Source organism: Ambystoma mexicanum, chromosome 7q (assembly GCF_040938575.1).
Source record: "Ambystoma mexicanum isolate Mex_15411 chromosome 7q, UKY_AmexF1_1, whole genome shotgun sequence".
NCBI classification, from domain to species: Eukaryota; Metazoa; Chordata; class Amphibia; order Caudata; family Ambystomatidae; genus Ambystoma; species Ambystoma mexicanum.
In genome coordinates this window covers 429886381-429958469 of record NC_090941.1, presented here as the reverse complement: position 1 = coordinate 429958469, position 72089 = coordinate 429886381, and positions in this window count along the sequence as shown.

The window sequence follows — 72089 nt, the reverse complement described above, 5'->3', positions numbered from 1 at the left end:
AAGTTGGACCTTGGAGGGACAGTCCAAGAGGAAGGAGGTCAGCCACTCCAGGCCTGATCCATGATGCCCACGTTCTCACTGAGTCGATTGATCAGGATTGTGTGGTTGACAATGTCGAAAGCAGAGGAAAGATCAAAGAGGATGAGGACAGAAGGAATGCTGGAATTAAGGTTAGAGAGCAGATCTTCACAGGTGTTCAGGAGAGCAGTTTCTGTGCCTCTGGCAGCTCTGAATCCAGACTGATGGTCATGGAGACAACCAAAAGATTCAGTGTGGAGAGTAAGCTGGGAGATGGCCAGCATTTCCAAGTGTTTGCCCAGTAAAGGGGTGCTGGAGATTGGGTAATAGTTTGCCAGGTGGATAGGATCAGCAGATGTCTTCTTTTTGAGGGGGTGTTTGAAAATGTACTTTCTATAATACCGCCTGATAGTAAATATTGGCCTAAGCACATTCGCTTCGCTCTGTAATATCGCATTGAATGAACCTGAAACAGGTTGACTACGCCGCCATTTTGAGTTGTCCACCATTTTCATCGCCTCCTGCTTTCTGTTCCACATTCAGAACATGTGTTTTCGGCTTCAACAAAGCAAGATGTACTTTGTGCTGCTTTATGATGTTAACTTAGATAAGAATGTTGAACCTGCTAAGGTGAATTGTTTATCCTGCACTGAAGAACCTTGAAGCTAAACAAAAGCTCTACTAATCAGTAAATTAGATGACATCTGTCCCACTAGTGCCTTCTCTGTTCAAACAGTAAAGTAGAATAATGAATAGCTGAATGTGCTCTACTGCAGAAATCCTTGTTTTCTCTCCTTAGAACTAACTGACTTTAAGCTCAAGAACAAATGGTAGACAAATATAAGCAAGTAAAATGAGGAATGTTACCTTGTGTCTTGTATTTGGAAAACATGTGAATTGTTTGATGGAAAACAGCAAAACTATGAAATGATGTTTAAATATGAATTAGTTATATAGTTAGTTCACGTACCCTAGGTTATGTATTATATGAAGAGGGGCTGGACGATGTGTCCAAAGCTGTGAAAAATTTGTATAAATATGTGTACTTGTGGAATGTTCAGTAGTCTCTCATCTCACGGTGTCTGCTTGCACACATTGTGGCGTGTTGAGGACCAAGTAGCCACTTGCTAATAAATACAATTCTAACTCTGACCTTGTGACTGGCATATTTCTATAATGTGGTAGTAAGCCTTAATATTTTTAATCTTTCAGGTGCACAACTTTCCAGAATTATTGCCTGAAATTAACCCAGGCCAATCCCAGTTTTCCCATTGAAGACCTGGCAGGCTGAGGCATTTGTACCTACCACATCTGTATGTGAATGGGCTCAAAATCCTGAAAAATTGAAAAATGACCAAACCCCTAAAAGACTAGCAACGTGTGTCCCTTGTGTGGGAGCACATATTTATAGGGGAAGGGTATGTGAGATACCTGAGGGTATTTTCACTTCCTTCTCCGCAACATACTTTGTACAGGTGGCCAGGGAAGGGCCATCACTCTTGGATCCTGACCCTGAGGGTGAAGATGGAAGGGAGGATCACCTGGGTAGGGGAGACTTGGGTAATGATTGGGGGGTGTCCTTGGGTAAGATACAGTAGACCACTTTCCATTCCATGATGAACCCTCACTCCAAGCTGCATTTATGAGAAATTGTTGCCATTTATCCTTTATCTAGGATAACACCAGAAGAAACTATTGATCTAGGAACATTAGGAAGAGGGGGTGATGAAGAAGAGGATGTCCACAGGTGAGACATGGTACCACACTTTTCCTTGAAATAATCAACCTTTCCCTCCCCCTGCCTTTATAGGCTGTTGTCAATCACATCCCCTCATTTCCCCTCCTTCATACCACTATATTACTGGTATGAGGAATAGGTGACTAAAAGTGGTACTCAGTAACATGTCATTTCACCACTCTAGTATTGAGATGAGGAAGAAGTATGCAATCTGTTGTGAGGGTTGGGCATGTTCAGAGAACTCTACTAACTATGGTCACGCAATTGGGCTTGAGGACTTACACCTGCAATCTGTTAAATGGTTGCAGGTGTATAACAGGGAGAGAGACCTGCACGGGAGAGAGCAGCAGGAGAGAAGCTGACCGAGCCTTGTAGGCCTGATGGGAGAGAAATCATGTGGGGAAGGAGGCTGCAGAGGAGGGTCCTGTCAGGAAAAACCAGAATGCAGGCAAATTTCCATGAGAGACAGTGGTGCCAAGGCCCAGGCAGACCATGAGAGGGTCACAGTGGTGGATGCCCCCCTGGTATGGATACCGCTGCAGGAGCTGCAGGTTACAAAAGGAATCCAATTGTTGCAAGCTACTGTCAGCATCTGTGGGAACCGAGCAGAGTTGCCAGCAACCCACAGAAAGAAGATCGGAGTGAGAGCGGTGCTCGCAACAAAGCGGAAACATGTATGTAGAGCTTAAGAATAGGATAGCAGCCGCCTGAAGGAACTGCCCAGGTACCGGTGAGTGAATACAAGGGAACACTCAAACCAGGACGCTTCTGGGGAATGTTAAAGGGCAAAAGTAATTGTTGAATGAACAAATGGAGATGCAGAAGATGCTGTGTACCCAAAGTGAAGGGTTGTGATGAACAATATGAATAAGATGAACTACGAACAAAAGAATATGAGTTAAGCATTATCGAATACCAAACTAAAACAAAAACACTTGACAAGCCCATGAACGCTTTTTTGTTAGCCATTGAAGATACTATAATTTTGTGTGAAGTACATGTACAATATATTGAACACAAATAACTAATCTTATGAAATGCAATGATAATTAAGTATTATTACTGAAGAGTGTGAAAGTAATGAGGTGAAGGAAAAGAGAACCACAGAGTGAACTATATGTAAAAACACATTGTGGCAAAGTCAAGAAACTGGCCAAGGGTAAAACACATTGTGGCAAAGTCATATGGCTTGCAAGGAGAAAGCCACATGAATGTTAACCAGACCATAAGGGTAGTTACAAGAGAACATGTGTGGGCAAAAAAGCCTGGGGTTACCGGTTGTGTGACCTGTAATGGGTGGACCGTGTGCTCTACGAACTGCTCCTAGACGGGGGATACCCTATCTGTACAAGCCAAGGAAACATACAGAAAGCCAATACAAATTTATGTAAGATATTGCTGAAGTGAAGCCGAAGAAAGCAATCTGTGTTTACTGTCAAGAAACCAGAAGGAGTGTAAAGTTGACCTGGAATTGATGTTGAATAATGATATACTGAAACTAAGCATTGGTTGGCAAACTGGAAAAGCTGACATCTTGGCAAAAGGAACACTAAGATCTTATATATGTTGTTGTTGCCTTGAGGAAGGGAACCTCAAAACCTTCTTTTGAAATAAATAAAAATAAAAAAAATAAATTGGCATTTATATAGCGCTACGAACCCTCAGGTATCTGAGCGCTGCTTATTATTACCCACGGTGTGTGGTGCTCATTTATTGACCTCGGAAGGATGAAAGGCTGAGTTTGGCCCTGCCGGGATTCGAACCTGCGTCAGCAGGCTCTGCACGGATGTCAAAGCGGGCGTTCTACTCGCTGTGCTATCAGACCAGTGTTATCTTCTTGGGGTAAGGGATGTCATTTGGTCTCCCTTGCAACCTCTGGGGTCTCCCTTGACCTCTAAAAAGAAATATATAATATATATATTTTTTTTTGTAATGCAAGCTGCTGGGCTTTGGCCAGAACCATGTGGCTCTTTACTTCTGGAGTGGCTAGCTTTCTTGTTCAGGCCCCTTAAAGAAAAGATGAAAAATAAGAACAGGAGTGCCACAAGTCTAACACTTTCAACACTGACCCTAAATAAGAAAGAATAGGAATACCAAATAACGTGTCTTTCTGGAATTCTATACAATAATTGGTAGACTCATTAAAGGTTTATTTTATTTCAGGCACACTTCAGGGGGTGAGTCACTGATTTAGTCTGTTCTTAAACACCTCAACTCAGCCTTTCATCCTTCTGAGGTTGATAAATGAGTACCAATACAGGTTGGGTGATATTGGGTGTATATTTTTCCTATCTAAAGCACTTACGCACAAGTGCTTTATAATAACACATCATTATCATTTGGTCATGGACGTCTTCTTGCATTCACAGTAATTTGGTAATATGGGCCTATACACACTGATCTTAATGATACATATGGCGATCCATTTTTATATGAAATGTACATCGCATTATAGTGATATTGTAACCATATTTTTTGTAGTGTACAATGCTATGTGATGCCACTTCCTGTTTTGTCAATGGTGAAAGGTTGTGTTCCATCGCTTTCTGCGATATCACTTTGGGGTGCGGTCAAATAACATTGCTTCCTGTGATGTCATCAGGGGGTCAAGGGTCGTGTGATGTCACTTCTGCTACCCCTGGCATTTTGGTGAAAAGACGTCCCTGGTAAGGAACCCTGAGATTCCTTTTGAACTGTGTTGTCTTCTTATGGAAGGGAACCCTGAGACTTTGGGGAACTGTCTTGAACTTGCGGAAGCAAGCCCAGAGCTAGAAGAAGCTCTGAACTTTATTTGGAACACTATTTCGTTTGTTGCTGACATCCCTACACATTATTTAACTTTAGCTGTGAGGTCAATTAAATGTTTTGGACACAGACTGACCTTTAAGTTGAATTTACTGACTCGGACTTTCCTTAGTTTCTTTAGGTAGGGAAATCCCACCTAACATTCAATACTACCTGCCTGCAGCTTCACCCTAAGAGCCTTTTTTCAACCAGTGTGGAAGTGGATTCACAATCAGATCTGTTCTCCCTAGTCTTATTTCATCATCATAGTGTTCTCACCAACCTGTGTCTTTAGCCTGATTAAACCTTTGCTCTAAGTTGCAACATGTAATTGTATCATTGTTCCTTGCTCAAAGCCTGAGAATGAGCTGCACCTTCTTTACTTCCTGACCTTTCCTGTGTGGCTTTACACATTGTCTTCCAAGGTTAAAGGCCTTGTTCATGCACCATCTAAGATGGACAAGAATTAAGTGCATTTAACTGTGAGGATAAATCCATGTGCTTATGTGGCCTAGTAATTGTAAATGGCCCAGGGAACTGCTTTCTCTGTGGGACTATCTTATATATGTGCAATATGGATTTTATGCAATTACTACGCAGGAAAGCATATTTATAATGTGTGTTGCAAATGCTACCCGTGGCTTTACTAAAGGACAGCTTTTTCCACCACTTGTGGTGCCTTTGCACCTTTCTCTACTTTGGAGAATCCTGTGGATTCCTGACTAAAACCCTGCCTAAAGTCTCTTCCCAGGTAGCCAGGAGAAGGCAGAGGCTTCCTGATCCCAATTCTGGGGTGTGTACTGTGGGAGAATCACCAGGGTGCCGACAAGGCCCGGGCACGGGGACGTTTTGCAAGGTAAGACACAGTATTTCTCTTTGAAGTGGAATATACTTACCATAGACTTAGAGGAGGAATTGGCTTATTGACATTTTGATATATCTCAGCCTCCTACCAAGGATGGAAGGGTACATTCTAAAGAAGTGATTCAACATAGTGTTGTACACAAAGAACTAGTCGTTTATACCCCTAAAAACCCATATCCTCACAATACCAAAGGTATACCAAAAGGAACAACACACATGTGACTTTACCTGTCCCATCTGTGTCTAAAAAGGTTAAATCCTATAATTTCTCCTCCAATAACATCAAGGAAGCAAAACCATCCTTAAACTTTTTAAAGAAGTAAGAACACTGAATTTTGCTAAGGTAAGGTACATGCTCTAGAATCCATCATGGACTGTGACGAAGAAGAGGGCTGGTGAGGCAAGGACAGGCATGCATGCCTATAGCTTTTGGAAAGGTCAGGAAATTGGTCCTAAGGGCCTGTACCCAAGGCCAATTAACCCGCCTGAGGGGCCTAAAAGGCTGCAGCAGGAAGGAGCAGTAGAATGAAGCTGGAGCAGGATCTGGAAGGTTGGCAGTAGCAGCAGAATAAGAAGCAGAGCGCAAGGCTGGCAGTTTATTAGGAAGTGTGACCACACAAGGGATGCCGAAGCAAAGGAGGACCAGATTTCACCTGCAGGCTCTGAGTTGGTCTTGTGCTCACAAACCCTATTTGGCTGTGGCTGCATTGGAAGAGACTTGGAGGAACTGGCAGTCTTTTTAGGTGTCCCTAATTCCTGTGAATGCAGAGCTGAGGTTGGGCGGTGGGTGGTCATAATTTCGAAAAAAAATGTCGACAGATAAAAATGTCGACAAAAAAATGTCGAAAAAAAAATGCCGACTTTCGTTTTTTTTAATTATATATTTATTTTAGGGGTTCGGGAGTTAAAAAAAGGGAAAAATTTAAAAAAAAATTAAAAAAGGGGGTTGGGAGGGGAACCCCCCCCATTTAAAAAACAAATGCATTGAAAAAAAAAGTCGACATTTTTTTTTCGACATTTTCTTTTCGATATTTCTACTTTCGACATTTTTGTTGTCGAAATTATCACTGTAAACCAGGTTGGGTATCAGCCAGTGGCCCATGTGCAGAAGCAAGCTGATGGAAACTGGATTAAGGAAGACTCTGCATGATTATGGCTGGATCTGAGACACCAATGCTGCAGAGGGGTGTGATTCCCAAGAGTGCCTGTAGTCATAATAGCAGAAGAAATAAAGATGGGAAGCAGAAGCTGCCCACAAATGCTGTGTTTGTGGAGCCGGTGAATGAAGCTCTGTATTCCAAATCATCAGGAATACCTTGATGGTAACTGTAACAAGCTTAATTGATTCTTGCGTGTAAGTAAAAGCAAGTAAAGTTGCTTGCAGCTGTGGGAAGCCAATATAACAAGGGAATTGCATCACACGCTTTTTTCACTGAAGTTAGTGCTTGTGAGAAGAGAAAGACTTTCTTTTTCCCATTGTTGTATTTGAACTGTTGCCGAACAGTTGTTTGTTTGCTATTAAGGAGAACGTTGACGGTAAGCCTTTAATAAGCAGTAGTTGACTTCCCTGTAGTGTTACAATGCTATCTAACATCAAAGAGAGGTTGCACATATGAAACTGTGTTTCCCAATTCCTATTAAAGCATAACGCTGTCAAAAGAAAGGGGAACGCACACCTTTAAGTGGAAGTTTGTCATCAAAATCAAAATTGCTTGTACCTACATTTATTTCTGGTGAGAAACATGTCTTTTGTAACATTCTGAACAAGTAATTTACAAGTCGTAGAAGTTGCTGAAGTCACGAAGAGAACATGAATTGCTCAAGTCATCTGTCAAAGCCTTTCTAAGGTGAAACCAGCCCAATGAAGAACTGAAAAACCATTGTTTTAAGGTTGCTGAATCTGTAGCATTGTTAATCCAGAGTCCTTTGATACAAGGATGACAAGGATATTCAAGGCCGGAAGGGTGGCAATACAGCTTTGGGGTAACTACTGGAAATAAGAAGGTGTACGTCAAGTTGGGGAAGGAAGCTGGGTGCTTGTTAAAAGCCATCATTTTTAAATCTGTAGAGCTGAGACTGTTCATGTCAAGCGAGAGAAGCAGGCTGGGAGCTCAGACAGATTTTGCGGTAGCTACAAGACAGAAAGGGAAGGCAAAGAGGGTGTCCTTTCTTACTATACAAGAGAGAAGAGTGCCTTGCCAACGTGTAGAGGTTGAGCAGAAACAGTGGTACTATGGCTGTCTATACCTTTGTGAGAATGTTATTTGTATGAAGTAGAAGCAGAAGTAGAAGCAAAAGCAGACTGACGTGCAAAGGAGACTGCTCTCACAGTATCATTGGCAGAATTGAGTTGCTAGTGAGAGAGCAAACCCTAAGAAGAAGCATATTGACAAAGTATATTCAAGACGCTGCAACAGTATCATTGGCAGAATTGAGTTGCTAGTGAGAGAGCAAACCCTAAGAAGAAGCATACTGACAAAGTATATTCAAGACGCTGCAGAAGTAACAGAGGAAGAGTTGTTGTTAAGCATAAGTGGTACTTTTGTCCTCAACTTTATCCATTCTTTCCTGGAAAGAGGTGATCCAGGAATATCATTGGTTATGTTGTTTTCTTTGTGGAACTTGGAGAGGGAATCATCTCATCAAGCAAAGAAGAAACTGTGCAGTGGATTTGTGCTAGAGTGAACTTTTGTTTCTTTGGAGCTTTTGAAAGACTGATTTAAGACTTTATTTTACTTAGAAGAAATTGACTTTGGGACATCCTGAGGGAGCAAGATCTGCCCAGGACAAACAGAAGTCATCCACAACACTGGTTATTTGGCAATCTTTTATTTATGTTTTTCATATTTTACGTTGTTTTTTTTTTTTGTTTAGTGTGATGGTTCGTCTTTTAATATGCTTGGAGGTTTTCTCTTCAATCCTAGACTAGGTAGGGTATCCACTCAAAGAGAAGGTTTAGTTAGGGTGTATTCACTGTTTTTCTTCAAAATAAAATGGCAGACCTTGAGAAAACTAAACCCAGTTGTGAGCCTCAAATTACTGACCACTCACTCTACTTATGAAGGTGTGTCAAATCTAATGCACTAGTGCACAATATTTGCCTACTTCGTTATGTCACATGGCAGAGTTCTCAATGTATGTTTCTACTGTATGTATATTGCAAGCCTACGTTTCTTCATGGAATACTCTCAGATACGTATATCTCGCCCTTGCTTCTGACATAGAGTTGGATGGGTGCACCTGTAACTAGTGCTTCTGGCATTTTAGCAGGCCCCCAGTTCACTCTATAGGGATTTCCTTAATGTGTATTTCATCTCACATTTGGGGTGTTGGAGTTGCAACCCAACATAAGTTGATCCAATTTCTAGGTGCAGAATTTTACCTATTAAACTTCTAGTGAATCCTAATGTAAAATACACAACCAGATGCATATACTGTCCCTCTGATGATAGGCCAGAGTTTAAAAACCCATTGATTAAAACAATAGAGTCCGTTTTGACTAATACATAAACTAACATGAAATTGGGAGATATTCATTTAGGACCCTAATGAAAGGGCTGCGTTTTCTGCTTAACTATCCTCGCTGAGCTACACCTTATTCAATTTGTCTGAGGCACTATTAATAAGAAGGGTTGCAATATTGATTGGATATTTGTTAATAAAGATGTCATATAAAAACCACTAACCCCACTATCTGCCCATGGTCAGATCCATGAAAAATAGCTCAGCCTCTGACAGCTCCTCTTTAAGAAACCTTTGCCCGATCAAAAGAAAAGCCAAAAAACATAGCGTGAGTCTGGCCTTGATGAACATAAAATAGAGTGTGCCAATGCCCAGACCCAATATAGGCGAGCCCCCGTTGCATTCAAACAGGAGTTCTATAATAACAAAATATCCAATGTGCAAAATGCTACCAAAGAACATGTCAGTCTCTTGCGCATCATTGAGAAAGTGTATGTTACCTCTACTGGCCTCCCTGCATCTCCTACATGGAACAACAAATGTATGTCATTTTGAAATCAGAAATTAGCCAGGATTAGGGCTAACATCTCTGCCAAATTATCTTCTAAACTGTCATTTGACTATCCTTCTAATTTTCTGGGGCACTTACCAGGGCCCTCGGGAGCCACTGACAACATTATTCATCTGTTTTGTTTTTCTCAGCTATCCATTGAAAAAGTCTCTTAAATTATCCAAGTATATAACGGGGCACCAGGAAAATCCCTGAACTACCCAGGCAATTATATATTGATATGTATGAAAAATGATCAGGGCAATCTCGGATAAAGAGTGACCCACTCAGGTTTATTCCATATACCACATGTATTAAAACAAGTGTACAATCACAAACCAATATGATACATTAATCAGTGTTGCACAGGAAAACAGATATAGTGCATTACATGTACATGGCAATCAAAACGTATTAAAAGCACAAAAAAGTGACTCATATAAAGGTGAAACGACCCCTCGGGCTCTATTGAGGCCATCTAAATATAGCTGCCTCATTAGTGCCCAAGACCAGCCACGGTGAAGTTCATTCTGAACACTGTGCCCTATGCTGTATACTGTAAGCTGTAGGTTCACCCATAGTGCCTGTATTATGGTAGAAAAAGCCTGATCTCCATCCAGTATGGTTTACCGTGGCTAGTTACGCAGTGATGAATGATATTCTGTGGCAAGTGCCAATTCTTGTTTGTTATGGGTTCTTTGGCTCTCAGCATCAGAAAAACCTCTCTGTGATGGAATTCAACTAATTCAATGTACAAACAAGGCTTTACAATAGTGTTGTATTTAGTTAGAAAACCCAACATGCTATGGGACTGGCTCATTATGTGTGCCATGTTGTCAAGGATACGGATGTATACTCACTAGTGCACTCGATTCCTTGTGGATGCAGAGGGTGAACGAAACGGATTATGGAGTCCATAGATCTGTGGCAGATTAGTTGCACCCGGGTGGTGAGACATGATATATCCCCTTCAACCTGTGGATTGCATACCTCCAAACATGATAGTCAGCCTGCAGGGGCCACTTTTTGTGGATTCACTGAGATGCTGCCACGAGGAAGACATTATTTATGTCTGTTATTATGGTAACCATAGGTCGCAAAGAATTGTGTTTCTATGGCAGCCATCTGGTGGTGGACTATAGCAATACATACATATTGACATCAGAGGTGTTCATGAATGTTCCCCTAGTGATGAAGGTGTCCATAGCCTACACAAGTTTTTCCCTTCAACTCTTTAAAGTAATTGACCATACCCAATCAATTTCTGATGAAGTTCCAAAATTAATGGAATTTGAGTAACGTATCTCAAAAAATGCTGTTGACCTATAAGGCCATGAGAGGCTGCCTGGCAGCGATTCAAGTCAAATTCGGGTAGCCTCTGTTATGGTGGTGCAGACCCATAACTTGAACAAATTGAAATGATGCGGAATCATGGCAGCCCTGGGTATATGCTCCCTGTCCATTCCCTTTAGAGCAGACTAACTGTGTGATAATAGATTGGAGCATGTATCCAATATCAACATTAACCCTAGTTTCCACCCCACATACGGGTGATTCATGACCCACCTATGTAGAAGTGTCTATTTATGTTAAATTGGCATAAAGCCAGTTACAACACTATGTAGTTGTATATCAATAGCGGGCTGCCCTCTATACTAGTTTGCAAAGGTATTGGAGTGTTCAGGACTATATTGATTAATTCTCTACTTGTCCAAAGTATATGACACATGTTGTGTCCCTTGTCCAAAGTATATGACACATGTTGTGTCCTTAAGGTCTAGTGTTACAGCAAACACATAGCACTGCATGTGTGGCATTTGCTGATGACATCAATAGTAAATGTGTTATCTTCCAATAAAGACATGTGATAATCCACTGAAGACATGTGATCATAATATCTCACACTTAGAGATAGCGCATCTGTGATGCTGAAGTCTCCCACATGGTAATCATATTACGTAAAATACAGATTTTAGTTCATACAGTTGTACATTCCCTTGCAGACACATGATCATAATGTCAAAAGTATACATGTCACTCATATAAGTGATTCAGTCATCTGATCGACAAATATGTGCTTCATACTGTTCTCAATGTCCTCCTGCTGTTTATTGGTTCAGATACTTTTTATTTTACATCTAGGGGTGTCTCTCAATGTTTGTGTCACCCCGGTTATGTGATCAAATTATTCCACTCCAATGATACATTGAGTCCTACATTTGTGGTATATAGGCGGTATATCCATCTTAGTTCCAGCGTACAAAGTTTTTTGTCAACACCCACCCACCCCCTCTCCTGTTGGGAGTCAGCAATTGTAGGACAAACCAACTAAGGTCTCAATTATAAAAAATGCTCTGCAACGGTCTTATCTAGGACATTTTTCCGTATACATGATCATTGTTCAGAGATGTGCTGTTTTACAGGATGGATCATTTTCCAAGTGTATATTAATTTATAGGGACACTCAACGATGTAAATGACGATCTTGCTGTTACAATTTGTATGTGACTTTAAGTGCCAATGAATAGTTCTATGGTCAAAGGTGTGTCTGGTTTCAGTAAATTGACATTCTACACATAGAATTTTTTCCTGAGGGATTGATGTGTAACTGGTTGTTGGTATGTATGTTTGACAATGTCCCAATATTCTGTGGCAAGTGCCAATTCTTGTTTGTTATATGTTTTACCTCATTATTGATTGGACTGAAAGTAATCACGCAGACCAGTCTGTTGAGCAGTTCTTTGGCTCTCAGCATCAGAAAAACCTCTCTGGGAGTGTTAGTTGCTCTCTTCTTCTTGTGTCTCATGGTTCTTTTTGAATATTCCCTTTGTATCAACTTTTCTTGTAGACAATTGGTGTTTCTCGTGAATTTGTCTTTCTCCGTACAGTTTCTTCAGATTGAATGATTGGCAATTCTCAAGAATTGCCTCTACGGTAGATTATTCTTCAGACCAGCAGGATCGAAACTTGTGAAGTGCAACAGACTATTGCGGTCAGTATTTTTCCATTATAGTTCAGTTCTTAGTTCTTGGCCAAATCTATACATAGGTAGGTCCAACAAATCAATGCAATGGTGGTCCCAGATCATAGTGAATTTAATGTGAACATCACATTTAGTGAGGCAGGTATATAACGACTGGATTCTCTAGCATTACCCGTCCATATCAGTAACACGTTGTCGATATAGCAATGCCAAATGTGTATGTGTTGTTTGAATGGGTTAATATTGGCATTTATATGATCCAACTCTGTTGGCTTGCAGAGTTCTCAAGGCATCCATAGTTTCCTTTACATAAAAGGTAATTTGTGTGACAAAAGGTTTCAGTAAATTGAAGAGAGGGTCCCTGGAATGCCCCTCCGCAACCCCTTGAACATGACGGCCCGGATAGTTAAAAACGCACAAAGCAACTTGCTACTCAGACAGCCCCCAGGAGGGCCAGTGACAGCTACATATGCGGACAGATATTCTCTTAGACAGCCATTCAAACCTTATCCAATCAATATCTTTATGGATACAGGTGCTTCAACAGTGGTGATGGACCCAAACGCCTCAATGGATGACGTTGACTAATGCAGAGAAACCATTGTGCTGATGTCATTAGTGACATCATGACCTAGCCACCTTAGTCACCAAGTACACTCGCAGTCATGCATGAACCTACAGAAACATGCATGTGGGCACACAAAGAACATGTTTACACAGTTCTGTAGATAGAGGACAGATACATATACATACAATCAAACGCTTTTATTATTTTTCTCATTAGCCAAGTGCAGAAACGCTAAATGTAAGGCAACAAAGAGATGAAGAGCAAGCTTGCATGGAACTACAGGATCATGTAAGGAACCTGGATAGACCAAATGCTACTAACCTATAGGCAACATAGCATGGTATAGATATTCTATTGGGGATTAATGAGGCCACACCCACAGGATGAGAGACGAGGGCGAGCCGAATCAGGCTGCTCAGAACAGGGCTTGCAGTCAAGGTTAGAGACAAGCAGTTCATACCAAACCTAAAATGAGAAAGAGCCATCTTTAGAGAAACTGAAACAATTTTCATGAATCGCAGAACTGAGAGCTTGATTTCATGGTCCCCAACCACGTGATGCAGCCGAGCTAGACAATGGTCATTCACCCACAGTGGGAAGATGAACAGTTCTCAGCAACACAGACATGAAGTGAAACATGAACTTGTTAACAATGTTGCAACTCTGAGGGTACTCTCATAGGCAAAAGTGGTAATACTAACAGTTACATTGGTAACAGATAGTCATTCTCATCACCTTGAGAAGGTGTACTCAACGTTGAGAACAAAGCTGGGTCACCGGCCAGTGGAGACAAGTTCAGTCCTATCATGTAACAGAAATCCAGGGGTGGATGGCAGAGGGCAAGGAGCAATGATAATCCTGTGACCCTGCAATGTAATAGATAGTTTCTTGGGGAAGGGGCAGGCCAGCCACCTGACAATTGAGGACTAATAACACCATATGTATAGATGCCATCCATATAGGATACTACTCCAATCAACCAACTAGAAGGACCCATATGTTTTTTAGGGAAGGGCCCATTTTGTGATGCACAGATGCAACAAAATGGCCTGACACAGGCTCAGGAGCTGTGATTCTGGGAATGTCTTTGAATGTCTTGTATGATCCCTGTCCTGTCAGTATATGTAATGAACAACCGTTCTGACTTGCCCTTGGCTGAGTCCACCATTTGCATACTGGGGAGGGTTGTTGGGCCCTGGGAGCTAAAACAGTGAGCTTGTGGTAACCCCTGACCTCTGCCATACCAGAGCCAACAACAGTGACAGTGGCTCTAGTAATGAATCACAGGCCGACACAATAGTTTGTCCAGGTGGGTTCATGGGATTCCTGAGGAACTCAGGAGCTCAAGGCCACTAACTGCTCTAAAGATGTCTGCCATTGCAAACAAATTAAAGACTGTGCCCCTTTCTTAGTGCAAGCCATTACCACAATAGTCAATAAGACCTTCTCCACTGGCCCTATTCCTGACTCTTTGAAGAAGACCTGCAGTGCTCCATTCTAAAAAAGTCTTCCTTGGACCCTTCTGATCTTTAATATTATTGGCATATCACCAATGTCAGTTTCCTTCTTAAATTATTCGATACAATTGGGTATCTTCAGCCACATTGCTTTGTTATTTTTCATAACCTATTACGCAATCACCAGTCACATTTTTGTCCAGCGCATAGTACAGAAATCTCTACGCTGGACATCCAGTCCAGCATATATGAGATCTTGAATGAGGGCAAAGCTGTTGTTTTTGGACCCCTCAGCTGTGTTTGCCATACTTGATCATGACATCCTTCACTCACGCCTCACAGCAAATCTTAACCTTGATCATCTTGTCGCTAGTCGGACCAGCTCCTTTTTTATGAGAGAGGTCTCTGTCGGTGGTGATGGGCCACCATTCACCTCACCCGCAATCGATGGGAGCTCTTCAGATAGCATGCATGTCCCCCCTGCATGTACATACAACCTCTTCATGATCAGTAATGATTCAGTAATGAGGTCCAGTTTCAAAACTACACTGATGATACTCAGCTATTGTTTATACTATCTGGTGATATTGTGAGATGCAGAAATCAATTTAATAACATCTTTGGCATCATCAGTTCATGGATGAGAGATAATTGGCATTGCTTATACGACAAAAATACGCAGCCACAGCAACTATGGAAAAGAGAGCAAAGAACGTTGCCATAAATCTACAGTGCCAATGCATGTGTAGGCTACACAATAGCATGCAGTCAGCATCAGTCAGCCAGCAACTGCCAAACACGCACAGGCCCATGCACTGCAATCAGAATGAATTGTGTCACACAAGTCTAGGAAAAGTGAAAATTCACAATTGTTTTATTTTTTTATTTTAGTTCTTTTTATTGGTTTAAACAAACCTTTAAAGAAAAAATAACATCACATTTAATTATTCATAAAAAAAGAAATCACAATTAACAAATAAAGCAAAGAGAAGCCTAGGATATCACAGAACAAAAATATATAAACACAAAAAAGTGTTTATATATTTTTAAAAGTCACAATGATGAGTCATGTACATGTGAACCCAGCACATTGATGTGTGGCAACATACATACGGCAACACATCATTTCATATCACAATACCAATGCTGCAGTGACCCAAGTGTATCCTGCAGGCAGGGCAATGGGAATGGCACTTGGCCACATGCGTCCATATTACCATAATAACATATCCATCCAACCACATCTAGCTACATGCACCCCTGATAGTCTGACATAAAAGCATGCAACACATAAACGCACCAATTGCAGAGGATCAAGCAACAATGCTGTTGCTCACAACCCCAACCAATGTCATGATGGCATGCCATCTCTGGCCCCTCATTCAGTGGCCTGACAGTATATATTGCTGTCCCAGATAGTCAAATGCACTAAATTGCTATTACCACACATCTCTACACCTGTACACTTCACATATGTGTGCCATCACATACGCCTAGCATTGGCACAAGGCTGCATAACAGTTAAGAATAGTGCAACATACATGCCATGTAAAGAACAGACTTGCTCATATCATGCATACCCATTCAGGGGACACAAACTATGTTGAAAAGTGCACACTGCGGGTACTCACCAGCAGCTTGGATCCCATGCCTGCATGTCAAGGACCTGGGCATGGATATCTGGGTTAACCCTCTCCAGGACATGGAGGTGAAGGGGTAGCACCAGATGGCAGCCTTCATGGTGCACTTCATTGATGGTACCTGAATCGACTGCCACCTTCGCTGGGTCCAGGTCCTGAAACTGTCCAGTGCTTCTCGGCGTGGTACACGATATGGATTGTCACCCCCTCCATGTTGCATCAGCTGCGATGTCTGTCCAGATCTTCAGACAACCACATTTCCCAGGCTGATGCTTTGGGTTGAAGAGGGCATCGTGATGAACCAGGACCAGCTCACCCAGGATGCCAACTTCTGCTGCAGTGAAGTTGACTGCCCTCAGCCTTGCCTTGAGGGTGCTGGTTGATGTTCCTGACATGGCTCTCCCTGAGGCTGGTGTGGTATTGCTGGGCCCTGATGAATCATACTGTGCAGCTGTGGTGGTAGAACAGAGGGGTGGAAGTCCCAAGATGGCAGATGAGGTGGTCACAGAGTCACAATGTATGCAATGTAATTCACAAATATGTGTTCTGTGCCTTGTAATTCACAAATATGTGTTCTGACAGGTGCTCATGTCTCTGTATAGTGTTGTCTGTTTTTGTGCAGGTGATGATGCAGTAGATGAGGGAGGGGAGGAGGAGGAGGAGGAGAAGGATGAGACACAGCCATCCATCAGGGCAGCCCAGGGTGCTATTCCTGGTGAGAATCCCCATGTGCTGCAGAGCATCCTCAGCAGGCCTGCTGACTCTTCCAATGATGCTGCTGAATCTGATGTGGAAGGCATACTGAGGGACATGGTGGAGGGTCCAACAATGAGTAGTCTGGATGCCATGGAGCTCCTTCAATTCTTTGAGGCTGCTGAGTCTGAAGAGGAGAGCCAGGAGACCCGGGCCCAGCAATGGGAATCCCTTAATCAATAGTGGATCCAGTGTGTGCAAGATTGCCTTTACATTTAATTGACCCGGGAGTGGAGGCTGGTGTAAATCAGAGGGTTGCAGATTGCCAGACAATGACAGTGCACTCTCGGCAACAGGCCCAAGCTTCAGTATCACAGCTTGGTAGGCCCCGCACACGTGGTGGACAATTGCTTGCTGGACACTCAGAGTGGGAAGAGGAGTTGCCTCAAGCAAGAGCCCAACGGGGAAAGGTCATGCAGGAGATGGTCAGAGACATCCATCATCTTGCTGAACATGTCATATCATCAACTGCTGCACGCACTACTGAACAGTACAATGCCTATTGTGGCAGGAGGGGAGAGAGGACATGCAACAACTGAGGCAGATCATTAGCTAGGATGGTTCAGCTCTTTGGCAATCCGCGCATGATTGAATGTGCTGCCTCCAAGGACCACCAGTGACAGGTGATGGACACCTTGAGGAAAACACTGCATGTGGCGATGTTGGCCTCAAGGATATCCCAACGTCAAGATGTGGAAGCCTGTATTAAATGTCTGCAGGCAAGATGTTGGCTTTGAGGGACTCTCAATGGCAAGACATAGAAGCCCAGAGCAAATGCCTGCAGGCCGAGATGTTGGCATTAAGACAATCCCACAGTCAAGACACTGATAGCAGGACACAGATCCTCTGCATGATGAAATGATTACCACAAGGAACCTCCACCGCCAAGAGATGCCTTCCTTGAGACAATCTCTCAACATGTAGTTGGAGACAGCAAGAGTGGGCATGCATAATGACTCTGTGGCTACTCGCGACATACATAACCAGGGCCTTGTAGCGGTTTGGACTCTCATGCACGCATCCCTCTCATGGGAGTGCGTAGCAAATGAGGATCAGGCTTTGTCATTGCGTGGTCAGAGTACACCACCGAGGATGCACCAGAGGATTGCGGTCCCAGTTGAACCATGCAGGTGTTTCCATTGCCCATGCATTCACACACCCCTATCCTCTTAACAACACCACCTCTTCTTTATGTACACTGGTGTCCATGAGCATTTGAAGGGGATATGCATTTTAGTATTTTTTTTTTATTTTTACATTTGTGGACACCCCCCAGGGAGGAATATTCGTATTTATGTTTTTTGGTTGTTGCCCTTGTTGAAGGCAGAGTATGTTATTTGTGTACCCCCTCCAAGGTGGACTATTTTATTTTGTGTCATCATCCAGGGTGGACTATGTCATTTTTGTTCCAGCTCATGTCAAGGCCATTGCTCTCTCAAGGGCATTTTGAGTTGGAGGACTCGACATGCGTCCATGCTCAGTGGGTTCAACTGATATGGTGTTGTCGACTGCTACAGCCTCCCACATACAGGTGCACATTCCATTGTACATTGATTTTCATTTGTGCAGTCTATATGACTGACTCCTTTAGCTAGTTCAAACAAATGTACTATGTTGTTACAGGTATCTTGCCTCATCCATTGCCCACACACCCTGAGAGGACCCCCAGCACCCTAATCCCACCCTAGTCCCCAGTTCCGTTATTGGACACTGGCCCTCCTTGCATATGTCGAGGCAAGTGTTAGGTTGAGGTGGTGAGGGGTTCACAACACCACAGCTGTACCAGCAGGTAAGGTTGTGCACTGTCAATCTGGTTCACGGCTGATGACATATGCACCACAATAGTGGCATGCTGTGGGACACATAGGGCCTCATTACATGGACGGCGGTAAGGGTTAACGGTCACCGTTAATGGCAACGGTGACCGTTAACCCTTACCACCGTACTACGAGGTCCCTTTGCGGGTTGGAGCAATTAACGCCTGCTTCTTGCAGGCGTTAAAAACCAACCCGCTAAGGGACCTCGGAGCTAATTACGGCACCGCAAAATTGCGGTGCCGTAATTAGCGCCTTCCCCATTCCCATAGAGCCCTATGGGGCAGAAATGGGAATGGGGAAGGGCAATGGCGGAAGGGGGATTTACCGCCCCTCCAACCTTGGAATGGGGCGGTAAATCCCCTTTCCGCCAAGGCGGTGCCGGTAATTTACCGGCATGGTCCAGGGTGCTAATAGCACCCTGGATTACCGCCTTCCGTGTAATGAGGCCCATAGTGTTTGCATGGATGATTTGATTTGGTGATGTTTGGGTGATGATCACTGTCACTGTACATGTGCATTTGCCTACATATCTGTGTGTGTGTGCATGTCTCCTTGATCAGCTATGCATGCACTTTGGGTTTCTGTTTGCACATTCCACAACTTGCTGCTTAAAGACAGACTCCTTGGTATGTTCCTGTGCAAATGCTTCCGGTGGGAGCTGATGCAGTAAACGTATTATCTGTGTGGCATTCTATTTGCACTCCTGTGATGTCAGCCATGCATGCCGTTTCCTGTCATGTGTCATGTCCAGTGGCCACTCCAGGATCAGGGGTGGATATACCTATTGGGCAATACGCTGAACTCAATAGGCCTTTGCACCCTGGGCCTCATTTTTGTGGTGTTTCCACATCTTCTCATGGGAATCGGGTTGGCCTTATATTCCCGAACAAAATATTTTGATAGAGGGGATGGGAATGCATTTGGCTGAAATGTGGAGTGATTTGACGGACATGGATGTCCCAAAAGGGTTCAGGGATTTGAATGTTTTAGCTTACTCAAGGGACACTGCGGAGAAAGTACATGAGCATGTTGAGAGGGTTTTTCAGTTTAAGAGGGAGTTAGATTGGTTACAGAATGATGATATGGATGGCGATAAATTGGATGCTTTGTATGTGCAGAAACAATTTCTTCCCACTTGTAAACCAATGAGTGAAGAGAGGCGTAATTGCACAAGAGGCGCGCTTAGATGGATTATGGATGTTTCAATTTCTCCTATTGAAGTATATGACACGTTTAGTCTGTATGCCCCGGCTATGCACAGGAAAGTGTTAAAGGTAATGGTAGAGTACGTGCAGGATGAGTGTATGAAGAAAAAAGTTTGTTGTCCCGCAGATTTGATTGTCATTTATAGGAGAGCATTTTTGCCTGATACTGCTTTGGCTACTTTGTCACTTGATTTAGCTTTGTTTGGACATGTACAGGAACACTAAAGAAAGCATTCTTTAGATGCACAACACTAAAATGAGTAGCTGAAGCTGGAATCATAGTTAATATTGTAGTCACATCAGGCACAATTGGAAATTGTGGAGCAACAATCTTATTGATAGCACGTAAATCAGTCATAAAACAGAAAGGAATCGCATTATCCCCTTTATTATACACCGGTAAAATCGGACTATTACACAAACTTCCTGCAATTTCCTCAATCACTCCGCGATGTACAAAATCAGAATCTATACTCTTTAAAGCTTGCTCACCGTCAACTGAAATCTTATATTGTGGAATATGTGGTAGTTTTAACACAGGTTTCAACAAAATTTTGACAGGTTCCATTTTTTAAATACCAACGTCATTATCATCAACCGCCCATAAACATGCCAGAACTTTATCCAATTCAGTCAGTAAAGGCCTAGTCAAGAATTGTGAGATATAAGTTTGTTGAGGTGAAATGATCAAATGCACTCCACCCGGAGAACAATAAATTACTGCATTCAATTCTTTCAACAGATTCAACCCCAACACATTTTCGGGACAATATGATGTCAAAAGAAATGGACATGAATCAGTGAATGGCCCCAATTAAATTGTTACCGGCTGAGAGACTGGACTGACCACTGGCGTGCAAGAGAACCTTACAGAAATGTTATTCTGCCCTGACAGTGGAATATCGTGAACCCACAAATGATCAACGGAAGACTTCTGTGCTCCTGTATCTATCAAAAATAAATGCTTCCTTTTCCCCACCTTCATTTCTACGTAGGGCCATTTCTGATCGATGGGAATAGATACTGGTTCCAGACTCTGCTTTGGGCTTTCCTAACGGAACAGTACATCTAGGTCTTCAGAAAGAAAGACAGCCGAAGGATTATCAAAAATGTTCCTATTATCAACACTATGCTGCTGACTATCTTGTGAAAATGACTGTTGGTTCTGAGTGAACTGACTTCTACCAGTACCCCCTATCCCATGATGGCCTCTAGATCGTCGACCCAGTATTTAAAATTGCATTGTGAAACCTAGGCCTTTCTCCCTCTATTCAGGATTCTCAAATGTAGGTGGTTTTCTCTCCTGTCTTAAAAAGTGCATTCTGTAAGCTCCTGTAATCCTGATTGTCGTCATCTTGTCCTATTGCGCAACTTGCTCGCTGCCCACTCTGTCCTTCTCTAGTACCTCCCCCTCTCCCTTCCACTCTCTCGTCTCCCACCTACTCTATGGGGCTCTCTGTCTCTCCTATCTTCTCTAACTGCTTCTATATTGACTATTGAAGTTTAAAAAGGACAACCTGGTCTCCAACCTAGGCCTCTCTATCGCCGACACCTACACCAGTGCCTCCTCTTTGTCGTTAGATGGTCTCTGTGCTCTCTCCTTTCTCCTCTTCTCCCATTATTGGTGGCACACGTTGGGACGCCCTCCCGTCCTCCTTCCATTCCTCTAAGGTCATCATTAATGTTTAATCGAATGGGACCGTCTTCGTCCAGGGCCCTCAAGCCAACTTTCACCTCTTTGATACAGGTTTCCAGCGCCTCATCAATTTCCTTTCTTCTCCTGCTGTCCCCTCTCTCCTTTCTTCAGTGACCACGCCTCCCCCTTCTGCCTCCTCCGTGACTACCTTGCCTTCTTCTTCCTTCCATGACCCTTCTTGGGCTCCTTCTACACCTCCTAAGGGCATACCTCTGACCTGCACACCCTCGGAAGTCCTTCAAGGATGGCAACCTTCTCCATATTGCCACTCTAACGCTTTTGAAATGAAGGATGTTACTATCCAGGAACTTATGGTGATCAATATTTCTGAAGAATGTGATTCAGGATGTACGGACATTGAGATGTGGGGTTTTGAGTATAATGTTTGAGTAATGCTCTTGGTTTAGGCCAAAAGGAGGGTTTCTTAAACTATATTCATATGATACCTCTTTGTTATGAATATTGGCCTAAGCCCATTCGTGTTACACGGAAAACCACGTCTCAAATGCTTCGATTTTCAATCATCTTCACCGCCATTTTAAGAAGCATTTGCCATTTTGATTTCGACTCCTGCTTTGTGTTCTAAAATGGTGGACTGTGTTTTCAGCTTGCAGCCGAGCCGAACCACCTTTGAGTTTTGTTAATGTTTAGGCTGACCGAGAGCAGACTGTATGTTCAATGCAAAGAACCTTGTGACTCGTATGAACTGCAATCCAAGTGTTGTCTGCGCTCACAAGCCTCATCCTCATATAAACAATGAAACAATGTAGAACAAACTCAGATTGTGTGCTTTTGCTAAACTGCATTGTAGCGATTCTTGAAACAAGGCTTACTATGGATCAGAGAACAAACGGCATCATTCTAACTTCATGGACATGCAAACTTGTTAAATCCATTGTACAATATTGTAATATCTGCTATGTGAACTGGTAATAAACCCCAGCAGTTAGTTCAGAGAGGGGCTGGACAATGTTTGAAAAACTGTATAAATGTGTCCGTGTTAAGATGTCCAGCACTCTCACCCCTCACTGTGTCTGCTGCTACACACTGCGATGTGTTGGAGGCCAGATAGCTATCTGTTTGCTTTGAATCTGCACAGAATAAAAGATACTTGTTGTTTTGATATGTGATTGGCATATTTCATTTTGTGATACTAAGCCTCGATATTTCTTTGGTCTTTCAACTTGAGTAGAATCTATTAGCTCTGAATTATACATTTATATGGGAATATTAGAACCTGGTTCCACATTTTTTGTCAATAGCATCATGGTTACCAGCTCAACGTTTGATGGCATCCCATCTGTGGTCTTGGATGCAAGGGGTTCCATCTCAGCCCATTAAGGGATCCTTCAGCAATCTGGTTGCTTGTTGAGGCCAGGCTCAAATCAGGTTGAGTCCTTAGAACATCATTGAGTACCTGCTGGCATCGAGGACTGCTCAATCCCTCTTGTCTACTGGGTCAAAACATGTTTAGGCTCTCTCAGCCTCCTACGTCTTATGCTTTTTCCCCATAGAGTAGATGTAAAACCCATCTCTTCATGGTGTCAAGGGGTCGCACATGCAATGCACTTCAGTTAGGTGGAAATAATGAAATATGGGTGGAATCACATCCCTCAGGCTCCACTGAGCATATGCTCATATATTTGTATACTCATAAAGTACCCAGTTCAGGCCCTAATGAGCTCAGGTGGCCGAGAACAGTGTCAACAGTGAGCCGGGCAGCAACTTCTGCAGAGGGGCTTTACCACAAAACACATCAGCCGCCACATCAAACTGTGTTTGGCTTTATTGACACAACAGCACACGCTATTGGGGTACAACTTGAGGAGGTTGCATTTTAGTGAAAACAAAGTGTACACCGGTGAGGGGAGATAGGTGACGGGCTGTAGTCACTGCCTCAGCTGTGTAACCTGTGCCAGCTCTGCAATAACAGCAAATATGAGAACTTTGATGTTCTATCACATGGAGTGTTGCAGCTCAAGACAGTGCAGCACAGCCCCTCCCGAGCTCTGTCATGGACGAACAGTGACAGGGCTTTTTGCAGCCTTTTCCCTCTTCCCTGTTGAACTGCCCACCTTATTTGCCTGGAATGCTTTGTTTGCCTCTGCTCAAAACGGAACAACCTCCTCCTCACAGCTGGCCCAGATAAGAGGAGAGAACCTAATGGCATTGCACACGTCAAGCCGCACTGCTTAGAGACAATCTCGACAGCCACTTCTGACATCTAGGTCCCGCTAGAATTGTCTCAGTGTCTGCCCTACCAATTATTTTGCCATCTGATTTAATCTTCAATTAAACATCCTACTAAGATTTGCAAACCAGGTCATTTGACCAGCTTTCAAACTTTTCAATAAATTATGCCAGGAGCACTCTCTCAAGCTTCTGAATCCTTCACCCTTATAATGGGGCGACCAACTCTTGTAGGACCACATCATAATTTTCCAAGCCTCTATTTTGTACTTTCAACCTATGCTTTACCAATGACCCGGTCTGCATGCGTGCAGATGGTTAAGGCTAAAACAGAGAATAACAGGGTCCCAATCTTATGAACTTGCTTGCTACATCCAGCACAAAGTTCTTCATCAAGCTAATGAAACATTCTAAAAAACCTACTTCTCGCAAGCCATTGATAATACTGACAACAACATGTTTGCCAAACTCGGACATCAGTTACAAAACCTAACATGTCAACACTTCCAAATTCCTAACTCCCAGGACCAGTGTAACAATATTTTTTTTATTTCCAAAAACGTGTACCTCAAATCATAGATTGCTTTCACACTATTTATTGATTTCATGCATATTTCTTTTCATCCCCACACACCTTAGGATTCTCTGACTTTGGGCCCTGCATGGCACACTGAGTCATGCAAACATGACATAGCTTCTACTTTCCTGCTTATGATCAAACCTCTGACACATTACCTATAAATCATCGACAACAAAGTGTTTGCAGAAGGGGGTTTTCACAAAGAGCTAAAACATAGAATTGTTCTACTATAACTGAGAAAGTCATATTTAGACTGAAAGGTATCTGCCAACCATGAGCCTGTCTTGAACCTCCTTCTTATTTGTACGTTTATGGAAATATTCTGTTTATGCAACTGCACAACACTTCGAATTTGAAGATGCCCTTTCAGCTTCCAGTCCAGTTTAAGACCAGTGCAAGGAAAAAGTCTGCCTTGTTGCCAGGCAGCATTCCCTGGCCGATGTCAATTTTGTCAACCAGACTTGCTTTCTCCACATGATCTGCCAGCACTCTTTCAATGAGGGAACTCTATGATGCTACTCTAAAGTCTTCACGTTTGCACTCCCTAATACTGCTCTTATGTGGCCAAGAGTGTTCCTCTCGAACAAGCCACACTATTTGACACTCTGCCCATTCTGTCCTTCTGGCCAAACTCTTGTCTGCAATGTACTGATAGGATCTTCACTACACCCGCCATTTTAAAAATACGTTTTGCCGGTTTATCAAGATCATCAATAGCATCAGTGTGGAACTCAAAATGTACACACATTATATTTACTCGTGGTGACCTTTGTGATTACAACACTACTTTGCAGCCTTCAAGTCTCTCCCCTGTTGCTGTGTACAGATTTCCTCTGGAATGCACCTACTTGAGTCAGTTGCCGACATACTACTGTGATACGGGCAGAGGAAGACATCACACTGTGCCGCAGAGAGCAGATGGCTGCGCCGTGCATCTCAAAAGCACTAAAAATAGAAAACGTGTTCACTGTCCAACTCAAGCTGCAATGTCTTTCTCTGAAGCAATAGTCTTGGCTCCTACCAAAATGTCATCTCTTAGTCAAAATAAACATTACCGGTGGATACTCAAAGAAGTCTATTGAACCATGTTATACAGTTTTTTCTGAATACCAAGCATTGTGTTCAGGGCAATCTGTGTGCATATAAGTCTAATTTAGTACCATAAAGCAAGTTCTATATGCACACTTACAATTGACTCTGGAAAGAATTCATAAAGATATCAATTGCTCCTTGACTTCTTTGCGTTCTCACATATTAGTAAAACACGTGCTTTAAACATGCACTCTGTACGTTTCATCAGTGACATATGTTGACAGCGCATACATTTTGCAGCGATATGTCCACCGAGGGTATTTATGAGAAGTCTGAATCTTGCCAGCAAAGGACTTTCAAAAGTATCTGGTATTTGTTTCGGCCTCTTTTCATTGAGGTCAAGGACTTGGCACATTTGCATCATGCGAATGATAAAAAACAACGTGTTGGACAATCGTGCAATGCATTTCTTCTGGTGTAAAACCTTAATCCTGGATTTTGACTGCTAGATGACATTAAGAGCATTAGCACGGATTTATGGAACATGGCTTGCTATTGTATGCAGGCATTCTACATTGGCATCACAAAGGGAAATGCAAGCTCAGGGTCAAAAGGGCCGAACATCGAGAACGTTGTGTCTTGAGAGATTAATATTAAAGCATGCCCTCATTACGTAAAGAAATATGGACACTGTCTCGCGATAAAAAGTCTGCAGCATTTAGTGGCAGGAACGCAATGCGAGTGCTTTGGCAACATAGAATTATGTCTCTTTTCACGGCAGTTTTAAATATTGCATTCAGTGTTTAGTCATGCATTAGGATGTGAACTCATATATTTCTTATTTCCCCGATAAATCATATATTGAATTCTACTATTATACTTGCTGATGACAAATATTACAAGTTCTACTTGGAGACAACTGGAAAAGTATAAACAACGTTTCATCTTTAAAATTAAAATGTATGCTGAAAGGATGATACAACTACAGGGCACAGAGCATGTATATACATTAGTATGCATCACGTTGTAATTATAGGAAACGTGCTTATAAAAACAGGGTTTTCCGATACACTCAATCCTCCCTCATCTGGGCGTTAATCGACAAACGATGGTAATGTGCAAGTGTGCAACTGCAACTCAACAGAACAAATGCAGGCTATAGGTACCACTCGCCTGGAACATATTACCAGCTATTGTTTTTAAAAAAATCAGAAGGACTGTCCCATCTTGATCTTTTGGTCAGTAAGCAACTTTCCACAGTCAGACAGCCCGGTTGAGCATACGTATACAAATGTCTACCATACATTACATACTATACACATATTACACAGCCTGCGGAAGCAGCCCTGTAGTTATGGTTAAGTTGCTCAACCTATAGGAAGAGCAATTTTTGGGTGGCGGATAACTTTGGTGCCGTTTGACGAATTTTCACGAAACTTTGCACACAAAAAATGAACTGCCCACCTCTGAATTGTTTTGCAGTTTGATTTTGTTTTGTTATGGGGGGGAAAAGTTATAGCGGGGTGTCAACACTTTTGAAATCCGGATAGAGATGGGGCTTCATTATGAGGTTGGAGGTAGCCTTGCAGAGCTTGCAAAGCTTGCCGACACTTGTACAGTTATCGACAAGATAGGCTGGGGGGAATATTGTTAAAATTAGCAGAATTCACTGCTGAACTATATGGGTAAATAGCCTGTCTTTACTCTTGTCCTCTGACCTATCTTGCCCTACACAGGACAGGAAAATCTGCCTCCTATTCCTTTTCATCATCGTTTTTCCTCTTCCCCCCTTCGTAAATCTTTCTCTCCTTGCTCTCCTTGCTTACTTTCCACCTCCTGCCCTGCATCTTCCTTGTGTACAACTCCATGCTGCCCCTCGCCCTGTCTCTCCTCCAGCCCCTGATGTTTCACCTTCTCCGCATGTTCCACATGCTGCCTCCCAAATGTATACACTTAAACAAACTCTAGCTTATGTCTCACCATCAGCTCCCCATCTGCCTCCATGTATTTATCTCTTACTATGCACCCGCCTTTTCATTTTGCCTCTCTTGCTGTCCTTCCATCTGTATGGTTCTGTCTCACGCTGTTCCTCTGTCTCTGCATGCTCATGTTCCTCCTCCTGTTGTACCTTCTTCTCTGCCTCCTTATGTTCCATTTCCTGCTGCCTCACCAACCATGCCTCCTTGTGTTCCACACACAGTGCCTCTATATTCCCCTTTTCATGTCCCGTATCCTCATCATTATCTTTCTTCAACTATGATATGATATGTCATTTATGGCGCACCTGTACACAAGTCGCTGACACACTCACTCTCTCCTCCATTAGAAACTCAAATTCCTTTGCCACATCTTCTGTGACTCTTTGCTGTTCTATGGCTGCACCATTTGCAGCTACTCCCTGCACTGCTCCTAGCCATCACTGTACAGCTCTTCTCCTTTATCACAGCTCAAGGCAACACTTCTCAGCCTCAATCCCAAGAGTCTGTGCTTCTTAAAGGACATCTACCTCGACGTCCACCACCTCCCCTCATCCAAAGGAGCCATGCTCTGATATCGATCCAGTAGTCAATTTTCTTAATTCACAGTAACTCCTAGAGACACTCTGGGGAACGCTGCCCAACAAGGTTTTCTTTCTTTAACTTTTCAGTGCAATGAGATATGTTAAATTGATAGTTTAAAAACCACAACGAGGGCATCAGAAAATGCTTCATTCAAGAAGATTAAGGGGAGTAGTTGAAAACAAAATGTCTAGTGGGGATGTCACAGAAGCTTTTAACATGGGTTTTTTAAAAGAAAAGATGTTTTAGTTTTCCTTATTCTTAGGTGGAAGGAGAACGAGTATAGAAAACGATTTTTTAAACAAAATGCAAAGATGTTACACAGGTTTTCGCAAAGGGTTTCAAAGAAGGATTTCACATCAGGTTTATTTTTTTTGTAATTTTTGGGTATAAGGAGGAACGATAAGGAGAAGGTTTTCAACGAAACAAGCTATCAGAAAGGGATTTTGAATTGGAGAGCAAGTATTTAAGGAACTGAAATGTGACAAAAGCAAACAAATACTCTCGATGACTAAAGTCCCTCTTGCTCTCTCTAGTAACCAAGCATAAACCACAGGGTACTCGCAAGTGATCTGGCCCCTTTCTGATTGGCCCACCGGGCTCGTGTCTGACCTGTCTCACATGTGATTTCAAACAAGATTGATACTTGGCAGCAAATCTGAATTGCGGGATTGTATGCGTCTCAGAACCTCAGAGTCACTCAGGTCAAAAATAGTTTTTCTGCTGACAAAGATAAGGAAGGCAGTTCCTCCAGGCACTCATGTCATGGAGTTCAAAAGCTTGGTTCAGTATCACCATTTCGTGATGGAAAAGTCTCTCAGTTTGTGTGTTCTGCTCTAATAGCAGGTGATTGTTTGGAACATTTGGATGCCAAGGAATGTTTTTCTTATTTTATCTTACCTTTCCATATTTATTGTTCGTTGCAGGCGGTTTCTGAAATTTGGGTGATTAAGTTTGCAGAGGGATCCCACGAGAATGTTAAACTGTTGTAAATATGAGGTTTCACTAGTCTCTATATAGTTTTGATAATCGGGACACTATTGTTTTCATGTCCTAAATCCAGCTGGTGTTGTCTCCAGCTGTTGTTTCCTTACTGTACAGCTCTCTATCACTGACTGGAACACCCAACCCATTGACATAAAGGCGTTTCTGACAAATCTCTTTAAGATAAAATGAGCTTCTTTTTCAGGAAAATGCCCAAAGGAGATAACGCTTCATTGCAAGTTAGACAATTGAGGCATAAGAGGTGTTATTTTAAAAAACAACCTTTGTCTGCCCTCCCTAATTATTGGTTTTGGAACCAAAACCAAAATATATACCTACCAAAAGTGGCTGATCAGGGTGTGCTGAATTATTGTATGTAATTCTATCGTTACTCCCCTTAGGAGACTTCAGAAAGGGGAGTAATGATACTCCTATAGTGACTACAAATCACCAGGTAAACTACTGCTATCTGATGTGGTGATCTCAGATTCTGTAGGTTTATCACTCACACTTTCCTTACCACTAGCCCACTCCTCACCTGATGATTCTGTGTGGGTCTTTATGGATTAGTCGGATGAGCTTTCCGGCTTTTCCCTCCAGGCTGTATTTGTCTTTGTCCTGACGGTCGTATTCTTCTGTTTGACCAAATAGGAGCGAGCTCCCCCGGAGGCCACTTTTCCTATAAGCAATTAGCCCGCCAGCGGGGACTCCAGGGAGCCCACCCCAAACCAGGGAAAAGCCCTGCCAAAAAACCCTGGAAGATTGTGTAGCTGTAGTTGGCAGGGGTAAGTTGTAGTCATCCGGAGAGGAAGTTGTCGGCATGCATCCGCACTTCAATAACCAGCATGCACTGGTAAGTGTTCGTAGTAGATAAAGAAATAACGATCCAGTGCGGAACAGCACAAACAGTATAGTACTCCAAAGAACTAGGACAACAAAGTGTTCCCAGCAAAGAGCGTCTGAAGGCAGGTGAGATGCTGAAGCAGGAGTGAGTACTAGAAGGCAGCGCAGAGCGCGGCACAACTGCGGAAGCAGAAACAAACAAGTAAGCGGAATAAACGGGAGGAGGAAACCGCGAACAGCGGTAACGGAAAGAAACGGGCAGACGAACAGGGAAGGAAGGCAAGGGAAACACAGAGAAACAACTGGAGGCAGAGCACAAGCGAAGTGAACTCACGTAGGCAGCAAGAAAGTTGCAACGCACAGGTGTTCTCCATTCTCAGGTACTTGTAGGTAGTACAACAGAAAGACTAGACCGCACCTTTGCAGTGACTCTGAGTCTAGTCCTTCTTCCATATCGCCCATCTGCTTCATACTTTCCAAGGGCGATATATGACAGGTGATGATAACTCTGGTGGAAGTTTCACCAGAGGCAATGCTCCCAAACTCACGTTGATTCCCTTATAAAAAGTTCAGATCACCCCAAAAATCCATAACCTTCATCACCACTGAAATACACATCGATACATATCACTAAATGTGACAATTAAATAAGATCAGTTCGAAATCTATCTTGTGCTGTCACAATTCCATGTTTCTAACTTCGTCCTGGACAACAATCAGTGAGTTGTGAGGAAAAAAGTGGCAGTAATTACATCACTGCCACTTTTTCTGCATCACCAATCTACAATTTTGCCAGTGGGGTGGCCTGATTTATCTCCATTCAAGAGTTCGAAGTAAATCAGGCAAACCACGGGCAAAAAGCAGCCAGTGTGCCAGTAATGCGGGCAATGACCCCTGGAGTACAATGGAAATCCATGGAATGGGATTTACATATATTCCAGCCACTTGTAATCTGCCAGTAATTCTGCAGATCAAGTGGCGGGAACAGTAAATACATTTGGTTGTACACCGCTGGATTTACTGTTGAGATACCACCAAACTTAAAATGAGGCCATGTATCCTTTGCAAAGGTGTGCAAAGCACCCAATAAAGCAATCAACAATGAGACTGCTCAAGCTAAACATTTTCCATTTACAATAAATAAATACAAAACATGTCGTTTCTTTAGGGTTATCAATATGGTAGCAGATAAGTGTTTTCAACATCTGGACAAAGCCATTGATTGGCACATATACATTACCAAATTCTACATCTACTTGTTCTTTGAGATCTGATCAATGTACATCTTTTCACATTCTGTCTGCACACCCAAGTGATACAATATCTACCTTAGCAGTTACACACTGATCAGGGGGTCACAGGCATCTTCTATCATTCATGGAAATCTATTATGCAGTTCCACCATTTTCTCTCATTCTAAGGGCTCTTGGGCCTGAACAATCCTGAACACACCCATTCGTCATTCTCAAGCGTGGTATCTCCGAACAATGGAAATGGAAATAGAATCAGCCTGTTAAGGGAATGCACCACCATTTGGCATTGGCGGTCTCAATTCAGCACCTTAAAACCTAATGACGTATAGGTTCTTAAATGCATTGGCTCATGCATTGTTCTGTCCCTGGTAACTTTGGGATTCATTTTATATTGCTGGCCTTCAGGAACCCTTTGGACAATATACCTAGAATTCCTAGGTTTGCAGGTGCATGCCACAGGACGTTCATCCAATAAGTGCAGAAGTAGTGACTATTTTCACATGTTTGGCAGGACTGGCTGCAAGGTATCCATACTGTACAGTGAATAATTGTTGTTCTATGGGGGTTTTTCCCTACACTTTAGTAGCTGGCATACTGGTGAGGGAAAGCCCACCGGCATGTTGTCTCACTTAAAGGTGTGTAGAGAAGGCACATTTAAGGCATTATGGCATTTTAGTGTACTTTTGATTGTCTCTGTTCCAGTATCACTCAGAAATACAAAGCAGCCTTTACAAGGTCTATCTCCCAACCAGTAATGCTCTAATCACTCATGTGTTAATGGTCAGACATATTGGCTCACTAGACCTGGTGTGAAGGACCTATATATCTTTAGGAATTTTTTCTCATATTATGTCAGAGAGGAATTGAATATCTGGATTCTGAGTTTGCAAACTTGTGTGAGGAATGCTGTGCACAACAGTAAGGGTTATTTACTATCGACCTTCTCTTGGATTATTTCTCCATTCTCCACTACTACTTTGGCCAGATGTGTTAAGTGAGTTTTGCCCCAATTTCGGGAGGTTGTTCAGGGAAGGGAGTGTTCATTCCTCCACGTGAAACAATGGTTTCTAAATCTGTCTTGGTGTGGATTTGCCGTGATGACATCTTCAGGTTTAAACATTATATCTGTAATTCTGTGTCAAACTTTCTAATTGAAGCCTAATAGTTTGTATGGCACAACAGTGATGTTGGACCAGCTTTGAGACTTCATAAAAGGAAGGCTCTCTGTCATAAAAAAAGTAACACCAATTTATCCTAGTCGTTATGGGGAAAAGTCAATGCCTAGGATGTGTGTGGTCATGCTTGCTGTTTCTGACGTGGACCTTCATGCAGAATTGATAAGGATACTTGGTGGAAGAAAGGGAATTCATTTGGTGTTCATGCCATCCCAGGCATCCTTGCAAACAGTAAGGTCTTCTTTGTCTTGCTGCTTCGTCAAATACATTAAATATATAAAAAAAAATGCGTGCAATACTTAATATTAACGTGTGCACCATTCATAAAATCTTTTCATTATATACCAAGAACAATCATTATGTGTGGCAGAACGCATGCCCCCTCTTTCTAATGTCTAGAAATCTAAGAAGCCTTGTTTCAGCATTTGCTGCTGAAAGCCAGTTAAGGACCTCAGAGTATTCTCATGCCCAGAATTATGAAGGCATGTGAACCATTCTTCTTCCCTCCCTAATGCTCTCAAGAGACTGGTGTTTCCAGTGTCGCCTCAATGCTTCCTCACTGCTACTGTGGTGGTTGTTCCTGCAGATGGATAAACACTATCCACACAAACACTGTCCCATCACTATCTCTAGCAGCTCACTTAGGTCAACCAGCTCCATCGGCCCTAGATACACCAGCAGTCTCCTTCTGAAAATTATCAACACATTCTCTCATCTTGGGCAGGCTCCTTAATTATCCTGCTCTTCAGATACAATGAACGCATAGATCAGCTTGACTTCACCCACATCCAATTTCCCTTCATCCAGATTGCTGTATTTTCCTGGAGTATATGTTAAATCATTAGCAGAAGCCACCCCTCCGCCCTCTAATAAAAGAAAAGGTAACAAAAAAAACAAATGAAAAAGCAAACATAGAAAATAAAATTAGACAAAACAAGAGTCAATAAAAAAAGTGAACATTTAAATTAAGCCTTAAATATACATCAAACAGCGAAAATTCAACCTGAAGTAAACAACAAAAAATCAAGAAAGAAAATGAGCATACCATCAAACTCACCTGAATCTAATATAACTGCATTAACATTCCCGCCTGGCCATCTGTGCAAAAAATTATAGGGGTTTATAGGGGTTTAGGCTACCGATGCGTGAGCTAGTTCGTGATTAACTGGAACCACACGAATTTCAGTTGATTTGAAGTCCTGCAAAATGTGAAACATTTTTCAAAGGTTCAAGGGGTCATGTCTGAGGTTCAGCCAGTAGTACTATAAGTGGGAGAGTGCACACTGCGACTGCCCGCTGTTGCCACAGGAATTTATAAGGTGTGTTACTCCCTTAATGCAGCCTGATATGCCCCAACAAGGCAGTATGTCATGTTTACTGCACTTTTCACTGGCAATAGAAGAACATGTTTTTCTCTGATTGCATTGCGGGTTGGATAACGGAGTGGCAAAGGCATTGGGACAGGTGTGGTAGACGTTAATGCAATGGAGGTGTTTTGAAGGGTTGGTTTAACACCTCAAAAGTGCATGTCTCTATTTTGGAGTGTTTTGTAAGTCCGTCTTTTTTGTTTGATGGAAACTACAGTGCCCCAGAATAGAGGTGTACTGCATAAGAGTATGGAGGATCTGCAATCTTAATGAAGCATAGAGCTATACTGGTTTGAGCACGGAAAGAAGCATTACCTGCCATTTGCACTTTTTTAGGCACAATGGTGTTCTGCTAAAATTGCGTGCATGCATTTTATGTATAAAAATACACATAGTTGTGTAATATGTTTCCAGAATTAAATGTCATTGAATGTTCATCGAATGTTTTTATTCATGTTCACAATTGGCATCTTGGTGTAGGACTGTTTTACATGTTCTCAAAGTGGCTGTTTTGCACGTGGGTAATTTCACCATGGAGTTTTCGCCACTGCGGCCGCCGAACTCCCCTTTTAGCCCATCCCTGCTATCTCACCCTGTCACCCACCACGCCCAATCCGCTACCCCAAACAACCAACACATATATTCATTTAAAAAAAACGGCGTAATGGCCATGTTTCAAACACCATCGGCAACATGCCCACGTGTAAACTAGATACGGTGAAAACACGGTAAGCGTGTAGGAAATGTCACATTGGTTGTCAAGCGCATTTTCAGTTGTCATTCATTTTGAAAACAGCTGACCTAACTAAGAATACAAGTGGCAAGCTTTAAATGAAGGGTGTTATGGACCTGTGTTAAATTGTTTCTCGAGCTGCTCCCTCTAATGAGCATAACTCCCACAGAATTGCCGTGTTAGGTCCCCTTTGTCTTATTGTCAATGCTCATCAAGCCTAATAATAATGGGATGTTCTGTTACAGTGAAGCATAAAATGTGAGACAGGTGTCTTTACAATTCTTGAAGGAAGGGCGGGATCTTCGATAACTGCGCATCTCCAAAACGTCATGTATTTTATTTTGATATGTGACTGAAGGGAAAGTGCTTCTATGTATTACAACGATACCATTCAAAGAGACCTACATTGCAAATGTAGTGTCAAAGGCAACCGTTTGGGTTTTTTCTGGATGCAGACATGCTCACCAGATGCATACCTTTTTAAAATGACAACTTGTATATGTTAGGATTTTCTACAAATCATTTCAAAATATTTGGTAACTTATTCCTACTAATCTTTACCATAGAAATGACCCAACAAAATACAACCGCCCTCTCTTACAGAAGCGGCACTTATTTGCGTTTCATATTTAAATGGCAGTAAATGCGAGTCAGCAGCATAATGCAGTGAAGTGTGTTAAAGGCTATTCTGTAAAAAAAGAGAGACATTACAGTACCTTTTCTTGACAGTTGTAGTATCAGCCAACACACAAAGCACCCTTTTTCCTGATGAGAGACCACTTGTTTCCTTGAGTGACCCATGCTTGATGTATTTATTGTTTCCCATTGTCGGTACCCCTAACGCAAAAGTAACTGCTCCTCGCCACTCTCTCCACGTTTTGGTGGTAAACAGAAACCCGCGTACCGATGCACAAGGTTTTCCCAGAGCCAAGCAAAGTGTGATGTATGAGGCTGTATTTAAACTCATATGTATTCCATTCCAACAGCCTTCACTTACCTGGCCTTGGATTGGCGAGTGGATACACATGGCTCTTGAATGAGAAACCGCTGTGAGCGTTAGGTATGAATACAACCTGCACCGACACTTTCTAGAATTGGCCTTGCATTCATTTGTATTATAGAGAATGTTACATTGTTTAGCTGCAACTCATCTTGGGGCTGGGGTGGCTGAGCGGCAAGGTCGAGCAAGGGACAAAAGTTCCCGCTTCAGGTTAATCACAGCACTTGTTTAATCCTCTTGCCATTGAGCAGTGCTGTATTGTTTCCTTCTTTGACTGCTTCGTTCATGGGCTTTTTATTTTATCCAACATGTTTTATTTTGTCTCTCTTGGAACGGAAAAGTCTAATATAGAAATAGTAGACCAGGGAACAGACATGTTCTTAATATTAAAAGTGTGGCATAGGCAATATAATACACTGCTGATACATGTAAACGGTGCATCGTTCAGTGTTTTTTTGTTCCTTCTTGCTACTGAATCCAACACGTTACTTTAAAAGACCTAATAATTTGAGGGCTGCCCCTTTAAATGTCATTCATGCTTTACAACCTCATTTCAAATTGGAGTTTGGGTTGAAGTGGGGCACGCATCTAACATGGAGATGTAAACCTCCTTCAGAGGGCACAGTGTGTCCATTGGCCACATTTAAGGTTCTTCTGTCGCAATTACTTGAGGGTTGTCTTCAAGTCACTCAACTGATTGTATTATATGAGGAAACATACATTGTTCTCATTGGCCACCCGTGATTTATTATTCAAGCTTGAGTGTTGACGGGTGTTGGTTGAAGACACTGCTTGCTTCACAGTGCCGGATTAAACCCTTTGGAGGCCTGAAGGCTGTCGAAATGTCAGAGACCCCCCTTGCAAATTATCTCCTAATACGTTTTTAATGTCTGCACCACTTTATTTTGATCTGTTGTCGTGGGGCCCCTAAAACGGGAGGGGCACATAGGCCAGTGCCTGCTTAGCCCAATGGATATTCCGGAAAGGCTCTGAAAGCCAAATAGAAATTGTGCTTCTCATTGGATTGCTGGTTTGACTCCCTCCCATCCATCTCTGTGAGAGAGTGAGTGGCATTTGATCACTGCAAACCCATATAGAACTACCTTTACGGGCCCTTGACAAAGACATTATTCTGGCTCATGTAGAGGTAGCAGAAGCATGACCACAATCAACTGGGTTGAGTTTTCTGGTATTTTCTAATAAAAACTAGGCTCACACATTAATTTCCAGTGATGGTAAGCAGAGATGATTTATTCATTGGCTTGCAAGTAAATCAAATGCAGCTACCTGTATCAATCCCGGACCCACCTAACTGACCTGACCAGCCCTCCATAACAGTTGCCTTTATAAATCACGGAACACCTGGCATGGGAAATTCTAGAAAACTACTACTAGGCCTTCTGGAAAACATATCCCACCTCCCACCAAAGCAATAGGCCCATTAATGACATTCTAATGTCCATGATTAATGTTCATAATTGCAAGTGACATGTGGGATAGCCCCTTCAAAAGGATATCCTAGCAGGATATTCTCACACTGTTGCACAGCTATTACAGCTGCAGCCATTGACCGTAAGTAATGGGGCATTCCGGCTAGTACTGTATCTAATTTTTTGCTATAGTATGACATAGGCTTTTATTTATTTATGTATTTATTTATTTCATATACTTGTGGCCATATAGCTTTGTATATACAACATATAACAAAGGCACAGGTATAACATAACTCATAAAAACACTTTTCAAGTCATTAAAATAAGCCAAAATCATCCTTAAATTTACAGCATGTTAATTCAACAATCTATTATAAAAAGCAAAACAAAGAGCAGCAGATTGCAATTAAAATCAACAAGATAAAAGGTTGAAGATTTCAACACATTTCTAATAAAACAACACAAGATAAAATATCAGATTGTGCTCAGTGCCTTCTAAAAATTGAAGCCAGAGAGATGACATATCAACACAATTAAACAGGTTGTTGTAAGATTTCAGATACCTGACCCTCAGTTCGCGAAGACTCTTGCATTTGGTTAACAAGTGTTCCAGGGTTTCAATATCTCCCATACCACATAGACGACGTACATGGTCAGGCCGTGCTATACCATACAGTGCGCCTTTGGTTGCAAATGCAACGCTAATGTTAAATTCCAGGAGCAAATATTGTCTAATAATGGTACTATTAGGGAATGCGATGCAGTAGGACAATTTTGACAAACGTTGGGTTATATACTCACAATAGTAACCACTATTGCATTTGGAATATAGGTTCACACGATTTTGTTCTTTACTTAACATAGATTGCCCCACCCCTAGATTGAGAAAAATGACCAATGTTCCACCTGCAGTAAGTGGAAAACAGTAAACCCAGGGTCCCCGTAGTCTTACAGTTATCAAGTTCTAAAAACGCATGCAGAAAATGTACTGTTAATGTTCCGTTATGCAACACATGCAGGTGTTCATAGAACATGACAACCTTGCGAATGAAATCATGCTGTATTCCAATGAATTCAAATTCTAAATACAGGTATTCTATAGGTAGAGCCAGGCGCATACGAAATAGCTTACGCAACATTGAGCCTTCAAACCTCTTTAATGCCAGCAAGTACGGATGTCACCTCACCTCAATACCATAATATAGGACCGGGAGGACTTTTGCAGTTTAAAGTAATAAAATAGTCTCAATGGAAGATCCTCCTTGTCACCCTATAAATTGACTAATTGCGTTTATTGCATTTTTACATTTAAATTTTATTTCTGACCAATGTAAAGACCATGTCAGGGTGTTCTGAACATGCAGGCCGAGATACTTATGAGATGTAACACATTCAAACAGGGAACCTCAAATAGACTTTTGATGGAAACCAGGCTTTTGCATCAGTACTACAACAGCAAAACCATTCCTTTTTATGAGTGAATTTCGTCTTGCAATCCGTCAAATCTAATGTAAGTGTATCAACCAATCTTCTCTTTATGGTGGTAAATGTCTCTTCATTATAAAGTTTCTACAGTGTTGGCTTTTGAATAGTGCCGGAAATGTTTTACATTCCCTACCTAACGCCCGATCCATTGCTTGCAAAAGCCTACGATCCCAAAAAAGGCACCCATCTGTGTAATTGTTTTTTGGCATTTTGTTTACCACCTCTTTTGTAGAGGAGGCTATGACTCGATGGCCCATCACAATATCATGTCCCAAATATTGTACTTTATCTTTAAACATTTACAATGTCTGGTTATAAGCGTTATGACCTTTATAGCTAGCAAAGTCATTAAGACCTGGGAATCCATCTTACAAGCCTCTTATGAAAGGGATGCTAGCAACACATCTTCTATATTCTGCACCCACACTGAGTTTCCCAGGACCTAATTTCATCCAAATCTCTCATTAACTGCTGTGAAAATAGGAATGGGAATTGTTGTACCCTTGGTGTAACCTGGGGCAGGTGTACTGAATTCATCTGTGGGAAAATGTAAATGAATACTGACTCTTAGTATACAGCAAAATTCAATAAAGCAGAACACAAATCCACTATTGCAAAGTGGGTTGCTGTGGTAGGTACACATGACAAGATAGTAGCTGGATTAGTGTTGGGGTGCGTGTACAGTGTCCCAACCAGGCAAAGAGGATGTGTCTGAGAAAGACCTATTAGTAAGCAACACAGTTGACAATTGAGTGAATCATTTTATGTTGTTTATACATTGTTTTACATTTTTGCTAAACTGCCTGATTTTTAGGGGAAGTCTTTCTTCCTTGTTTACTGCAATCAGCTGGTGTGCCACAGCCCATATGGTTTCAGGCACCTATGTGCCTGGGCTGGCACCGTGCCAAAGTCATGCCCATCTATGCCTTTCCCTGGACAGGTCTTGGAGCCCTCTTGCATGCCAAAATGACCAAGGAAATGGAAACATCAGATTTCCTTTGACTAGTACAGGTTGTCAGTCTAGTCATCTGCAAGGCTGCACTTTGGTGAGGGATTCAAGGGAATAGCTAATCTCCTTAGCACCTACTGGGCTCCCTTTGGATTTTCTTTTTCCTCCTGATTGTCTGGAGTTCACTTCTATGCCTGCTCTTGTCGGTTCATTTATAAAACCAGCAGAAAGAACTGATAGGCCTACCGCACTTCCACAAACAAGGGCTAGTAGCGAGGTGTCATTCCAATTTGGTGGCCCCTCCGGTGTTGGGTTTACTGATGAATGCCAGATTGACAGGGGCACTTTTTGATTTACATGCTCTTTTAGTTGATATTAAGCCTGATTTTCTTTGCCTGGCAGAAATCTGTTTTTCTGACTCCTCAGACTCAGATATTGTAACTGCTGCCTCCTAGTAAAATGATTAAGATGGTGGACCAACCAGGTGCAGTTGTTGGTGGAGGCCTTGACTTGGTCCATCTGGCTTCCCTAAACTGCCAGACCCTCCCTTTGGCTCATAATTTACCATGTGAATTGTTTTTCAAATCATTTCCAGCTGTCTCCCAACTTTTCATTTTACTTTTTATTGGTCTATTGGCCCCCTCCTTGTCTTGCTTTCATAAAATAATTCTCTCAATTTACTTCTGATTTAATATTGACCTACTATAACTTGTTGGTATTGGGTGATGTTCATGTCCATCCTAATAATGCTGCTGATCTATATGCCGCAGAGTTAATTTCTGAGCTGACAGATCATCATTTGTATCCGCATAACCGTCTTCCCACAAATAATAAAAGAAATAATCATGATTTATTTTTTTCAGATACATTACTGGCAGCCACTTTTAACCCTTTACATGTTATGTGGTCCAATCATTCTGTTCTTCCTTTTGTTGTTTTATACCCTCTTCCTTGTCATGTTGGTTGTATGTTTCGGCATGCTTGGTGTTGTTGGAAGAATACACTTCCAACTCAATTAGCTGTGCTTTTGACAGTGAATCCGCCCTCCTTGAGAGACACTTGCACTTTGGACCCCTTTACTGCTCTGGTGAAAGTAATGACCCTGATTGCTAATCAATTAGGACCAGTTAGAACTGGTCTAAATTGTTCTAAGCCATCCCTGCCTTGGTTTATAACCAACCTCAGACTTCTCAAATAAACCTGTCACAGGGCAGAGCACAAATGGTGCTCTGCCCTACTTTGACAGGCAAGCAGGAATACAAATTGGCCCTTGGAGACTTTCATACAGCTGTTAAAGGAACAAAATCACAATATTATGCAAACCATATTGTGAAGGCATTGTGCTCTTCTCATAAGCTTTTTAGTTGATCCTTCCCGTTGTCAAGTCACCTGTGATTTGATTAGTACTTTTTTGTGGATAAAATCTAGAATATTTATAATCAAATTGACTCGGATGGCTTCGCCATGACAGTGCCCATTAATCTTATAGATGTTGGGATGGAGTGAGACAACTTGGAAGTTTTCCAGTTTGATCTTGTTACAGATGAGGATGTCAGTCTATCACTAGGTAAACTTTAATCTTCATCCCCACTGGATCTAATTCCCCCACATTACCTTCAGTCTCTACCAGCTACTTCCATTTCTCTTTTTACTGAAGCAGTTCATCATTTGTTTTCTGTTGGTTCAGTCCCAACTCCTCTGAAGCACGCATTGGATACCCCTCTTTTGAAAAAAACATCTCACTTTGTCAGATCCTGCCAATTATCGGCCTCTCACATTTCCCTTTGTTAATGAAGCTGATTGAAATAATTGTCCACTCTGCATCAGTCACAAAATTTGGAGTTTAACTCTCTCTTGGGCCCTTTCCAGGCAGGTTCTAGGCCCCTTAGTGGTACAGAGTCAGTGATGATATCTGTTTTGGAATACATGACTCTGCTTCAGGATTACAGAGAGGTCAGAGTCTTAATTCTCCTTCACATCTCTGTGGCTTTTGACACAATTGAACATCATTTTCTTTTCCAAGTAGCCAAACGGCTGGGATTGTTGGTTCCTCCCATTCTTGGTGGTGTTCTTTTTTTATCAAATTGATCACAAAGAGTGTCTTTATTTTCATTCCAGTCAGAGCGGTGTCTATTTCTTGTGGGTTCCCAGAGGGTTCGTCTCTGTCCCCTCTCCTTTTTAATCTGTATCTGTGTCCCTTAGCAGATCGCATTTCATCCCATGTTGTTTGTTTTTACACCTATACAGATGATACAAAACTGATTTTCTGACTGAATTCCCTGGTTCTTGATACAATGGACAAACAGAGTTTGTTTGTCATGTGGGATTTATTGACCCACTCTGCTATATCATGCAGCATCACTCTGCTAGTTATGGTGCAAGAAACAGCAACAATGGTGGCAAAACCATTGTGTGTGCCAAGAACCTCCAAAACTGCATTCTTCAACACACAAAAAGATGGATGCACAACTTGCCACCCATGATGCATGTGTGGTGGAATAGAGCACACACTGCAGAAAATGTTCCAGTGGGCTCCATGACGAGTGCACAGGGAAAAGCAGCACTTTGCAAGTGAAACTCCAAAATTCACCTGTAAATGACATTTACTTTGTTGCTAAAAACTCCAACATTCAAAATCTTGCTTGGTGCTAAAATTCAGTTAATCTAATGAAGCATTGTGAATGTACAAGGTCCTAAAATGTGAAGAGCAAAACATTCTCTCAGAAAAACTGGATTGCCTGCGGATGACAGCTCCTGTCAAAATCTGTGTGCAGCACACTGGGCTACCTGTGAATGACAGCCCTGTCAGATGGGCTCTCCTGATGAAACTTCAAAGTGATCTAAATTAAAAGTCTGCCAGATTAGCAAACATAAAAGGATTTGTTGATGAAAAGAATACAATCTCAGTTGTTTTTGATCCCACAGGTTTAAAGCTAAGAAAGTAACTTATGCATGTCATTTGATGCAACTTGTTTGGTTCCTGCTTGATTTTAAGAAAGTAAGAATAAATTAGCCTGGCTGGGCCTGCAAGGAGTGGAACAACAGGTTTCTCCCAAGGGGAGGGAAATCCTCTTAGCAGAAACTCACTGATAGATGATAATTGTGGGTTAGGCCAGCCTGTTGTCTACAGCCAGAGAATGAACAATGGCAGATCCTCCAGCCCAGGAAATGGACATGTAAAATGGTCATAAACTGCTCCTTGAAGGAGTTCCCCAAACGAGGGGGCTGTTCCTTGAGCTCCAGGGAGAGACAAAAGGGTGGAACATTTGCTGCTAAGAATAAATGATGAACATTTTTTAGAGACTCATAACTTGTTATCCAAAGTGGTGAAAAATATAAAAAGGACAGATTGTTAGTCTAATTTGTGGCTTTATGTTTCAAGAGGCGGTGGAACGGTGTAACATATTCTGGGCAGGAATGGCAATATACGTGGTTTTATGTGAACTGCATTAATGCTAGAATTGTGAAACTTTACACACACATCCCTATGGTAAACACACACATTTGTGGAAATTTGCAGACAGTTTGGAAAATGTGTTCATGGCGAAATGGACAAAATTCTGCAGAAAGGTAAAACAAGGTCTCTCAGCTGTGGGATTTTGATGAACAGATACTACATAAAATATGGAATCTCTGTGTGTGATTTTTGTAGAGGATACCAATGTATAAATAGGTATTTAGGACAACATTTAATGTTGATATTAGTGGCTAGGGGAGGTTTCTAAGAACTGTGGAAGCCAAATCATAAATGTGACATCATCTGTCCTTGATCCAATCACTCAGATGCAAGGCGGAGATGAGCTTCTGATCCAATCCCAGTTCACAGGGGCGAGCTTAGTTAAGCCGGACCATACACCCATTTTTGTGATGTCATTTGAAATGATAAATAGAGACAGATGACAACACATAGGGACTTACAGGCTCACTTTCCTGATTCCAGCGAAGCACTTTGTTGCAGCATTCAACAGCCAGCCTTTAACATCCTTCCAAATCCAGATGCCAAGAATCTTGCCAAGCATTAGCTGAACCATTTTCAGCAAGGCCTCAATCCCCAAACTTTTTCTCACAACCCAGTGAAGCGCTGTGGTGTGGAAAATTATCCTGAACTAGCATCCTGAAACTATCCAGCTTGCTACCATAAGTCTTGCCTGATGATCTCGCTATCCCACTGGTTGAAATACCCAGAAAAAAGAAGGGCAGATCCTGTGCAAATATGGTACCAGCCTAGCCGATCCAGTCCCGCTCCTGATGTGCTGTCCTTCCTTGATAGACCCAATCCATTGACCAGAAATGTGACTGTCCAAAAATCTTAAATCCCAGTGGAATGTGAGTATTAATAGGATGCTAGAGAACTATTGTATACCTTGCTTATCTTGTTCTACTCTAATCTCTGAACTATCCCTACCTTCATAAACTGTAACAGTGTCAAAATCTTTAGTGGTATTTTCTTCTGTCGAGTTGCTAAAGCGCCATTTTCATAGTCATCTTTATTTGTGTAACTCTGATCCATAAGTCCCACTTTGAGTCTTTCGACTGGTGCTGCCGGGAAAGTGATGGGGGTCTGTTACTGAAGTCATGAATCAGTCTCAGAACTCACTTAATCCTGACTTGGTTGCCTATCCAAATGCTCTAGCCTTGAGTAAAAACATAAGCCATATTTTCCAATTATAAACTGAAGTCTTGTCTAAATTTCATGTCTTTATTTTTGAAAAACACCTCTTACTAAAACCTCCATAACTCCCTGAATTTTTAAGATAGAAGTGAAATTTCAACTACAAATTCTTCCTAACATCTTAAGCTATCTGAACTGCAGTGCGAAACAGTGCAATTGACCCGTTATATCAAAAATCACATAAGGAAAAGTTTTCCACGAATTGACATTTTGAAAAGTTTACACGTGTGAATTAACTTTTAATTATTTCCCAGTTTGACTTTGGATTTGACTTTGGATTTCAATTGTTTTCTTTTGATTAAATCATTGCTGTTGTTTGCTTGCATCTGTTCAAAGCGGCTCCCCTAGAAATGTATAACAATTTAAGCATTTTTGACCACACTTGGTGTTTTTGCTCAGCCAATTTCAAAGCCATCCTGACAGTTGAAAAGTCAATTCCGTTTTTCTCATGTGTTTAAATGGGGAAGGTGGGAGTGATATTCTGTTTGATCTATGTTATTCCTGAGTACCTGCTCTCTCCTCACATCTATTTAAATTGCCTATTGGGGGTTGAGGGGTGTTGCAGGGGGAAACCTTAACCATAGTGCTATCAGTTCTAAACCACTCTAAAATTATTCTTTTCTTTGCTGCATGTGTTTGTGTGCTCATAACTTGATTCCTAGTGCATTAAAGATAATATTCAGTGTTCTGTCACCCCATTGGTGATTGCTGTTACTTATTAAAATATATTGTGATTTAAATACTAAATAAATAAATAAATATTTATCTTGGCAAACTAGCCTGACTCCTGGTTTAGTGTGACTGGGGGGGGGTCTCTGGAGAAGGGTGTGTTATGAGTGGTATATGATTTGGAATATTGAACTTATAGATAAAAATAAATAAGGGTTTCATTTGTGAACTACATGCTGGCCGAGACTTAGGTGTGTGCCAGATTGAAATCACTAAGGGGGTAATTCATAGAATTTAGTGCACAAGTGGCGCACGCGGCTGGCGCACAGTGTGCGCGTGCGAATCCCTGCGCACAGCGTATTCATGGATTCCAGCCACCAAAACCAGCCGTGGCGCACAGTGGCGCAGCGACCCTGCAGCAGCCCCAGTTACGCCCCCAAGAACGCCTCTCGCGCAGGGAAAAGCCATCAATATACCCAATCCAGCGCGAAGGACTGCGCTAACCCTGTACCAGCACGGCAAGCGGGCTACGTGTATCACTGGGGTGCGCGGGAAGTACCTCACGCGATTGGCCCCGTGCGAGCAGGGTACGCGTATCTCAGGGGTGCGCGGGAAGTGCCACACGCGATTTCAGCAGGGTAAGTGTATTTCAGGGGTGCGCGGGAATTTCCACATGCGATTGGGCCCGTGCGAGCAGGGTACGCGTATCTCAGGGGTGCGCGGGAAGTGCCACACGTGATTTCAGCAGGGTACGTGTCTTTCAGGGGTGCGCGGGAATTTCCACACGCGATTGGGGGGACGCGTATCTCAGGGGTGCGCGGGAAGAGCCACACGCGATTTCAGCAGGGTACGTGTATTTCAGGGGTGCGCGGGAAATTCCACACGCAATTTCATCATGGTACGTGTATTTTGGGGTGCGGGGGAAGTTTCACATGCGACATCAACAGGGCACGTGTATTTCAGGGGTACGCGGGAAGTTCCACACACGATCTCATCAGGGTACGTGTATTTCGTGGTGCGGGGGAAGTTTCACACGCGACATCAGCAGGGTACGTGTATTCCAGGGGTGCGCGGGAAGTTCCACACGCGATTCCATCAGGGCACGTGTATTCCAGGGGTGCGCGGGAAGTTCCACACGCGATTGGGCCCGTGCGAGCAGGGTACGCGCATTTCAGGGGTGCGCGGGAAGTTCCACACGTGATTCCATCAGAGTACGTGTATTACAGGGGTGCGCGGGGAGCAGCACACGTGAATTGCACGTGTGGGTCCTCCCAGGTGTTCTCTCTACACCCTCCACGGCCCCTGCAGGTGGCTCACACCACAGGGGCCTACCCTGCACATGTCCTGCAGGCACAACATCCACCATGGCCATGACCCCCCAGCCAACCCACATGTCAACTTGCACTACTGCCCACCAACGCATGTCCCCCTGCACCCCCAGCCACCAGGGGCACCCTCCACCAGGCCCACACCCATGTCTCCAGGAACCCCCACCCCCCCAGGCCACCAGGGGCAGCCTCCACCAGGCCCCCACCCATGTCTCCCACCACCCCCACCCCCCCAGCACTGTGGGGCACGCACCACCAGGCCCCCACCCATGTCTCCCAGCACCCCCACCCCCCAGCAGTGCAGGGGCAGCCTCCACCAGGCCCCCACCCATGTCTCCCAGAACCCCCACCCCCCCAGCACTGTGGGGCACCCACCACCAGGCCCCCACCCATGTCTCCCAGCACCCCCACCCCCCAGCAGTGCAGGGGCAGCCTCCACCAGGCCCCCACCCATGTCCAACTCATGTCTCCCACCACCCCCACCCCCCAGCCAGCAGGGGCAGCCTCCACCAGGCCCCCACCCATGTCTCCCACCACCCCCACCCCCCAGCCACCAGGGGCAGCCTCCACCAGGCCCCCACCCATGTCTCCCACCACCCCCACCCCCCCAGCACTGTGGGGCACCCACCACCAGGCCCCCACCCATGTCTCCCAGCACCCCCACCCCCCAGCAGTGCAGGGGCAGCCTCCACCAGACCCCCACCCATGTCCATCTCATGTCTCCCACCACCCCCACCCCCCAGCACTGTGGGGCACCTGCCAGCAGGCCCCCACCCATGTCCAACTCATGTTCCCCACCACCCGCACCCCCCAGCACTGTGGGGCACCTGCCAGCAAGCCCCCACCCATGTCTCCCAGCACCTCCACCCCCCAGCACTGTGGGGCACCTGCCAGCAGGCCCCCACCCATGTCCAACTCATGTTCCCCACCACCCCCACCCCCCAGCACTGTGGGGCACCTGCCAGCAGGCCCCCACCCATGTCCAACCCATGTTCCCCACCACCCCCACCCCCCAGCACTTTGGGGCACCTGCCAGCAGGCCCCCACCCATGTCCAACTCATGTTCCCCACCACCCCCACCCCCCAGCACTGTGGGGCACCTGCCAGCAGGCCCCCACCCATGTCCAACTCATGTTCCCCACCACCCCCACCCCCCAGCACTGTGGGGCACCTGCCAGCAGGCCCCCACCCATGTCCAACTCATGTTCCCCACCACCCCCACCCCCCAGCACTGTGGGGCACCTGCCAGCAGGCCCCCACCCATGTCCAACTCATGTTCCCCACCACCCCCACCCCCCAGCACTGTGGGGCACCTGCCAGCAGGCCCCCACCCATGTCCAACTCATGTTCCCCAACACCTCCACCCCCCAGCACTGTGGGGCACCTGCCAGCAGGCCCCCACCCATGTGCAACTCAGTTCCCCAGCCAACATGTCATCACAATCTAGATCCCAGGTCCCTATGGTCAGCCTCCAAATGCAAAACACCCACCCGAGTATTGCATCCACCCACTCATAATTTGCAATTACATCACAGAACACCAATTGCAAGTTCCGAAACAAACACATTTCCCTCACATACACCCGATGGGTGTCAGTGAATCTCAAAACACATATCATGAAATGCATGAAACCACACATTGAAGTTCACCAAAAAAAAATATGTATTAAAGGAAACATAAATAGAATCAAAAATGAAGAAACAGAAATGTGAATGTACAAAAATTAAAAGAAGTTTGTCCGTGAAAAAAAGCAAAACCAAAAATAAAATTCCAAAGTAATGTTGTCCAAAGTCGATGTCCACAAAAGAAAATCCAATGGGAAATAAAAAAGAAAGCCATTGCTCCATGGTTAAAATGTGAAAAAAAATACAATCCAACAGTGAACTATGTACATGGGAACAAGCCAGGGTCCATTATCCCAACAAAAGAAAGGAAACCTATCTAACTACACTAACTAATAAAATAAACTATATACAAAAATTTGGCCAATGTCCGAAAGGTCCAAATAAATTCAAAACAAAAATGAAACCTAACACTACCTACATAACTATGTACAAGGGCAGCGGGCTAGTTTCACGGCTCACTTGTGGATGTCCCGGGCCAGGGCATCATCGAACTCCTCCTCAATGTCCCGGAGGCGGTCCTCCTCCATGGCCCCGAGGGTCCGCAGGGCCATCGTCGTCTCCACCTCCAAACCCCTGCGGATTGCCTCGAGGCACTCGGCCCGCCTCAGGGCCCTCCGCATGGAGTTCTCCGCCCTGACCATTGTGAGCCGTGCCTCTTCCGGCCGCTGCCGCTCCGCATCTATGGCGTGGCCCAACCGCTGCCACACGGAAGACACTCTCTGTCCTGGGTCCTCCTGCCCTCCGGCCGATGCCTGCCCCTCCGATGTTGAAGGCCCCGAGCCTTCATGGCTCCCACCACGTTGCTGCTGCTGCTGTGCCTCTGCCCGTGCACTGCCTCCTGCTGCCTGCACATCCTCCGCCGGCTGGGGTGCAGTCGTAGATGTGGCCACCCCTGCTGGACGTCCGACTCCCGACTGTGGCAGGGATGCCTCCTCCACCAGCCTGGCCGCACCGTCAGAGGCAGCTCCACAGGGCACCCAGGTGACTGATGGGTGGGAAGATGGCACGGAGGACGACTGGCGCGTAGGGGGTCCAGTTGAGGAGGGGGTCGTAGCAAGCCCCATCAGACGGAGGAATCCGGCCTGGGTGACCTGTCCCAGCAGGCTGACGTGGTCAACGAGCCATTTGAGATGACGTGCAGTCTCCTCATGAAAAGACCGCGGGTCACCTCGCATGGCCCGTTGACGCAACGCCACACCAGCCAGGACAGGCTCAACCCGGACCTGGATAGCCACATCCGCAGGCAGAGGAAGGCCAGTTGACATGAGCTCATCCCCTGCCTGAAAACGGGTCTGGACGTAGGCATCCCTGCTGGTGCAAGATGATGCAGGGACAGGATCAGGGACAGGATTGCACACAGGCACATCCGCGGCGGCCTGTGCTGCCTCCTGTCCCTGGTCCTGCACTGCACCACTAGCACCAATGGGATCCCCACCTCCAGACCCCGTCTCTGGTGCTTGCACGGCCTCCTCCTCCACCAACCCCCCCACCAACCTGGATGACTCTGTGCCATCTTCCCCTGTTGGGCCCTGTGGGGTCCCAGCTGCCCGTTCTGCTGCCGAGGAGTCCAACTCCAACCTCCGCCTCTTGGACCTCCCCCCGGCAGCTGCGGCCTAGGTCGCGGCACCGGACTCCTCACTCCCCGACGAGATCACAACATGAGAGGGGGGCCGGGCCTTGCGTCTCCGGCTGGCGGTGGGATCCCCGCCGCTGTGCTCCACAGCACCTTCTCCGCCCTCTTCATTAGTTGAAGCTGCAGACAGGGAGAAACAAAACACAGGCATCAGGGCACTGTACAATGGACACATACACACATGACAGTTGTACATGAGTGGCATTGGCAAACCTCAGACATGTCATCACAATCCCCAACACACATGTCATTACAACTCGCACACATGAGCCATACCACAGCCATATCGCAACTGCCACCACCATCCATACACATACAACAGCATGAGCAGCCAAAGGTGAGCCAGACATCACATGCAACACAGGAAGTGCACCACACATGTACACACACCACCACACTTGCATGCATGTGTACACCTCTGCCAAGTGTCGCAGTGTTCAGACGGACATCCATGTCACATCTGCCAATCAGGCTTCCACATACCGCTGTCACATGCATCCATGTTGCATCACTGTTGCACCCTTGTCAAATACACACACATGCACATGTACACAGTGCTGATACATGCAGCCGAAAACAACATACATGCGTGACATCACGGACATGTCTACTTACATACACATTCATCCAAACATGTGTGCCCACACAACTGCATTTGGCATGCAAGCCTACACCATCCATGTCTCACACATTCCAGCCCTCGTATGTGTTAGCCCCATGGCCCTGTACACCCCCACCCATACTCGACCCCATACAAACAGATGTGCAACCTGCACACTACTGAATAATCACCACACGCACTGCTCACAATCAGGATGCATGTACACTCACCGCTCGACTCCAGACGGGTCTGCCTCTCAAGGACCTGGACGTGGAGCGCTGGGGATATGCGTTTCAGGACCCTCATCTGTTCTTCCGACAAGTGGCCCCGGCGCCCCTTGGCATCCGCTGCCTTCAAAAGGCGCCAGGCCTTGTTCAGGGTCCAGGACCTGAAGTCCTCCCAGCGCTTCTTGACATGTTGTAAGTCGCGGACTGCCACCCCCTCCGCGTTGATGGCAGTCACGATGTCAGTCCAGATCCGAGTCCGTCCTTCCTTGTCGGCGCGGGAACTTCCGAAGAGGGCATCATACTGCCCCAGGACTTGCTCCACCAGGACACCAACTTCGGTGGCACTGAAGCTGGTGCCCCTCTATCTCTCTGGCCGGGGGTTGTCAGTGGTCTCAGATGGTGTTTGCCCCGACATGACAACCCCAGAGGCAGGAGTGGGTGGGCAACTGGGTCCTGGGGCTGGGCTGTGGAGCGATGGAATCCCAGTCGGGAGTCTTCGGTTCCAGCAGGGGTGGTCACAGCAACAGCACCCCTGGCTGATGTGCAGACAGCAAATGGCAGGGCACGTGGGCAGCGGGCAGTCAGGCAGCAGCAGATGGCAGGTGGGAGCGTGCTCGGGGCTCTGGGGGGCAGTAGTTTGGCCTTCTGGGCAGGAGCGTGGTCTTCTGTGTGCTTACGCGTGGCCAGCTTGATACGGAGTGATTTGGCACGTGAAAAATCTGCACGTCAGCGTGTAATTCGAGGAAAGGCCCTTAGCGCGTAAGCGCGTCTGCACGCATACGCATTTTCATTGGACAGAAGGCCCCTCAAGCGCAAGCGCCCCTGTGACGTGACGCGTACAGACGTGCATGGGCATTTCAGCGCGCGTGAAAAACTGCACGTCCGCGTGTAATACGAGGAAAGGGCCCATGCGCGTAAGCGCGTGTGGAAAACTGCACGTCCGCGTGCAATACGAGGAAAGGGCCCATGCGCGTAAGCGAGCATGAAAAACTGCACGTCCGCGTGTAATACGAGGAAAGGGCCCATGCGCGTAAGTGACGTGACGCGCGCATGCGTTTCCCTCAGCACGGGTTAAAGGTGAGCGGGCCCAGCAGTTCGCTGTACGTGCCTTTCGTGGAGACCGACGTGTGTTGCTACTTCCTGTTGTTTCGCGCGCCATCACAACTTCACAGCTATCAAGGACGTATCTCTTCTTTTGGCGGGGGTATTGGCTACGCGTGTTTTTCTGCATCGCGCTAGTCAGACGGTGAGTCGCACACGCTCTTTTTCCCACTGCGGGTGCCCTTGTGTATCGCACCCATTTTCGATGTCATAGTAGCCTGCGTGTCCCACGCTTACGCGTTATTCGTGTTACTGGGTGCCGCCGCGTACTGCGGGAGGTTGAATCCACGCACGTAGGCTGCAGGGTTGCGTGCACGGTTTTACTGCAGTTTTGGGGTGCCTGAGCGTTGTGTGACCCGTCACCACATCACCGGGGTCACATACAGCCTTGCAGGTGCAGGGGGGCTGTTAACATCTTGCTTCCCACCCCCTTCACCCCAATTGCCCAGGTCAATTGTGGTGTACACCTCCCATTGGCACCACTCCATCTGTGCCAGCACTACTACATCTGTGCCATGGTTGGGAGGCCACTAAAGGTGAGGGGCGCCTCAGCTGGGCGTACTCCTCGTGGCGGGCGTGGTCGGGGACGTGGCCGTGGTGACCAGGGAGTAGGGGGACTCCAGGGTGTCCAGGGCAGCCACAGAGGGGGAAGAGGCAGGGGTGCGCCACTTGAGCACAATGTTGTGCCATGTGTCGGTGCAGCCATGCCACCACCCCCTGTGGTTCCGGGGGATGCAGCTCCTGCATCTGGCACTGGCACCCATATGACCCGGCAGTCCGTTCCATCGACTGCCACGGGCCCAAGGGTAGTGGTAGCTGCAGGTGCAGCTGTGGACACCGCCACCCAGACTCAAGGTCTGCCAGCGCAGGCTGCGTTGGCACTTGAAGAGCCCTTGGTAGATCTCCAACAGGCCAGGGGGGAAACCATAGGGGCAGGCCGGGCTGCGCAGACCGAGACACGTGTCGCTGGGGCAGTCATGTCATCTGCTGCCCCGAACAGCCGGGTGTTGGCAAGTGCAGGGGCAGATGCACCCAACAGCACCCCGGTTGTGAGTCTGCCAACCAGGACCGTTGCGGTCAATGACCCTGCCACAGCTGATGTTGCTGCGCAGGGTCCATTAGTGGGCACCCAGCTGCCACTGACACAAGTCAGGCCTTTGGTCATCCCTCCACCTGCCACTCCCTTGGCTCAATCCACCGAACCCACTGGCCATACTGGTCAGGGCGGCATTAGCCAGCCAGGGTCTGTGCCACAGTCCAAGAGGAGGAAGGTTGCACCTGCAGCACAGGCTGGGACCCCACACACAGCCACGACCTCCTGCACGTCGAGGAAGAAGCCTTTCTGTAAGCAGGAACTGGACTTCCTCGTGGACTACGTGCGGGGCCACAGCCGTGACATGCTAGTGGGTGCCAATAGTCAGACTACGTCTGCCCAACGTGACACCCACTGGAAGCATGTTGCGGAACATGTCAGTTCATTCGGCCATGAGGTGCGCACGGCGCAGGAGTGCAAAAAGCGTTGGAATGACATCAAGCGCAGCACTAAGGCCAAGCGTGCCTCAAATTACAACTTGACTCTGGTGACTGGCGGTGGGCCTGCACCAGAGGAGGAAGAACTCACTCCGCATGAGGCTCTCGTTGCAGAGTTCATACCACCTGAATTGGTCGAAGGAGTGGGAGAGATGCTGGACTTTGATGCCCAGTCCAGTGAGTGTTGATGCGTGTTTGTTGAGGACGTGTGTGTTTCACTTGTGGGATGTGTTGTGCATGATTGCTGCTACATGTGACGTGTACATGGTTCTGATGTGTAAGTAATGCAATGCTACCGTCATGCATGTCTCCTCTGCATCATCTTGCACCAGCAGGGATGCCTACGTCCAGACCCGTTTTCAGGCAGGTGATGAGCTCACGTCAACTGGCCTTCCTCTGCCTGCGGATGTGGCTATCCAGGTCTGGGTTGAGCCTGTCCTGGCTGGTGTGGCGTTGCATCAACGGGCCATGCGAGGTGACCTGCAGTCTTTTCATGAGGAGCACGTCAGCCTGCTGGGACAGGTCACCCACGCCGGATTCCTCCGTCTGATGGGGCTTGCTACGACCACCCCCTCAACTGGACCCCCTACGCGCCAGTCGTCCTCCGTGCCATCTTCCCACCCATCAGTCACCTGGGTGCCCCGTGGAGCTGCCTCTGACGGTGCGGCCAGGCTGGTGGAGGAGGCATCCCTGCCACAGTCAGGAGTCGGACGTCCAGCAGGGGTGGCCACATCTACGACTGCACCCCAGCCGGCGGAGGATGTGCAGGCAGCAGGAGGCAGTGCACGGGCAGAGGCACAGCAGCAGCAGCAACGTGGTGGGAGCCATGAAGGCTCGGGGCATTCAACATCGGAGGGGCAGGCATCGGCCGGAGGGCAGGAGGACCCAGGACAGAGAGTGTCTTCCGTGTGGCAGCAGTTGGGCCACGTCATAGATGCGGAGCGGCAGCGGGCAGAAGAGGCACGGCTCACAATGGTCAGGGCGGAGAACTCCATGCGGAGGGCCCTGAGGCGGGCTGAGTGCCTCGAGGCAATCCGCAGGGGTTTGGAGGTGGAGACGTTGACGGCCCTGCGGACCCTCGGGGCCATGGAGGAGGACCGCCTCCGGGACATTGAGGAGGAGTTCGATGATGCCCTGGCCCGGGACATCCACAAGTGAGCCGTGAAACTAGCCTGCTGCCCTTGTACATAGTTATGTAGGTAGTGTTAGGTTTCATTTTTGTTTTGATTTTATTTGGACCTTTCGGACATTGGCCACATTTTTGTATATAGTTTATTTTATTAGTTAGTGTAGTTAGATAGGTTTCCTTTCTTTTGTTGGGATAATGGACCCTGGCTTGTTCCCATGTACATAGTTCACTGTTGGATTGTATTTTTTTTTCACATTTTAACCATGGAGCAATGGCTTTCTTTTTTATTTCCCATTGGATTTTGTTTTGTGGACATTGACTTTGGACAACATTACTTTGGAATTTTATTTTTGGTTTTGCTTTTTTTCACGGACAAGCTTCTTTTAATTTTTGTACATTCATATTTCTGTTTCTTCATTTTTGATTCTATTTATGTTTCCTTTAATACATATTTTTTTTGGTAAACTTCAATGTGTGGTATCTCATTGGTTTCATGCATTTCATGATATGCGTTTTGAGATTCACTGACACCCATTGGGTGTATGTGAGGGAAATCTGTTTGTTTCGGAACTTGCAATTGGTGTCCTGTGATGTAATTGCAAATTATGAGTGGGTGGATGCAATACTCGGGTGGGTGTTTTGCATTTGGAGGCTGACCATAGGGACCAGGGATCTAGATTGTGATGACATGTTGGCTGGGGAACATGAGTTGCACATGGGTGGGGGCCTGCTGGCAGGTGCCCCACAGTGCTGGGGGGTGGGGGTGGTGGGGAACATGAGTTGGATTTGGGTGGGGGCCTGCTGGCAGGTGCCCCACAGTGCTGGGGGGTGGGGGTGGTGGGGAACATGAGTTGGACATGGGTGGGGGCCTGCTGGCAGGTGCCCCACAGTGCTGGGGGGTGGGGGTGGTGGGGAACATGAGTTGGACATGGGTGGGGGCCTGCTGGCAGGTGCCCCACAGTGCTGGGGGGTGGGGGTGGTGGGGAACATGAGTTGGACATGGGTGGGGGCCTGCTGGCAGGTGCCCCACAGTGCTGGGGGGTGGGGGTGGTGGGGAAAATGAGTTGGACATGGGTGGGGGCCTGCTGGCAGGTGCCCCACAGTGCTGGGGGGTGGGGGTGCTGGGAGACATGGGTGGGGGCCTGCTGGCAGGTGCCCCACAGTGCTGGGGGGTGGGGGTGGTGGGGAACATGAGTTGGACATGGGTGGGGGCCTGCTGGCAGGTGCCCCACAGTGCTGGGGGGTGGGGGTGGTGGGAGACATGAGTTGGACATGGGTGGGGGCCTGGTGGAGGCTGCCCCTGCACTGCTGGGGGGTGGGGGTGCTGGGAGTCATGGGTGGGGGCCTGGTGGTGGGTGCCCCACAGTGCTGGGGGGGTGGGGGTGGTGGGAGACAAGGGTGGGGGCCTGGTGGAGGCTGCCCCTGGTGGCTAGGGGGTGGGGGTGGTGGGAGACATGGTTGGGGGCCTGGTGAAGGCTGCCCCTGGTGGCTGGAGGGTGGGGGTGCTGGGAGACATGGGTGGGGGCCTGGTGGAGGCTGCCCCTGCACTGCTGGGGGTGGGGGTGCTGGGAGACATGGGTGGGGGCCTGGTGGTGGGTGCCCCTGCACTGCTGGGGGGTGGGGGTGGTGGGAGACATGGGTGGGGGCCTGGTGGAGGTTGCCCCACAGTGCTGGGGGGTGGGGGTGCTGGGAGACATGGGTGGGGGCCTGCTGGCATGTGCCCCACAGTGCTGGGGGGTGGGGGTGGTGGGGAACATGAGTTGGACATGGGTGGGGGCCTGCTGGCAGGTGCCCCACAGTGCTGGGGGGTGGGGGTGCTGTGAGACATGGGTGGGGGCCTGGTGGTGGGTGCCCCTGCACTGCTGGGGGGTGGGGGTGGTGGGAGACATGGGTGGGGGCCTGGTGGAGGATGCCCCACAGTGCTGGGGGGTGGGGGTGCTGGGAGACATGGGTGGGGGCCTGCTGGCATGTGCCCCACAGTGCTGGGGGGTGGGGGTGGTGGGGAACATGAGTTGGACATGGGTGGGGGCCTGCTGGCAGGTGCCCCACAGTGCTGGGGGGTGGGGGTGGTGGGAGACATGGGTGGGGGCCTGGTGGAGGCTGCCCCTGGTGGCTGGGGGGTGGGGGTGGTGGGAGACATGGGTGGGGGCCTGGTGGAGGCTGCCACTGCACTGCTGGGGGGTGGGGGTGGTGGGAGACATGGGTGGGGGCCTGGTGGTGGGTGCCCCTGGAGGGTGGGGGTGCTGGGAGACATGGGTGGGGGCCTGGTGGTGGGTGCCCCTGCACTGCTGGGGGGGGTGCTCGGAGACATGGGTGGGGGCCTGATGGAGCTGCCCCTGGTGACTTGGGGGGTGGGGGTGTTGGGAGACATGGGTGGGGGCCTGGTGGAGGCTGCCCCTGCACTGCTGGGGGGTGGGGGTGGTGGGAGACATGGGTGGGGGCCTGGTGGAGGCTGCCCCTGGTGGCTGGGGGGTGGGGGTGGTGGGAGACATGGGTGGGGGCCTGGTGGAGGCTGCCCCTGCACTGCTGGGGGGTGGGGGTGGTGGGAGACATGGGTGGGGGTCTGGTGGAGGCTGCCCCTGGTGGCTGGGGGGTGGGGGTGCTGGGAGACATGGGTGGGGGCCTGGTGGTGGGTGCCCCTGGTGGCTGGGGGGTGGGGGTGCTGGGAGACATGGGTGGGGGCCTGGTGGTGGGTGCCCCTGCACTGCTGGGGGGTGGGGGTGCTGGGAGACATGGGTGGGGGCCTGGTGGAGGCTGCCCCTGGTGACTGGGCGGTGGGGGTGGTGGGAGACATGGGTGGGGGCCTGGTGGAGGCTGCTCCTGGTGGCTGGGGGTGGGGGTGCTGGGAGACATGGGTGGGGGCCTGGTGGTGGGTGCCCCTGCACTGCTGGGGGGTGGGGGGGTGGGAGACATGGGTGGGGGCCTGGTGGAGGGTGCCCGACAGTGCGGGGGGGTGGGGGTGCTGGGAGACATGGGTGGGGGCCTGCTGGCAGGTGCCCCACAGTGTTGGGGGGTGGGGGTGGTGGGGAACATGAGTTGGACATGGGTGGGGGCCTGCTGGCAGGTGCCCCACAGTGCTGGGGGGTGGGGGTGGTGGGGAACATGAGTTGGACATGGGTGGGGGCCTGCTGGCAGGTGCCCCACAGTGCTGGTGGGTGGGGGTGCTGGGGAACATGAGTTGGACATGGGTGGGGGCCTGCTGGCAGGTGCCCCACAGTGCTGGGGGGTGGGGGTGGTGGGAGACATGGGTGGGGGCCTGGTGGAGGCTGCCCCTGGTGGCTGGGGGGTGGGGGTGGTGGGAGACATGGGTGGGGGCCTGGTGGAGGCTGCCCCTGCACTGCTGGGGGGTGGGGGTGGTGGGAGACATGGGTGGGGGCCTGGTGGTGGGTGCCCCTGGTGGCTGGGGGGTGGGGGTGCTGGGAGACATGGGTGGGGGCCTGGTGGTGGGTGCCCGTGCACTGCTGGGGGGTGGGGGTGCTGGGAGACATGGGTGGGGGCCTGGTGGAGGCTGCCCCTGGTGACTGGGGGGGTGGGGGTGGTGGGAGACATGGGTGGGGGCCTGGTGGAAGCTGCCCCTGGTGGCTGGGGGGTGGGGGTGCTGGGAGACATGGGTGGGGGCCTGGTGGAGGCTGCCCCTGGTGACTGGGGGGGTGGGGGTGGTGGGAGACATGGGTGGGGGCCTGGTGGTGGGTGCCCCTGCACTGCTGGGGGGTGGGGGTGGTGGGAGACATGGGTGGGGGCCTGGTGGAGGGTGTCCCACAGTGCTGGGTGGTGGGGGTGCTGGAAGACATGGGTGGGGGCCTGCTGGCAGGTGCCCCACAGTGCTGGGGGGTGGGGGTGGTGGGGAACATGAGTTGGACATGGGTGGGGGCCTGCTGGCAGGTGCCCCACAGTGCTGGGGGGTGGGGGGGTGGGGAACATGAGTTGGACATGGGTGGGGGCCTGCTGGCAGGTGCCCCACAGTGCTGTTGGGTGGGGGTGCTGGGGAACATGAGTTGGACATGGGTGGGGGCCTGCTGGCAGGTGCCCCACAGTGCTGGGGGGTGGGGGTGGTGGGAGACATGGGTGGGGGCCTGGTGGAGGCCGCCCCTGGTGGCTGGGGGGTGGGGGTGGTGGGAGACATGGGTGGGGGCCTGGTGGAGGCTGCCCCTGCACTGCTGGGGGGTGGAGGTGGTGGGAGACATGGGTGGGGGCCTGGTGGTGCGTGCCCCTGGTGGCTGGGGGTGCTGGGAGACATGGGTGGGGGCCTGGTGGTGGGTGCCCCTGCACTGCTGGGGGGTGGGGGTGATGGGATTCATGGGTGGGGGCCTGGTGGAGGCTGCCCCTGGTGACTGGGGTGGTGGGGGTGGTGGGAGACATGGGTGGGGGCCTGGTGGAGGCTGCCCCTGGAGGCTGGGGGGTGGGGGTGCTGGGAGACATGGGTGGGGGCCTGGTGGTGGGTGCCCCTGCACTGCTGGGGGGTGGGGGGGTGGGAGACATGGGTGGGGGCCTGGTGGAGGGTGCCCCTGGTGGCTGGGGGTGCAGGGGGACATGTGTTGGTGGGCAGTAGTGCAAGTTGACATGTGGGTTGGCTGGTGGGCATGGCCATGGTGGATGGGGTGCCTGCAGGACATGTGCTGGGTAGGCCCCTGTGGTGTGAGCCACCTGCAGGGGCCGTGGAGGCTGTAGAGGGAACACCTGGGAGGACCCACATGTGCAATTCACGTGTGCTGCTCCCCGCGCACCCCTGTAATACACGTACCCTGATGAGATCGCGTGTGGAACTTCCTGCGCACCCCTGTAATACACGTACCCTGATGGAATTGCGTGTGGAACTTCCCGCGCACCCCTGGAATACACGTACCCTGCTGATGTTGCGTGGGATACTTCCCCCGCACCCCGAAATACACGTACCCTGATGAGATCGCGTGTGTGACTTCCCGCAAACCCCCGAAATACACGTACCCCACTCAATCGCGTGTGTAACGTCCCGCGCACCCCCGTAAATACACGTACCCCGCTCAATCGCGTGTGTAACTTCCCGCGCACCCCCGAAATATACGTACCCCGCTCAATCGCCTGTGTAACTTCCCGCGTGCCCCCGAAATACACGTACCCCGCTCAATCACGTGTGTAACTTCCCGCGCACCCCCGTAATACACGTGCCCTGCTTGCACAGGCCCAATTGCTGTATGTTGCCACTTTTGTGATGCGCTGGGACTCTACCGCCTGCCTTCGTGTGGCGGACGTGTTTCAGCTTGTGCGTGTCTTTGGCTGTGCGTGGCTTTGCCCTATTCGATTCCATGAATACGTTTGGTTCAAGTGCGTGTGGGCGTTCCGTCTGCTTCCCTGCAGTACATCCCCAGTTACGCCCTTATTTTCGCGCGTTGTTCCCCATTCCACGCATTACGCCCCGTGTCCTGCCCACTTTCTGGTGTATGTGCCCAGGTTGTGCGCTTTCACTGTGCGCGTCGCGCACGCCTTTCGGGATGTTGTAGTGACTTGTGCGCCATGCACGGGTTTGGCGCACATCCCGAGGTGTACACGCGGAGGGACTTCCATGAATTGCATGCGTGCGCGTGCGCCTGTTTTTTTCCGCTTGCGCGAAGATTTTCGGCGCACGTTTGTTCCATGAATCGGCCCCTTACAGTCATCCATCTGTGAGTGGAAGTGTCACAAAACTGACTGAAACTAAAGAAGAGAAGACAGAGATTTTGGTTATGGGGTCGAAATGCAAACCATTGCTCGAACACTGATTTCTGGCCACATTCCCTAGGCTCTTGTAAAGCTCCTAGTGTTTTGGTCAAGAGCCTGGGGGTGAAACTGTTACCCACTGGGTCCAGAGCAGCGCAGATTGCCTCAGTCCGCAATGCTTTTTTTTAAAACTCAAACTTTTAAAAAAGAGTCTTCCTTTTATCCCTCCACACCTATGTGCTGCACTAGTTACGGGACAAGGACTGAAAAGGAACAACCCACACCTCAAGCTTTATGAAACCTTTGAATTCCATACAGATTTTGGGAGCATGAACATATGGCTCTAATAAGCATATGCCAAATACGTTTCAGTTGAAGAAAATTATCTGATTGTTGAACTGCACGATGCACTATACATAGGATATTAAAGTCAATAAGACTTTTGATGGGAAGCCAATGCAGTTGATGAAGCAAGTGAAGGGTGTGTGCAAACCTTGGCGAATGAGGAAATCTGTTTGTCCTTAGTAGATGCCATTGCTGCAATCAAGGGTGTCCATGATTGAAGCAGTAACTACTGCAGAACATAGGTGTAAATCCTGAAGCTTTCAGATCATATGACAGACTTACTGGTGCCAGTTTCAGCAAAACAGGAGATAGATTTAGCATCTACCTCATGTTGCCCATACCAGTACTCTTTGCCTATTTGTAGGTAGGCATTGACAGTAAGGTTGTCTACCGGGCCGGGTTGAACCAGAACTGATCGTTTGTGGTATCAAAGGATGGCAAGGGTAAAGTTTGATGCATTAGGGATTAGGAAGGGACAAGGTGATTTCACATTGTGATTGGTAAAAGGGCCGGATGTGCACATCAGAGGGTTTAGAGTAGGAAATTGCTCCTGTAAGTTTGGAAAGAAAACTTGTTGGGACCTATAGTGATTTACATTTTTCCGGTGACCAGGCTGTTTACAGTAATCACACACCAATGGATCAACATAGTTTCCCTGTTGACCCTAATATCCCTGTTGTCATTGATCGCTTTGCTGCCCCTGAAATTTCTGCTGTCCCTTCTTTACTGAATGTGGGGCTCCCCTGCTGCTGCCCTTGCACCCAGAACAGCCTTGGAATATATCCCTTGCTGCAGAGAGTGCTTATCCCTGTCGCTTTAACGTTTGTAGCTGCAACGTCATTAGCTTATTCTCAATATTCTCTTTCTTTTTGTCATGACACGCCTCACAATGGTTTACAGATGAAACCAGTCATGACAAAAGCTTATTTTGCCATCCAGTACAAATTATCTTGAACTGGGCTTGTATCTGTAGTCACTTCCTGAGCTGTTTCATCATTTTAAGTAATACCCGAATGCTGTGTGAACACAGTCTGATCTAAATAGTCTGCAAGCAATTCACTCTTATTCTGCTTTCATTTCCTGATTTTTCCACAATTGTTTTTCGATGGTAGATCTTGGGATATGTGACAAATATGAGGATGTCATCCCTTCTCTCCGAGGGGGAGACCTTTCCCATGGGGTCATGGTGGTGCGTCCACATTACAATAGCCCCCTGCGGGTGGTGCATCGAGTGAGGATCTCATGGGAGAGGAACCCCCTTATGGGATTAGGGATGACCATGTTCAGATAATGTGGTATGCCCCTGCCTAAGTACACTTAAAGTATGTTGAATCTGACTCTCTGGCATGTACTGAGAAGTAAAAGATGACAAGGGCCCTCATTACGATACTGGTGCTAAACCATGGTGCTGTTAGCACCATGGTTGGTGCCGGTATCGTAACGAGTCCGCCAATGTTCAATGGGGAATTACCACCCCATTCCAAGGTTGGCGGGGCAGTAATTCCCCATTGAACATTGGCCCTTCCCCATTCCCATTTTTGCCCCTTAGGGCTCAATGGGACTGGGGAAGGCGGTAAGTACGGTACCGCAAATTGCGGTACCGTACTTACCTCGAGAGTCCCTTTCTGGGTCCCTACTTTAACGGCTGGTCTAGACGAGCCGTTCAGGTCGGGTCCCGCAAAGGGGCCTCGTAGTAAGGCGCTAAGTGGTAAACGGCGCCACAGCCATTTACGGCGCCGTTAACCACTTAGCGCCAGGGTCGTAATGAGGCCCAAGGAGTACAAGCATCAGAATGAGCACTCTAGCTTCTCAACAACTGAGAAGAAGATGACCAGGACTCCAAGGAACACTCAGGAGAAGCAGAGTGAGCGCTCTAGCTTCTGAGTGAATGTAATTGGCCCAAAGCATCTTCCTTTCCCAACTTGGAAGTTTAAACCTCCCACAGCTGATATGCAGCAAGAGAGCTATCCTCCAAGGAAGTATTCAGTGAGCTTTGCAGTGGTGAAAGGGACGCAAGCTAGCAGAAGGGAAGCCAAGAGCAGAGGACAAGAAGCTGAGCATGGTCTAAGAAGGCAGGACGGTTCAGGCTATTGCTGTGTGAAATCTCCGGGTATTCAGAGCAACGGGGAAACATCCCTGAGTGAGGATGCACCGCCGGTGTAAAGCAGACCTCAGGAGAGCTGTCGCAGACCGTGACAAAGCCTCAAACACTACCAGAGCATCAAGAGATTGCACAGCGGCTCGGGAAATGCAGTTACCTACAAGAGGGAAGCAAACAGGTCCGTGGGTCACCCAAGTGGTGATGGAGGTCCAGGGGAGCAAGGGGCTGAAGGCAGATCAAGAGGGTCTGCGACCCTGGGAATGAAGTGCAAGTCTGGGACATGAAACTAAATGAGAAACACACACAAAAGTCAATCCGAATATTGGAAGTGTGGGATCTGGACCCAATAGAGAAACTGAACAGAGTCAAACAGAATAATGAGAGTCTGGAACCGGCACCGAAAAGTGACAGTCCACACTGGGACTGTTGCTTGGCAGGAGAGTAAGCCAAGCCATTATGAATCTTACGAGCCTGGGACTCATTCCCAAAGAGGGACAGTCCTTGAAAGGACAAAGGCTTGGCAGGAGCGTACGCCAAGCCTGTTTGAATTTTGCAAGTCTGGGACCCACACACAAATATGAAGTTTATTGAAAGATAACTGCTTGGCAGGCGAGTGAACCAAGCAGTTATATTGCGAGTGTAGGACTCACACCCAAAAGAGGGACAGTCCATGAAAGGATATTTGCTTAGTAAGGAAGAAACCAAGCCATTAGGAATACTGCAGGTCTGGGACCTATACCCAAAATAAGTGAACAATACACTGTGCAAGGAAATCCTAACATTGGAAAAAGGAGTGTGCCAAATTGGTGGAATAAACAGGAGAAGAAAAGGAGTATATTCTTATGAACTCTCTATTGACACGTGTATAAGCAAGTACAGGCCTGAGCTGTCCCTCGTGGAGGGAAACACTACAAGAAGGAATCTAGGGGAAAGGATCACAACCCTAACCTGCAATCCTACAGTTTTGAACATTTCTTTATTTTTGCCACTTGTGATTGCCCAAGAGACTGGGAACGATTTTGTTGTTTGGGGCTACAAAGAACACTTTACTGCAGAAAGAGATCATCCATGCACAGTTGTCACCTATTCTAACCATGTAGCATATGTTCCACCATGCCTCAGACTCACCTTACACTAGAGCACATCGTAAACCCACTAGCTTATCCACATTTAATGTACCCTCTACCGGAAACTGAGTATGTTGATTATCCTGCTTTTAAAAACATGTGTGTGCCACTATTGTTATTAGTATGCATAACATTAACAGGTGTGTCCTTATTTTTTGCTTCCACCTGCTTAGACTGTTCCTTGCCCAGACCTGTCCCGCATTTTAGTACCAGTCGTTCAGTCTCACTCACCCCTATGACATGCACACGGTGAACCCACTCTTCTGTGGTCCTTAGAAGGGACAGCAATTTACAGAGAGTCAGCGTAACATTCCTGAAAGGTCTAAAGGGCACCCACTCAGTACTCGCCCCAATTGACCCTTTTTACTTTGGGCATTATAGTTCTTGCCCTCTTAATGTGTCCTATTTCATTGTCCACTTTCATAATTTGTCCACTCCAGTTACGAACTAACTATGCCAGATTACCAGAAATTGCTTGGGATCAACAAACCTTCACCAGACCAGAAATCAAATTATACCAGAGAGCCTATCAGCCATTTCCAAACCAAAACTAACTATGCTAGAACTCCAAGACTTTTGCCAGATTTTTTACAGTAGATGGCAATTATATAACTGCCAGAATGATAATAAGAGAGAAACAAATATGGACTCCATGGAATGGGGAATAACGTAACATTGCCAGCACCTGTAATCTGCTGGTAATTCCGGCAGATTAGGCACCAGTAACAGCATTACTGTTTGATGGTATCTCACCAGATTTACTGGTGGTATACTCCCAAGAATATAAAGGGGGCCAATCTCTTGTTTTACCACTGTGAAAATACTTGGCCCCCCTGAGTGACCCATGCAAGAGCACCACTTATGGCCTTCCTCCTTGTGACTATGCCTGGGAGTCTTAACCAGGACCCCTGACCTCTTTGTCGGTTGTGCAAGAGGGACAGTTGAGAGGGGGCATATGCAAGTTCGCTAGTGCACCGCATTGCATGACAGGTCTGAGTCACCATCACCTACTGTTGAAGAATTCTGACTCACACATCAATTTTGGTTGATGGTAAACTGAGTTGATTTTTTTATCGGATTGCAAGTCAAGGAAATGCAGAACCCTGCATTAAACTGGGATCTACCTGACTGACCGGACCCACCCTTCATACCCAATACCTTTATAGATCATAGGTTACCTGACCTGGGAACATTTGAGAAAACAACTTCTAGGCCTTCCAGCACACCTAACCCATCTCCCAACAAAATAATAGACCCATTCATGTGATTCACCTGTTCATCATTAATGTTCATAGACAGATGTTACCTACAAAGACGTAATACTGGTCAAAAATGACCCAAAGTGGGGAAGGGACCTCTCATTCTAGGATCTCTTCCGGTCATCAGCCAAGAGGCATTGGTCCTCCACCCCCATGACAACATTCAGTGGTGATCAAAATTCAATTGTTCCTTTCACGTCGTACTGGATTGTACCACTGAGCAGAGGTTTGTGACCTTGTGCCAGTAACCCCAAGTGCCCAGAACCTGAGTGCGCATATCAGGCTGTGCATTTGTCATTTTGTTCATGTAAAGCAAGCAAGGGCTTCAGCTAAAATGGGGAGGGAGGCCTAAGAAAGGTCTGCTAGAAAGAGAAGCCAAGGGCACACAGTTGATATGGCATGATAAGGAGAGGTAGATTTGCTTATTTGATATTCTTAAAGTCCTCCTGTAAATTAAAACGCCATCTTCTCCCAATGTATTTTTAAAATGTTAATTCATTAAACAGTATTACACATCCATAAAATGTCATGAAAAATGAAAGAATCTAAGATGAAACTGAGTTATAGGAAAATCCAGGAGTTATATTATGGCCTTGTTCAAAAAAATGAAGTGTGCACGATGGAAGGTATAGTTAACTTTACACTCCACATAGCCAAGTGATCTTCCATCCACGTAGTTAGGCACTCAATATATTCCATTTTGAAATCAGTCTTCAACTTAACGGAAGATAATTCAAAGACCTTCTAAGTGCTGAGAGGGTCTGAGGGTCATGACAGTTGATTTTACAGACAAGCTTGAATTGTAGGTGATCTTCAGATAACGCAATGGTCTGCTGGAGCAGCAGCCAAGTAATTGCACATGCAGTGACATGACCTGAGGCGTGATCAGATAGGATAAATAAGCTAATGGGGTTTTCCTGGTTAAACTGGAAGTGTATAATCTTGACTAGCTTCATTTGCAGAATTGTTTTTTCTATACGTTGTTAATTATTTGCCTAGCTAATGTATTGCTCACTTGTGACGTTTGTATTTTGTAATGTTGGAATAAAAACTTAAACATTGACTAGCTTAAGAAGGATAGGGATGAGATGAAAGTTAACGAGCACCATCAGATCAATGCGACCTTTTTAATGAGCAGTTTGTTGACGTTTTCTTTTTAAGGCAGTGGGATTTACCCCTATTCAAATGAAGGTTTTAGTCCATCAGTGATAAACGTTGCAAGCTGACTAGAGCAGGCCTGGATTGCCTATGACAGAATGATCTCAACCTTGGATTCCTTCGGTTTTACAGTTCAGTTGAAATTAAATGATAGAGACCTAAAGTTTGGACCAGCAAAAGTCATCGATCCAACATGATTAGAAACAGACGCTGCCTTTCAGGAGTCATCAAGCTTAACACTCATTATAATGCCAAACGTTGTCAGATATATTTTGTGGAGGGAAAAATATGTTAGCAAGAATTTGGTAAAGATCATTCACAGAGGGTAAAGCAAAATGAAAACAGTCATTTAATACCAATGACTGCACCATTGTACCACGTGTATGATTGCTGCATTTACATTTCTGAGTAACATTATGCCCGTAGCCCTGCTCAGCAGAGAGCCTAGTTCTTCAACTTTCTGAAAGGTGCCCCTGCGAACACAATTGTTTTGAGCGAATGATGGATTGGGTGTCTAGTGTTTCTCATGGTAGGAAATGTGTTCATCCCACCAAAAACCATCACCACCAAGAAACACATGCATTGTTTACAGCCTTGTGAAGGCTATCATGTCCATAATGGAAGGGAGATTTCCTGAGAGAAAAAACGGCTGCCCTGTAATGCTTTGAACGTGTGCAGGCTCTTATTTGCATTGTTTAAAATGAAGCACATTGAGGTTGAATAGTAAATGAAATCCCATAATATGGATTCCCTCATCCAACCAGAACTTAAAATCGACTGGTTCTGGGGCAATGTGAATGTACAACATTCCATGTGATAATGTCAGTTATATGTTGGTTGGGGAAGGCTTGATTTTGCCCCCACAGCTGTTAACAAACGAAGACATCCAAGTTACTACTATTAGAGAAAGTAACCATCTACAATTGATTGTGACATAGCAGGAGGCTGTGCCACTTCTTCCTTGGGGTAGTCACCCCCTTTAAGGCTAGGGAGGTAATCCCACTAATAATAATCTTCCACAAGGGCTTAGGAAAGCAGGACCTCACTGGTAGTGACTCCCCTCAAGGGAATAAGGACTCCCATTCCAATAAGGAACTCAGTATAACTAAGGTATGTTCTGCAAACATGGGAATCCGAGAAACCAATGATAAATTCAACTGCAGGACTCAAGACATTGCTGGTCTCTCTGTGGGCTTGAACACTGACAGTGCCCCTTTTTGTCACAAAGTGGGAATAAAGGCATGATTGAGGGGGATTGAGGGGCAGAACTGGGCTGCACAGCGGATATGGCTGTGATGCGGAGAGAGATCACAGAAGTACAGAGAGCAGGGGTGGACTGGGAACCAAAATAGGCCCTGGAAATAATGTTCAAGGTGGCCTATATTACACATTTTCAGAAAGCCCAAAGCTTTTCCTATTGGAACATTTGGAAATAAAATACAAAAGAAGACCAGGGTGCAGAGGCCTATCGGGAAATCTCCAGAGTTCCCTATAGGCCAGTCCACCCCTTGTATCCTCTGGCAACACACTATGCTGCGTGCAGAAGAACACAGTACTTTCTCCAGTCAATCGCCTCAGCCCTCAACTTTCTACATGAATACAGTTCGCAACTGGTGACTGAGCCACAAATCCAGAATCAGCCTGAACTATACTTGCGATACTGGATGAAGCTATTGTACCTGTCAGAATACAACCACCCCCTTCAGAATTCCATCGAGTTCCATAGGTCACGGGCCAACAAGGGGCCCACAGTAATCCTGGCGGGGGGGAGGGGAGGACATGAGAATGGCGAACAAGAAACTATCTTTTTTATCGTTGACGTTACAAGATGGGAATCCCCTGACATTAACTCAATATTGTCACTGAGGAAGCACAGCGTTTGATTAACATTTGGGGTTCCGGTTGCCGAAACACACAGGGTGCTGAGATAGGGATGAGTAGGCGAGGAAAATTGCATCCGGGTCTCTAATTGCAGCACCATCAGTATTATGGAGACAATTCCCGAGATTAACTGGGGGTGTCCCTCAGGCCGCTTTGGATTAGGTAGGCAGTGTTTTAGACTTTTATATCTTGGGGTCCATTTCGGCTTATTTAAATATTAAAAAGTAAGACATATACCGTTGACTAGTGTTTTCTTGGTATTTTTAAATACCAGCTCTGTGAGGTATTGAGTAGTGTGCCAAAGGGAATCCATGGAACCAAAGCATATATCTTCCCTTGAATCCACCATACATGGAGATAGGACTCATTACAGGTTTGGTGATATTGCGTGGTAAATCTGCTGAAATACCACCAAATGGAATTACCATTACCACCATTTGGCCCCACGGATTTACTGTGAGATTACAAGTGGTGGCAGGCGATGTAAGCCCCCATCTTTTGGGGTCCATAGGACTCAATGGGGATTTTGCCGTTTTTCTGGCGATATGATAGAGGATTTACCTCCAGCATTTTTCTGGAGGAAAATCCTTCACTTTACCACCAAAGTTGTAATGCAGTGGTGCGGTAATGTGGTGGAGTTACCACTGCATTAGAACTGTTTCTTCCCACACCCCAATACTCGTAATGAAGCCCATTAATATGTAGAATGTCCCATGGTCCCTTTCTTTTGGGTGTGGCTTCTGGGCAGTCACTATGCACCTTTTCTAGGGCAGGTCCCTACGCACAGCTGCCTAACTCCTGGACTGGCCCGAGACTCTGCCTTTTCGATTCTTTCTCTGGGGCACAGTGAGAGACCACTGGGATTTATGGTGTGCCATCAGTCCTGGCTTGTTCGTAAATTGTAACACATGACAACTCTACCTCGCCGACTGGATGAAAAAAACGGTTTGTTGGGGGAATTAAAATAAGTATGCTTCAATCCCGAATTCGAATCTGTACCCTGAACTTGCCAGGGAGAGGCATTCAACACACTGAGCTATCTAGCTGGTAGCCATTTAATGGGTTATGTGTCTCTTGACCCGATGCCCTACCCCTCACTCTCTCATAGCTTCAAACAGAGGTACAGAAGATCTGTTTCCGGCATGCAGCATGCGGACACGGTGAGCTTAAATGGGAGGCTGTGTAATCAACCACTTGTCACAGTGCTGCACTTGCCCAAAAGAACAATTGCTGGAAGAATTATTATGATATGTGCACTCTTCAAGTAATCTCTCAAGTTGTAGACTCAAATCCCGGCTTCGCCACTTAAGTGCGTGATCGTGGGCAAATCAGTTTATCCTTCTGTGCCTTACCTGCCACATTTTTTCACCAAGCAGGGACTGAGCTTAGCCCGAAAAAAAACAAAAATGAATGTGTAAGGCTGTAAATAATTATCAACAAATCCGTGATATTTGGGTTTGCCAAGGTGGAACTGAATTAAACATGCTGAAGCTAAGTTGCAATTGCTGCTCTTTTCCAATTTGCTGATAGAAATGTTTAGCAGTATGGTGTCTTTGGGAATGTTGTGGCCAGGGGGCAAGGATTTCAAGGCGTTGGTGGGGCATGAGGGCCTTAGGGAAACCGGGCTGATTTACTCGAGGATCAACTGGCGCATATGGCCTTTATATTTGGGAATATGTGTCTGGGGGTCCTTATGAAGATGGTTGGGCACACAAGGCTTCTGAGGAAGAAGTTGTTGACCAGGGGTTTGGGTACTCATGCTGCTGCCTGGAAGCATAGTGATATTAAGGATTTGGGCAATGAGGAGCAAGAACAACGGTTAAAATGGAGCTCTGTGGTGTTGTGTAGGGGCTGGGGTTCTCATGTAGCTGGTTGGAGATACAAGGCTTCTGAGGAAGTTGTGCTGAAGGTTTATGGGTGCTCATGTTAATGGCTGGGTGCATGGTAACATTGGAGATTTGGACAATGAGGAGCAGGAACGGTTGTGGAAATGGGGCTCTAGGGGTGTTGTGCAGAGGCTGGGGTACTCACGCAGCTGGTTGTACACACAAGGTTTCTGAGGAAGAAGGTGTTGACTAGGGGCTCGGGTGCTCATGCTGCATGCTGGGAGCATGGTAACACTAAGGATTTGGGCAATGAGCAGCAAGAACAGCTGTGGAAGTAGGACTCTACACACAATGCTTCTTGGGGTGCTAATGGGCATGAGTTTGTGTGATTGTCATACAAGTTATAATAATGCCACTGTGGATGTGGGGGACGAGTGGCAAAGAACAGCTGTGGTAACATGATCTAGAAGAGGTGTAAAGGAGTGTGGCTCCTCAGTGTGCTGGCTGGACAAAATCAGACTTACTATGGTGTTGGTGGCCATGGGGATTGGGTGCTCACATTGCTGATTGAACACAATGAGACACCATAGATATTTGGGACAAGGAACAGCAGTGACAACAGAGCTCTAGTGGTGCTGTAAAAGTGCTGAGGTCCCAGGGTCCCGTGGAGCATCTGAGAGACACAGTGGTTCTGCAGATGTATGATGCCACAGGGGCTGAAGCGCTCATGAAAAAACAATCAGGCTGCGAAGATGTGGGGGCTGGGGTTTCGAGGGTGCAGATGGGACACGTGAGAGTGCTGGTATGTCTGAGATGGAGGTATTAGGTCCTCTGGCAGCAGTTGCGGCACCCATGGATTTTGAGGTGTTGGACCCTATGTTCCTAGGAGGGACATCCAGGGGTTCTGGAGGTGTGGCATGGGGAGGTGAGGTTCTCAGAGCATAGTGGGGACTTCTGTAAGTTCAGGAATCCAGACAATCGGTTGCACTCTCCAAGTCCACACTTCGTAAGGTCACTCCCTCACCCTTACACTCGGGTGCATCCCCGCTGCCACAGTGGCAAGCTTGGAAGGCCAGTTAACACATCACAGAACAGTCAATAAAATATGCGGACCAGCAATTGAAATACTTAAGATAACGCATCGCTCCTGAAGCAGCGTTTCACCATTTAAGCATTACTGAAAATAATTCTTACACCACACCAACTCTGCCATACGTGGATTGCTTGCACTCTCCTACCATAGATGTTAGTGTCAACGTTCATGTAGATGGAAATGGGCCAGGGCTGCTTGCGCTCTTATTTATTTCTCATTTATTTGGGCTTTCATACATTGCGTGAACTAAGGCGGACCAGGTGCCAGAGCTCTGAACTAATACATTCAGATAAGATTCGCCTCCTTGAAATCCCTTCTTCTCCATTCCCCACCCTGACAGCCCTCTTTACCTCCCTTGACTTCTCTCTCACCTCCCTCATTTATTTTCCCTACTTACCTCTCCCTGACCGCTCCATTTCCTCTTGCACTTCCTCCCATCCCCTAATAACTTCATTTTTACTCCCCTGTCCCGCCTCCCTCATCTCTTCCCCTTTCCTCCCCCTTCCTTCCTCATTTATTGACCAAGGTAAACAGCCCGACATACTGTTTTGTTGGCTTGCTTCATGTTTGTAGTTTGCTTCAATTTATTATTTTTACCATATTCTATGTATTGTTGCTGTTATAATGTAAAGCGCTTTGGTGTAAAGCGCTATATAAATGAACACAAATACAAATACAAAGGACAAAAAAAGAGCAGCAGAACACGGGCAAGGGCTACATATGAGGGCCGGGTGAATGCTGTTGATAGTGACCAGTTGCTGGGTTGAAAGGTAACATATGACGGTGGATTGCAGAGGGAGAGTGAAGTGGTCTAGGGTAGTGGGGAACGCTTCAGTCACCCCTATGAGGTGAGTCACAGGACGGTGGAAGTACTGCAGGGGAATGCTAAAGCAGTCAGGGTAGGGGAGTTTTAAGGTCTGCCATGGCAAAGGCATCCGGCGAGGTAACATTGGGGTGTTCCCTAAGTAAAGTAATCAGGTAAGAGGGAAATATCACTGCATGTCTGAAATGGATTATATATGTGCCTTGTGTCTGCCCACAATCTGTGCACATTAATGTACCAGCCATGTAACCTCAGGATGGCTCGGTACGTGATAGGGAGCGTGGCTTCTGAAACCTGAGATAGATGTTGTATAAAAGTGTCAGAACGCACGTGTGTCAGTCAGTACAAAGGTGGCATTGAAAATCGCTGACGGATTTTGCGGGATGGTCCCGGCAAGTATGGTCACCCAGTGTGTTTGCTCGGCAGCCTGTGGGGTGCATGGAATTCATGCACCCTTCGCAGCACTCAGGTGTCCTTCCAGTAGGAACTCATTAATTGCCATATCAAAAGTTCCTTCATAGTGCTATGTTGTTCATCGTCTTGCTTACCTTAGTGACATCGATCTTGCCAAGGTCTCACGCAGCCTGTTTTGGCAGCAGCCTGCCCTGCTGACCTGTGCTTTGCACTGTGCAGGGTAAATGCGATACCGGTGCACAGCTCTGGAGGCCCTCATGCGCAGGTGCAGACTCAGACCTCCAGGAAGAAAAAAAAAACGTGCAGAGCGCCTGCCTCGGTCGGTGGTGGCAGCAGGCACTGAGACAGCCAAGTCAAGGAAAGCCACCCAGGCGGAGGCAGAATAACGCATCATTACATGCATGTGTGTCCTTCCGCTCCAAAGAGGCCCTACGGCAAGAGGCTTACCGGGGGATGTCCCAGTGGGGCAGTCCAGGCCTGACAGAGAGGGCATCAGAGAGGCACCGAGCTGTGCAAAGTCGGTGAGGCCAAGGCCGAGTAGAGACAGCCTATCTGGAGGCGTGACCATGTAGATGATGGGGTGGGCCCGGGGCTCAAGAAGCAATGCCAACCCCAGAGAGTGAGGGAGGTACATATGCTCCGTTGACAACAAAGATGTCGAGGAGCAGAGAACGGCTGAGACGGGCAGAAGAGCAAACTTGCTTGCATCCAGAATGGAACACCAGAAAGCCGTGGAGAATGCCACTGCTACCGAGCA